We start from the raw sequence: 72,089 nt of genomic DNA on the forward strand, positions 1-72,089 counted from the left end.
CTTTTAACTCAAATTTATAGTAAAAAAAGAAGAAGTGTAGAATAGTTTTGGACCTTTTGATTTAATATAAAGAAAACAAATGTATGACCCTCTCAAAAAAATAGATCTAATGTTTGATAATTATTATGGACAAAATCTGGCATTTAAAAACATTAACTTGCAATCATGTTTTAATAACGATCTAGAATAATAGATAAAGCAACTTGAAAATAGATTCTGAAGTGGGTATGTAGAGCTAAAGGATCTCCATGAGGTAGTGTTAATGTTTTCTTTTAAAATATCTACTGAGTTAGTACTTTTTTCTTTTAAAATATCCCATAATTTTTTTTTCTTTTTAAATATCCCATGAGCTTTTTTTTATTTTATAACATTCTAAAGAACATCCCATGTTTTATTAGCCGGATTTTATTCACGCAATCACGATAATATACATTTTATTAGCCAAATTTTATTCAACCAAACACAATGATATGCTTGATACGACGGGGGAAATTTTATCCCACATCAAACTTTTATGTAAGCAAATGCCCGTATGAAAGGCCATAACTCAACTTGTATGTGTGGAGGTTCCATGCATGAGGGTGTGCATTAATGGGTACACATTTATGGTTACTTCCTCTTTGAAGTAAGAAATATGTGTTAGGTTACCACCCCACATTTTAAATTTTTTTTGTTCTCAACATATGAGTGGAATCAGATCAAGCTCAATAGTTTTTTATCTAGATTGAGCGATTTCATTTCAGATCAGCAAATAATTCTACCTTTCACGTAATCAGATCAAGTTCAATCATATGAGTGGAATCAGATAAAGTTCAATAGTTTTTTATCAAGATTGGATAATTTCATTTCAGATCGGCAAATAATTCTACCTTTCACGTAATCAGATCAAGTTAAATAGTTTTTGATTTAGATTGGGCAATTTCATTTCAGATCAACAAATAATTCTACCTTTCACGTTCAATTTATATTGTTGCTATACTACACCCAACATATAAAGAAAGGATTTCAACAGCCGTGGTATCAAACCCATATATTGGAAATGAATTTGATCCAGGAATAACGATAGGGTTGAAATTGAAAGGTTACCAAATTACAAGATTGTATGACTCAGAGTTGGGTTGACCAATCTTAGATTGAGCGATTTCATTTTAGATCAGCAAATAATTTTACCTTTCATGTAATCAGATCAAGTTCAATCATATGAGTGGAATCAGATCAAGTTCAATAGTTTTTTATCTAGATTGGACGATTTCATTTTAGATTAGCAAATAATTCTACCTTTCACGTAATCAGATCAAGTTCAATAGTTTCAGATCAAGTTCAATAATTTTTTATCTAGATTTGGCAATTTCATTTCAGATCAGCAAATAATTCTATCGTTCACGTAATCAGATCAAGTTCAATCATATGAGTGGAATCAAATCAAGTTCAATAGTTTTTTATCTAGATTAGGCAATTTCATTTCAGATCAGCAAATAATTCTACTTTTCACGTAATCAGATCAAGTTCAATAGTTTTAGATTAAGTTCAATAGTTTTTTATCTAGATTGGGCGATTTCATTTCAGATCAGCAAATAATTCTACCTTTCACGTAATCATATCAAGTTCAATCATATGAGTGGAATCATATCAAGTTCAATAGTTTTTGATCTAGATTGGGTGATTTCATTTCAGATAAGCAAGTAATTCTACCTTTCACGTAATCAGATCAAGTTCAATAGGTTTTTATTTAGATTAGGCGATTTCATTTCAGATCAGCAAATAATTCTACTTTTCACATTCAATTCCTATTGCTGCTATTCTACCCCAAAATATAAAAGAAAAGATTTCAACAGCCGTGGTATCAAACCCACATATTGGGAAGGAATTTAATCCAGGAATAACGATAGGGTTGAAATTGAAAGGTTACCGAATTAAAAGATTGTATGACTCAGAGTTGGGTTGACCAATGGGCGGTTTAAAGAACTTGCCCTTAATATCCCAAACTGTGATTTTTTTTGTTTCCAAATGTTTTGACTCAGACAAGGTTTTAAAAATCATCAATTTGGATCATAATCACCCGATTCGAATTGAATATCTGCAAGGCCGTTCCAATTCTCTACATATATTGGAAACCGACGGTTCGCTTCCGGCTTGATAGAACTTTCCGGTTCAAATGATGAACTAATCTACCAGCCTTTGACTTTAAATATTTGTTTTATCTTCATATTTTATTTGATAATAGGGATAGAGTCGGCCCCACCGCCTTTAAAATATTTATTAACCCAAGGGCCTCTTGATATAAAAGTCTCATAGACATTCATGATCCACACAACCACGTGAGCTCTTGTGGCTCAATCTCTTATGTTTACTCACCTGTCCCTCACCCCTTTTTATAGCCCTTGTACCCTCACCCTTTTGACATGGGTAAGCACGTGAGAGATGGAGAGAGCGGTTTGACTCTGAAGAAGCTTTGATTTTTAGATGACATCAAAATCAAACTTTTTATGAAATTATTTAAAAATTATTTAAAATGAAACTTTTTAAAAAATAAAGCTTCTTACGAACTAACTTTTAGATTCAAAATGTCATAAGAATATATTCTTTGTATATTTTAAATTTTTTGAATTGATTTAGATGGTACGACAAATAATTTCAGTGTCGCGTTGGTTTTAATTAACACATATTTCTTTATTCATTTTGATAACTAAGATAGGAAAGATGAATTGTTGAATGTAAAGTGAATTTAACGAACAATAAACAATTAAATATGAGATATGTTCTCAGTATTCATATATTTTTATATAATAATAAAAAACTATAATGCAATACAACTATTTTAAATAAAAAATAAAAAAATTAATTTTTTAAGAAATTTTGATTATTTTTTGAAAATTTTTTAACGTAGGATCTAGCCGATTCAGCCAATTCTCCTATCCAAACTGTTGATCCAACTCAATTTTCCAAATCCGGATCACCAGTCCATTTTTTTAAAGGGAAAATATCTATATACCCCTATTTTTAGGTTTCACTTCACAATAGACCTATGGTTTTAAAAGATATCTTAGGGCATAAAATTATAGATTTTATTTTTTTTGACCCCTTAACTAAGTTAAACCTGTTTTTTAAAGCCAAACAAATCTAAAAAAAACATGCCTATGTCAACGATAAATTTGATAGCCAAACCCATGTTGCATGTTTTCTCTCTCCCCATCTGCCAACGATAAATTTTGGGTGCTTTCTCTCTCCCCATTTGCCAACGATGAATTTGATAGACAAATTGCAAAACCCAATTCGACTGCAAACCCATATGAAACATCTAATTTTACTGCTATTTTGGGAACCTTTTAAGAGAATGTTTTTTGATAAACATATATATACTGGTAACTGGAAATATTTACTAAAGCTTTGTGCTCCATCTCTCTGTTATCTATTTAATTTTAAATGTTTATGTTGCAGAGAAATAGTTGGGTGTAAAGAGAGAGTAGGAGATAGGGGATAGAAGAAAAAAATTGGGAAATACGGAAAAAGAGAGAAGATAGGGAGAGAAAAAAAAAGAGGAAATATAAGGGGAGAGAGAGGGGGGTTTGGGAGATCGAGAAGAGATTGGGACGAGAGAGAGAGAGGGGAGAGAAAATAATAGGAAATACGGAGAGGGAGAGGATTGGGAGAGAAAAATAATGAGAAATACGGAAAGAGCGAGGACTAGGAGGGAAAAAATAGTGGAGAGAGAGTGAGAGACATGGGTAGAGAAAAAGAATAAGAAATACGGAAAGAGAGTTTGGGAGAGAAAAAGAATGGGAAATACGGAAAGAGAGAGAAGACTCGGAGAGAAAAAACAGTGAATTATAGAAAAAAGAATAGGAAATACAAAATGATATAGATGACTGAGAGAAAAAAATAGTAGAATACGAAAAGATGGAGAATTGGGGGAGAAAAAAATAGGAGAATACCGAAAAAGAGAAAGGTTTAGGAGATGGGAAGAGAGAGAAGGGTTTATAAAAAATATATTTTTTAAATTTGACTGGAGAAGAGAGAAAGTGAGAGACACAAGACGAGAGAAAGACAAGTTTGGAATATACAAGTGAAGAGAGAGCAATGCTTGGGTTTAAAAAGATCATGTTTTTCTCATATTTGTTTAAGTTTAAAAATAGATTTAAAGAGGTTACGGGGTTAAAATATATATTTTAAAACAAAAGTTCATCAAGACCTATGATATTTTATGAAATCTTGAGTTTATCCATCGAGAAGATTATTTTGAAAGTTTGAATTTATCAAGAGATATAAAAGTACTTCTTTTCTTTAGAACCTCGGACTTGTTCACTGCGAGAATGTTATCCGGTCGTGCGGCGATTAACGGCTAGAGTAGCTTCTTTGAAAATAACGCAGCGGATCTATAAGGCACCGAATATTATTTGATTTTCCACCGAAGATGTTAAAGCGCAAACAAACAAATCTCTCTCGCTCTGTCTCCTCTCCCGCTAAGTTTGCGTTGCTGCCTTGAATATGGAGGGGAGCTCTTTAAATAGAAAAATTACTGGATTGTAGTATCTCTCTTTAACCAGGGAGAGTAGTTTTTTGGGAAAATAACCAGAGAGAGTAGTTCGAGAGAGAGTTTAGGCCTGCTGCTTGAGAGAGGTTTAGAGAGAGAGAGTTTTTTAGGCCCTGCTACCTACCTTGTTTGTTGCGCAGAGAGAGAGAGGGGACATGGCGAGGAGATTTCAAGGGAAAGTGGCGATCGTGACAGCATCGACTCAGGGAATAGGGTTCAGCATCGCCGAGCGCCTTGGCTTGGAAGGCGCCTCTGTTGTTGTCTCTTCTCGTAAGCATGTACGCTCCTGTTTTATGAGATCACTCTAAATTACTTCTCCATTCCTTCTGTTTGAAGTATTTCCTAAAAACACAAAATTTCGATCGTTCTATTGCTTCATTCTTGTAAATAAAAGCATGAATTCATGGGAAATTACACATTGAATTTTGCAGAAGAATGTGGAGGAGGCAGTAGGGAAGCTCAAAGCTAAAGGGATTGAAGTGCTAGGGGTTGTTTGTCATGTGTCTGATGCCAAACAGAGGAAGAATCTCATTGATCAAACCATTCAGGTAATTCCCTCTTTCTTTTCTATTTTGTTATTTTCCTTATCAATTTAAGATGATCACCGGTTTGGTTGGGAATTAGGTCTTCATGATCAGTTAAGCATTTGGTCTTAATGGTTGTGTTCGAATTGGTAATCTATCTCATGGATGTAGATTTTGCAGTTTCCTATTTGTCCATCTATAAGTACGCACACAAATTACCTTTTGTTAGTGTGGTTGATAGCTACTTGTTTTGTAGGATCAAAATGGTTAATCGTTTTTTCTTTATTGGTCCTTTATTTTTTTTCCCATCACAGTGAGGGTCAATATTTAAGCTGTTCTTTTAACAGTTCTCAATTTGTCACTCTTTTATTTTGATGACATGTCCATGGGTGTCAGATGCATTGCTTATACACATGGGTTCATCTTGATATTATTGAATCTAGAGAAATTGTAGATGGGATTGTAAGCCGGTTTTTCAGCATTGAGAGTGTGGCAGACCACCATAAGGTGCCTTTTAAAAATTGAAGCTTTTCTATCTATGTATATATATATATATATAGAAAATGATAGAGAACGCCTGCTCGCGTATGGTTGTGGAGTGCGCCCAACGGTCAAAGATGAAATGGGGCTCAACGAATGGCTTAGATTTGAACCCATTCAAACTGAGGTTAATAAATGGCATACCATTTCCCCATGGCTTTTGACAGCCTGACAGTACCGGGACTGACACCCAATACCCTCTCCCTTTTTCCTCTCTTTCTCTATATGCTTCCTCCATTCTCTCTCTCTCTCTCTTTATGCTCGCTACCATTCTCCCTTTACGCTCTCTCCATTCTCCACCATTCTCTCTCGCAACCTCTATCCTCCACGTTTCTCTCTCTATGCTATCTCCATTCTCCACCATTCTTTCACTCCCCCTACCTCTGTCCTCCACCAATATCACTCTCTCTCTATGCTATCCTCCATTCTCCACCATTCTCTCTCTCTCTCAACCTTTGTCCTCCATTTGCCTTACCTCTCTCTCGTTTTTCGTCCGCCATTCTCTAACCTCTCTCTCTCTCTCTCAATTTTTATCCACCATTCTCTAACCTCTCTCTCTCTCAAACGAGGTTCCATATCTCTCTCTATCTTTCTAGAATGGAGATAGCGTAGAGAGAGAATGGTAGAGGACAGAGGTTGAGAGAGAGAATGGTGGAGAATGGAGATAGCGTAGAGAGAGAATGGTATAGAGCATAGAGAGAGAATGGAGGATAGCATATAGAGAGAGAGGAGAGAGGGAAAGGGTGCCGGGTGTCAGTCCTTGTACTGTCAGGCTGTCAAAAGGCATGGGGAAATGGTATGCCATTTATTAACCCCAGTTTGAATGGGTTCAAATCGAGCCATTCGTTGAGCTCCATTTTATCTTGATCATTGGGTGCACTCCAAAACCATACGCGAGCGGGCATTCTCTATCATTTTCCTATATATATATATATATATTTGTTTTGTTTTGAAAGCGCAATTAGGTGTTATTTTGGTACACAACCTTTTTTGCTGCCTCTATAGAGTCATGTAATTTAGTGCCTGAGCAACAAAGGTCTCTTGCCATCAGGTACAGAAACCCACCTGAACAACGGGCTAGAATTTGATAGTATCACGACATATAGAATCGTTTACGTTAGTAAAGCATGGAAGATAAGCATGTGGTACTTTTCTCTCACACCATCAATGGACTAGATTGGTCTTAATAGCATCCCTTGCATGAGACAAGCAACTCAACCCCTTTTAAAATCCTTAATATATATCTGCATTTATTCTTTTATTTTTCGCCCATATATTTTCTTATTTGGGGAATTTTGCATTTGGTTGCAAGAGGATAGCCCCTCAAAGAAGCTTATTTATTTCTTTATTTTTCAACCATATATTTTTTTTTATTTAAGGAAGTTTGCATTTGGTATTGCAACCAAATCATAGGCATCTCAACTTAACTATGGATGATGGAATCTAATTATAAGCGGCAGAGAACAAGAGTGAATGCATATCAAAGAAATAGTGCTGGATGAAAACATGTTATGTTGGAGATCGGATTTTTTACCTATTCAATAAAATTCTCAATGATCTTATGGTATCTAAGGTAGCTCTTTAGCTATAAATTTTTTAGTACGTGCAAATGCTTGAGCCCACATGTACCATGCAGTTCATTGGTTTGATGGACTCAAAAACTTGCATGGTCGAAGTGGGCTGGAAAAGTATACAGATGGCGAGGAAGAATAAGAGGACAAGTAGGCAAACTTGCTGAAGAATCAGAAGTAGAAGGATATTGATGCAGGAAGGGAAGGTGGGAAATTAAATTCACCATTTTCCTGAACTTTAAACAAGTAAAATCAGCAATAATGGAGAAGCAATATAGCTGTAAATCAAGCTAAGAGAAGAATAACTTTCTTCTTCACAAAATAAAATTCATTTCAATAACATAAGCCTCCCAAAATTTGACATCCAACCTTTTATAAGTCTATGCCTAAAATTAATTTGAGATCTAAGTAAACATTTAAGATTGACATATGCCTAAACAATACTAAAATTTCAGATAAACCACCGTGAAGAGTAACACACGAACGGTAACGCATGAGCAGTAGCCGTGAACAATAATATGAACAGTAATGCATAAGTAGTACCCATGAATAGTAATATGAAATAAAAATAAAAATATAAGAGTAAATAAAAATAAAAAATATAAAAATATAAAAAAGACTCCCTAGGAAACTTAAAACCCATAAAAATAAATCCTAAACTAGAATTAAAATATACATCTCTTGAAATTAAACATAAATTAGAAATTAAAATAATTTTGTCCTGCATCATTCTCCTCTAGTTAGAGAAAACTTGTCATCGAGTTTTGAAGTGTGCTACGATGAATTCAGCATCAAAATCACCTTCGTCAACCTTCTTCTTCTTTATTGGCTCAAAGACTATTCGTGGTAAAAAGAAATCCTCAAGAAAACTTCATATGTGTATTGAGAAATCAATGTAAATTTATCAAGCACGAGTATCCTTGAAATTTCCTTGAAAATCATGTAAGATACTCCAAACTTAATTTTCTAGTCTTTAGAGGCTTTCTCGACATTTATTCATTACTCCCTGAATCTAGGGTTACAATTTGCAGATTCTAAGTTGACCATGCTTCCATTGCATTAGTTTGATTCCATTGCCCTAAATCTCCTAAATGTTCCACCTCTTTGATATCCTTGTATCATCATCTTTTGTTAGAGATATGTTCGATCACGAAATCTTGTTCATCAGCAAAATAAGACCTTTATTGAAGGTGAGATCTTCTGGTTCCTTATCAAAACTAGGATCACTATCAAAGATAGGACCTTCTATTGATTCATTGAATCCAATTAATGATTATATCCTTTTTGTTTTTATCAAAATTATGCTCCCGTTGATGCCATCGCACATCGAACCCATCAATGTAGTTTAGCATGCTATCAATCTATTCCCACTTAGACTTGGACTCTGATTTGTGCCATTCTCCATAAAACCCTAATGATTTGGACCTATTCCCGTAGATTCCTCTTTGTTTAGGGAATGTTGTGGCTGGCCTCACTTTGCGTAGCAATAGCTTTGTAACTCTCTCCATCAAGTTGTTGATTTCCTTGCACAGTTGGATTAGATTGGCATCCATATGGCTAGGACCTCCACGACCAACTATTGCAATATCTTACCATCATTGAACCTTGCTCTGATCCCACTTAATGCAGGAAGGGAAGGTAGGAAATTAAATCCACTCTTCTCCTGAACTTTAAACAAGTAAAATCAATGGGGAAATAACATAGGTGTAAATCAAGCCAAGAGAAGAACTGTCTTCTTTCATAAAATAAAATTTATTCCAATGATATAAGCCTCCCAAAATTTGGCATCCAACCTTTTATGAATCTATGAAACCCAAAAATTAACCCGTGATCCCAGTAAATATTTAAGACTCTAACATACCCCCAAACAATACTAAAATTCCATACATGTGAACAATACCCGTGAACAATAATATTAACATACCTGTGATGAACAATACCTGTGAACAACAACTTGAACAATACCCGTGAATAATGAATAAAAAATAAAAATATAGAAAAAACCCTAGAATACCCAGAAAACTTAAAAACCCTAAAAATAAATCGGAAAAATAGAATTAAAATATACATACCTTGAAATTAAACAGAAATTAAAAAGTAAAACACTTTTGTCTTGCATCAAGCTATTAGGCCGAAGTGGCCAAAGAGATAAAGGGAGTATTGAAGAAACAACATGGGTGGCCAACAAGGAAGAAAAGAGGCGGAAATGTGGAATAAATGACACCATAAGAATGATATACTGAAAGATGGGGAGATGTAGTGTAAATTTCAAAAAGAAATTGAAAGAATTCCAATCTTGACGTTCAAGGTTGATCCCAAGGGCGTTAAATTACTAGGACCTACTCTTCTATTTGTAGGTTTTTTATGTTCTTTACAATTTTTTTCAAAAGTTATCTGTTTCCTTTAATAGGAACTTAGGACAGAGATTGTAAATGTCTTAGGGAATTACAATGATTTTTCTTTCCAATTGATAGGATTTTGATTGCCAAATCCATTTGATTGGGATTTAGGTTCTTAGACCCCATTTAGATAGGGATTTGCTGGGATAAAATAAAAGGAGAATAGGTTGTAGAAAATGGGGAGCATTAAGATATGGGAAAAACATTAAGGGTCTCACCGAAGGTCGCGATTCCGATTCAGAATCCTAATTCCGCTAATTCCGATAAGGAATCTTCATGGAATCTGTTTTCGTAAATTGGGAATCTCAATTTCTTATTTTAGGAATCTCGATTCCAATACTTGTAGAATATCATTTCTAATATTTATTGGTTCTCGATTATGCAATTGTTGAATTTTGATTCTACATTTGTTGAATCTGGATTCCACATTTTTTCCATCAATTTAGAAACACAAACATAGGGCCATGAACTACAAAATAAACAATTTAGAACCTATGATAAGCATTAAATTAGAAACTTGATTCCAAAGATATCAAAATCTCTATTCTATATATGAAGGAATCTTATTTCCAATTGGGTTGATTGCAAATGGGTCAGAAACTTGATTCCAAAGAAGAAGGAATCTTGATGTCATATATGTAAGGATCTCGATTCCATTTGGGTTGAATCTTGATTCCTATAAAGTAGGAATCTCGTTTCCAACAGTTCCCCTTGTACAGACTTCGATGCCAAAAATAGAAATCTTCTAGCCAGTCGCAGTTCCGCGATTCAAATTCCTAAAACGATTTGGAATCTCCGGCGTTTCCAACAACTATGAGATTGGCTCCTGGGATTGTCTTTGTGTGGATGATAGCCCCCTTGAAGAGGCTTTTGACTAATAAAATATTGGATCTATTTCCATGTTTTTCATTCATGTATTTCCCATACTTCAATTATTGCCTTTAAATTTTTAGTGCTCTTGTGCCATGTATCATTTCATTTCCGAAAAATAGAATAGAAACCTTATAATGAAGGAGTAGGTATGTAGCATCAACCCCGCTTGAAATCAATCTTGTCCTCAACAATGGATCTTTCTTTTCCTTAATTTTTTTTTTTTTTTTTGACAAGGTTACATAGGAATGGAACTTGAGACATTAGGCTATGAAAACCCAGCCTCTACCATCCTGACCCAAGCCCGATTCCTTTTTTGCCCCTTAAATTTTATGCTTATGACTCCCCACCTTCCATCGTTTCCTTCTCATTGTTGGTTATTCATTTGTATCTTCCACATATCTTGTATCTTTGGTCGTCTAGGTCGTATCTTCTAGTGTACCCTTTGGTCACCACAGCTCAATTGTGGTTCCTTTCTTCATTTCTTTGGTATGTTTGGCTTACTTGCTTCCTTTTCTTCTTTTTCACCATATTTATAATCTCTGGTCCATTTTGACCAAGCAAGTTGTTGCATTGTTTGCTCCATCAAGCCAATAATGCTCATGATACATGTAGGCTTGAGCATTTGCACATTGTTACAATTTTCTGGTAACAGATAAGCATTGTTGCCTTTAGTGCTTGAATTATATATTTGATCTATGCCGGGATGTGTTTAGTTTGGTGATATTTCATTTGTTATGCTATTTTCCCCTTTCACGTTTTTCTCCATACCTTGTATCGGACTCTAAAGAGACTATACACTAACTTATAGTGTGATTATGTTACATGAATGCTTTTGATCCAACACCTTTGATCATGGTTGTTTCCCCATATCACAGGCAATATCTCTCTTGTAAAAGTGAGTAGACAGGATCTGCCCCTTGGGATGAATTTTTGAACTAACAGTGCTCTAGGGTGCTAAGAGTTAAAATACAACAGTAAATTGAGGAGAAAAAGGAATGAGAAAGATGAAGAGATCAAGTGCCAGTTAGAGTGAAATGAGTAAGGAAGAGGACATTTAGAGAGGAAGAAAGAGGGGGTGATGTTAGGTCATACTGACCTCCACCTCTCATATATTTATATTTATATTTATATTAGTTATAAAAGATTTACTTGCTGTACAAGATGTGGGACAAATATGTCCTTACAGACTAAAATATAATATAATGCTGACTAAGATTTCAATAATCATATAATATAATGCTGACTAAGACTTCAATAATCATTCTCACAGCAGTAACAAGACCTGTGTATGTTGGTGGATAATTTTCTGAGACCAGAACACCAATTAATTCAGACCTGGCCTATCCATCGCCATTTGTGGCTTTAAATAAAGTGGAAGGGCTTACGATTCAGCTCTTCAAATGATATAATCCCCCAAATTATGGCTCTCTAGATAATATAAGTTCCTAAGTTGTAGAGGATGGTGGGGGCCATTAGGATGCAAATAGGCTTGGTCAGCACATAGTGTTATGGGCCAAGCTCAACATGACCTTAGGTTGGGCATAACTAAATGGTATGTCAGGCAGGGCTAGGCCAAACCCACCCAAACTCATTTAGATTGGGCTTAGGTATGTAATACTAACAAGAAGGATCTAATTTGCTTGGCCAGCCTGTACTGGGCTTGAGCGCTTGGGCCTCCACGGATTGGATTTCAGCCTCCTATATGACAGGGGGCTCAAGTAGACCCTTGGCCCAGGGCAGCCTGTTCCTTTTCATGCCTAAGGGCACGAATAATATTTGATAGGATGGACAAACATGTAGATATTTTGTCTCTCCTCAGTAAGGAACTACCATGGTCACCTTTTTTTAGATAACATGGAACTGTCTTGCTCATAAATGCTATCCCTCACACAAACGCCAATCAACGACACACTTCTAGTACCAATGGTACATAAGTATTGATACAAGTGTTAAGAGTCCAACATGTGTCCAAGTTGATGAGTGCTTTGGCCTAGAAAGAAAATATGGCAAGACACATGCTCAGTTGTATTATTGGAAATGAAAATATTATGTTTCTATGTCAAATATAGCATAATTTGAATTTTTTTATTTGTGCAAGCACTTGGTGTGGTTGAGTTCCACAAGGGTCTTTTTGCTTTGTATTGAAACCAGTGCCTAGACATATCAACATGTCTGTAATTGTTGACACATGTCGACAGTGACATCGGCCCCCCTAGTGGAGTGTCAAGTTGGCATTGATAAATTCCCTAGTTGAGTCTGATTTGGCCTACTTTACATTGGAGTGGTTGTCAAGCATTCTTGACTTGCTTTGAAGCACTTAAGATTCATATGGATGATTCAGTCATGAGGTTTACTAATTTCTATAATTGAGTTGGATGGGTTTGAGCCCTTTCTTGCATTCCCCACTTTCATGGCATCAAAAGCTGGGATGGTATATTCCTTGGTGGGTATTTTCTCTTATGAAATAGGTACAACTGGAAAATAGGAAATTGATTACACATGTAAAATTTATTTCTTCTTGAATGACTCTAATTTTGATATTTTTGGTTTTCATTCTTTTATTCTTCCTCTATAATTCTTCCTAGTGATTCTTTAAACTATGTTTTGATTACCCTTTTAGAGCAGCATGACACATATTTCAAGCTTAGCCGACCCCAATTAGTTGGGAAAAGGCTTTTGACGGTGATAATGACGACACATATTTCAAGGTTCTTTGTTTTTTGGAAGTTTTCTTTTCTTTTTTCTTTTTTCTTTTTTTTTTTTAAGTTTTGTGTTTTATCCCAGTTCTTGCAAACAACTTTGCAGTTATTTCAAGTTCCCTAGAAGTAGAGGATGGTTGGAGAGTGAATGATATTCGACAAGATGGAAAATGCGATTTGGAAGCAATTTGAGCAATGGGCCTGTTGAAATGGTTTATGGCATGGGAGCACTAAACAATATCCATGAAATTGTATGAGATATGCAATTGGCAAATCCTTAAAATCATGAATAAAATGTGTAGGACTATAATATTCATGTAACAATCTTGCAAAATGGGTTGTAACCGCCATGTAACAGTCTTACATAATGCGTTGTAACAGACATATGACAATCTTGCATAATGCACAGTAACAGCCATGTAACAATCTTTGCATAATAGGCTGTCACAACCATATAATAATTTTGCATAATGGGCCGTAACGGCCATGCGACAGTCATGCATAATGGGCTGTTACTTCCATAGGGATTTGTATATATATAGGGCACATTGCCCCACGATTTGTATAGAGTAAAAAAGACATTTATACTTTCGTTATATTATGCTTGAATTTACTTTGTCTCTTTGCTCTCTCAATCTTAACATGGTATCATATAAAAAAACTTGAGTTAAAGGGGCTGCTCGTCTAGATGAGGAGGAGGTCGACTTGGAGGAACGTAGTAGGATGAATTTTGTGTTAAAGGGGCTGCTCACCTATTAGCTCTTTTCCATCCTTCCCCCTTCCGGCTCTAACCTCTTCCTCCTAGTATCATCAATCGTACGTTCCTCTGTTGAAATCTTCCCTTCTTCTAGGGTTCCTTGTTGGGGTGGGGGGAGAAGGTGTTTCACCAGCACCTTTTCTGTTTCATAGGTTCTTAGCAATCAACACTTCGAAATTGATGAGCTCTATGCCTTTTGTTGGCTCTCTTGTGATGGAAACAATCACTGGTAATAAAACCCAAATAGGACAACTTACCCCCCAAAAAAAATAGGACCGCTAGAAATAACCTTTGGGACAAATTCCAAACTAGAAACATCACTAAATATTGTTGGGTTTATTTTGTTTGGTCTCATACGACTGGTATGGCATTTACTTGGCAATTATTGACGTCAACAACAACTTTTCCCCTCATGGAAATGCCAAATGTTATTTGCTATTTTTACATCATGATCATCATCAAAGCCTTTTCTCAATTAATTAGGGTCGGCTATACGAATCTTGGTCCGCCATTCGTATTTGTTATTCTTATAATCTTTTATTTTCATTATGCCTAGCTGCAAAGGAAATACAACTGCAACTCAAAGAAGATAAATTAATCACATGGACCTTGTGAGGGCATACGGTGACATCTTATGAGTCACTTTTTGTGTTAATTCAGTATTCATCTACTCCTTGATATCCAGAACGATGCCGGCAGCAAAGTCATTACAATCTGCTCATCAAAAAAAAGAAGAAATGTTAGGTCCATTCTGTTTCATTGTTTCGTCACACCTTCTCATCCATATATTATATATGTATTTTATTCTCTCTCTCTCTCTCTCAACGTGTTTGTATGGTCTTGTGAGAAATGGAAGAAGGTACGTGTGGTGGTGTATATTGATTTTAATGATGTTTTTCATATTGTCAATTGATTAATCAACTTGCTCATTTCCATGGAAATAAAAGAGAGAAGGAAAAGCTTCTTCAAAACGCAAACCATGGTTTTCGTATGAAATTAGTGAAGTTGCATATTTCAACAACAATTCTAAATTTCTATGAATTTCTTTTAGTGCTTTGTCTTTAGCTGCTTAGAAAAACTAGATATTTTATGTACTGTGTATGAATAGAGTTTTTTAATTAATCTTACGAGCATTTTCAATATTTTCATAATCCATATATTTTAAAGAGAATAAATAGGAGTGCAACTTTTAAATAAGTCATACTCTTTTTCCTTCTCATTTTCTAAAATCTCTCTCCCGTCCCAACTCTCACCCCTCCCCCCTTCCCCCCCCCCCCCCCCCCCCTTTTTCCCCTTTTCTCTTGGAATCATTGACAGCTTGCCAAAAAAGTTCATGTCTATCTCCCCTTAGTCACTACTCTCTTTATTATCCCAGTGTTTAGTAAAAATAACTTGAGAAGAACTAGGAGTGAGAGAACTGAATGTATTTAGCTAACGAAAAATGGAAAGTTCAGAAGTTTTAGGACATCAAATATGCTTTTATCAAAGTTGTCAAGTTAAAATCCAAGGTTCCACCACAATAGAGCTTGTCAAATATTTAAAAACTTTTTCTGTATTTTCTCAAATGCATCCTGTGATACACATTTCGATTGCTAGTATCTCTATACCACAGTGTCCTAAAATTCTGTAACTGGTGCATGTGATGCAGAAATATGGAGCTATAGATATAGTGGTATCCAATGCAGCTGCCAATCCTTCTGTCCAGCCCATTTTGGAAACATCAGAATCTGTTCTTGATAAACTTTGGGACATCAATGTAAAGGCCTCTATCCTCATTCTTCAGGTAATCTTGACATGAATTTCATGTTTCTATATGCAATGCGTTTTCCATAAGCTGAGATTGGAAAGTTCCCATATAATAGTGTGATATTCTCCACAGGCTGCTGCACCTCACATGCATGATGGATCATCTGTTGTCTTGATTACTTCTATTGCTGCCTATAACCCACCCCGGGCAATGTCCATGTATGGAGTCACAAAAACAGCACTTCTTGGTCTTACAAAGGTATGTTACTTACATGGAATAAATAATGGATTTCTATGCTTTTACGTCGTTCTTTTGCTTTTTCTTTTTTTGGCACATTCATTTGACCTTTTTCTTTGTTCCTGTTTAACTTTTGAAACTTTGGAAACAAGGACTTGCATCTAACATTTCTCACTGCTAGAATGATGGGGCCCACATCTCATACTATTATTCCTTGTGTTACTCTCTGTCAGATTACCTCTGACTTCCCGCTTTATGGAGTTACTTTGATGATGGTACATATTGAAAAAATGATAATATTCTAGTGGTTTCTCTAAGTTGCAATGATGCAAACTTTAGAGGGACACTTCTAGTAAATAGTTGGCATTCGACTTCAATACATATATGTATCATTTAACATGATCACTTTTGAACTAGAACAACTGAAATCATGTTGTAGAATATTGTAGAGGGCAGTGTCCTTTTTGAAACTCTTTTGACATTCTAGAATATTGTTTCTGTTTGGTGGAAGTTGGGATACACTTTATTTTTACAAAGAGATGAAGAAATATGCTAAACAGTAATTTCTTCAATGTCGTTTCTTTTAGGCTCTTGCATCTGAAATGGCCCCTAATACGAGAGTCAATGCTGTAGCTCCTGGATTTGTACCAACGCACTTTGCACAGTTCATTACAGAAAATCAATCTGCTGTATGTATCCTGGACTTTCAGTCGTTCTATATTTTGCTTTTGGGTGGGCTGATGGTTGCATTGTTACAATAATCTGTTGGATAGTTTGGCGGTTTCATTATTTTATGTAAATAATAATTGTTTTGGATGTTTAGATGGTTTTGGATATTTCTAATGGAAAAGTTTAATATCATCCAATGGACTATGAAAAAAAAATAGTCCATTGGGTCATCGCCGGCTATTGAAATTATGGATTGTGACAAAGAGTGAGTGGGACTCAGCTTTGTGCTCATTATGTGTTCTGTTTGGTCGTACTCTCTCCACATTGCCATGTGTAACTCAGATGTGCAGCAGTGACTCAATGGGCTATAATTTTTCCATAGTCCATCTGAATATTGCATATTTTACCTTTTGTAGAACAATATCAGCTTTGCTTAATGCTTTATTATCATTGTTCTTTTTATTCCACAGTAATATTTGGTTTCTGGTGAAAGTTCGTTTAATAAATGGAAAAAGTTTATATAAGGATGCAAACTTACCTCTACAGCTACGGATGCACCTAAAAAATCCATCGGAAAAGATAGTTTTAATGTTGAAAAACCCTTTGATTGATCATCTTGAGATCGAGATGTATGACTATGAAAAATAAAAAGATTTGAAGTCTCAGAAATAGTGCATTTTACAACATATTATCTACACCGTCCATTTTCAAGATTTTCATATGTTTATAGATCTACTTGATTTTAACTATTTTTTAAATTTAAAATTTTATAATTAGATATAGAAATAGATTTTGAGATGATCCTAAGAACATTCTACATCCAAATTATATACCATGATAAAATTTGAGGGTTCACCTTACCTCTACAGCTACGGATGCATCCGTACGCTAACTGCACCCTTAATAAATTATTCTATTTGTCTTTATATTATAAAAGAGATTGACAAAGCAGTAATAACATGGTACCATGAAGAGGTTCTAAAAGTTCTTTTTTCACTTATAAGTTTAGGAAACTTGGAAGGCTTTTGAGATACTTGTTATTTGTGTCACCTTTGACGTGGAGATCGGTTTGATGAGATTGGAAACCCGAGAGAAGATCTAATATTGACTTTATGCAATTAAGCCACCCCCTATGGGCATATGTTGAAAGAGAAGGTGGTTTCTAGGATGTGGTGGGAATTGGATGATTCAATGTAGGTATTGCAAAGACAAATTTAGGTTTTTGTGATTCCCTTGTATCCATGCAGCATAGGTTTTTATGATTCCCTTGTAACTAATTTTGGCAGGGTCTTCCCTTGACCGAAGTCAAACTTCAATAAATATATCTTAGGAATATTCTTTAGTCCAGTTGAATCTTGAGGGTTTTGGTGTGGTTTCGGAATTGTAGAGAGAGAGATTTAGAATTAAATACAACAGAATATACAAGGGACCTGGAAGCACGAGATGTCTTGCTTTCTTCAAAGTGTTAAACATCCCCAACACGGAGAAGCTTCCATGATGAAGTCGGTCTCAGCGAGCACACTCCCAAGATACAACCAGCCCAATAAGAACGATTGCAAGATCTCAAATTGCACTCTTCATAATATTCTAAACTCACAAACATTCTTTGAATTTTGTAGTCAAATCTGTAGGAATTCAACACACTTTGATTTGACACTAATTTTGCAAAAAATCGATTTATAAATCTCAAAATATTTGAAAGAAGTTTACCTCTTTCAGGAAATTTGAGATAAAATTCACCATTTCCTTCTTTCTTTAAGAAGGAAGAGGGTCGTCATATGTGTGTGTGTGTGTGTGTGTGTGTGAGAGAGAGAGAGAGAGAGAGAGAGAGAGAGAGAGAGAGAAACACCTAAAAACGCCCACGAGTAAATTTATACAGTTTTTTGCCCATGGCTCATCACTATCCGAAGTCCATCAAACGGTCACGATTGTCTGATAGCATTCAAATTTTATTATTTTTCTTACACATTAGATGAACCTCAAATTTTGTGGGTTGTGACCGAACTGGCAGGAGCCAGTAGAGTGGTCGATCTAGTTGATCGAGTGTATGAAGATTTGAGCCATCAAAAAGATGGATCGATCTAGTTGATCGAGCATATGAAGTTACGAGGAATCAAAGAGAGTGATCGAGCTAAGGCAGGGTGAGTAAAGGAAAGGAAAGCGAGCAACAACAAAAGAGATAAGCGAGTTGAACTCCATGCAGGGACGAATCGAGGAAAGGAAAGTGAGCTTCTACCGAATAGAAGGCGAGCTGAACTCAAGGCAAGAGCGTGCAAAGGAAAGGCAAGCAGCAAGCGAGGCCTGAGCTTGCTACTGATACACCTACCCGCGCGTCTCTCTCTCGCTTGACTTGCACGTGGCACATGCAGCTCGACTTTGCACTTGCCTTTCCTTGCTCTTGCCGCCCCTCGTATTCACTGATCATCTCACCCTATGGTCGACATTCCATTCCCCTTAGTCGTTGGTGCTCATTCTATTTTGTTTTGAAGGGGTTGGGTCTCCCGAAAACGGTAAATATGGGTGGCCCCCCCGGTGTCTCAGTTTGAGGCATGCCTGAATAAAATATAAAAATAATTTGAATAAGAAAATGACCAAATCACCCCTATGAATATTTCAGGGGTATTCTAATCCATTTTATTTTTTGATAATTAATTTTTTATTCTTTTTTGTTTGTGCGAGGTGGTTAAATGTATACCCAACTGAAATTTTGGATAAATCCAATTTGCAGAAAAATATTAAAATTCATTTGAATAAATCCGATTTATAGAAAATATTAAAATTCAATCAATAATGGATAAATTATATTTCTCTGATAGACTTTGGATGGTGATGAGCCATGAGCAAAGTACTGTTGGAATTCACTTATAGATGTTTGTAAGCATTATCATATATATAATTCAAGGGAGTGATTTCATGTGCTTGTCTTCTAGTAATATAATGAAACGCACAATTAAAAATCATTTTTGGATCACCTATTTGACCCAAATTTTTGAACATATACTCAGTTCACTATGATGAACAATTTCAAAAACACAAAATTTGAAAACACAATAAAAATTGCTTTTCTTTTAACCCAATGAACATAGGCCATTCATTTGTGGGATGATTAGATCTAAGCCTTAGAGGTAGACGTTTTTATCCTAATTTTTGTTGATAGCGTTATAGACATTAGATGAAAACTTCTAAAAACAAAATATTAAAAAAATAATAATTTTGAGTTCTTAAAGGCAGATCTTAATATATACCAAATAGGTGGTCTAGATTTTGGATAGGGACTCATTTATGTGGGCTTGTGGTCTTTAAAGCCCGTGAGAGTATCTAAATAAATAATTATAGTGGATTATACACTTCAGTGGGAGTATGTGTGTTTGGTTGACCGACCTAGTAAATCACACACTTACAGATATTCTTCAGCCAAGTGAGCTAGCATTGTAGCACCAGCTTCTTCATGATCATGGAGAGGATAAAGTGTAATAAGCAAACGAAAACTTTCATGTGCTGTTTAGGAGTGGACCTTCCCAGTTTTGTGATTGGCCTTTGCCCATATCAAAGCTGGTTGCTTTTGGAGTGAAACCCAGTCCAAGAAGGGAGTGAACATCAGTTGAGAAATTGTCCTTACCATGGGAAGAACTAGTTTCTTGTTAGAGGTCTAGACTCAGGGTTCATGCCACCACCACTTTGGCATGATGGTGACTCCTTCGGTGGGAAGGAGGAAGGTATCGACTTTGAGGGTCAAATTTCTCAATCTTAGCATGACTCAAAATTGTTATTTGTTTTGGTTCAAACTAAAGCTTCAATAGAATTAAGCATATATACGAATTGCCCATCTTAACAAGGTGGTTTTAAGCACGTCTTCTTTAGATTTATACATAAGTTAACCAATTGAGGTGCATTGTTGAGAACTAATCTTTTGAAAGAGTTGGGTTGTAGTGAAAACCAGTAACTGGACAGTGTCAATGACCAGAAAGGAGATGGATGGCAATTCTTCCCTTCTTCAACACTAGGAGGGAGAGCTTTCACTTTACAAAGTTTGGGAGAATAGGACTACTACCTGTACTAGCCATGGAAGCTCTAATGGAAGCACAAAAGGGGATAAAGGAAGGACATGTGCTTCAAGCTCAAGTTTTGTTTCTTAAGCCCGATGAGGGAATCTAAACCATATTCCTTTATGACATACAAACTTATTGGGACACTCTCCAAAAAAATTCAGATCTTCTATGTGTGTCTTAGTATGCATGTGCAATGAAGAGTTTGCCATGATTTATTGGGCACAAAGATTTGTATGCTTGATAAGGTCTTTTTTATGGAAAATATTAACTGTTGTATTAAGTAAAAAGTTACATAAACGCTCTACATCCAAAAAAATAGACATACAAAACAGTGAACAATGCGGGACTCTAGTGCTGGAAAAAATGCCCGAGTTCCCTGGGGATTCTGTTGTGAGACACCCTCCTTGGCAAGGGTGTCTGCTGCATCATTTGCTTCTCTCCAAGTATGTCTCCAAACCACTAGCAGATGTCTAGCCAGGTGAAAGATCTCTTCAAAGATGTGGTCTAGGCGCCAAGGACACGGGGAGGATTTGGAAGCCCAGGCTATGAAAATCTTGGAATCTCCTTCCACAATCAAGGTGGGGCCCCAAGCAGGGTTGAAGTGGCATAGCCCTTCAAGAAGGGCAAAGGACCCAAATCCCCCCGAGGCCCCTAGCCTCTAACGCCTCCCATTGATGTGGTCTTGATCCCCACACTTGGCAGATCAGAGGGAGGGAGGGAGAAGAGAGCTTAGTTTCTATGAAAGCCAACACCACAAGCTGCTGTTTTAGGCAGAAGTCGCGAACAGTTCTTCACTTGACAGGGTCCCCCAGGCCCTGGATATTCTAAATGATAAGTTTCATAGAGATGAGGGTGGCGAGGAGGAGCTCGCCTAGACGAGCATCTAGATGACTTACCCGTCATGGGGGCCTGGTGAGAAGAGGCCGAGGAGGTGGCTGGAGGGTTCCTGTTGTAATTGATCTCAGATGAGTCTATTGAGTTCCCTGCGACCTCTGTCCTTTGTGGTATTGCTGGTTTCAATATTAGGCCCTAGGAGTGCAGCTAAGCCCTCTTATGTCCATCATACTCAAATCTTATGACCTTTAGCACTTGGTGAACGTTGCCAAAGAGGGGGTAGAGGAAGGTTGGGGCGGGGGGGGAGACTGGGCATGGGAATGGGGACCAAGGATATCAGTGAGGTCTCCCTAAAAAGGAAGGGGAAAATGGGGGCAGAATGAGGGATTGGGTGGGACGAATCCTCAAGGAAGCGAGGAAGTACCCGAGGAGGAGCGATTAGAGGGGAGCGAAGAAGTGGTGGGATAAAGGCGAGGGAGGGCATAGCTGGGGGAGTTTGGAAGAGGGCCAGAGTCACCGAGATTCGAGGCACGGTTGCGGCGAGCGCCTGGGATGGAGCAGTTGAGGATAAGGGAGGAGGGGTTCTCTACAAAATTTGGAAGATTAGATCCATGCATACTATTTCCAGGAAATGCATGTAAAATAGATAACACACCCAGTCTAGAGCATGAATCTATCTCTGCATGTACTCCTCTAAAAGATGCCAAATTTGGAGTGTGCAAACCTATCCTCCCCTGCACTCTATCGGAATATGCTACTGCTGTGGTATACTGGAAATTTGTGCGTGTACTCCCATAATTTGCTCTCACACCAGAGCATATAAAACAACTCCCATATGCATACGGCTGGTTAGTATGCTGACTGAAATTTTTATAAAAAAGAAAGGAAGAGTGAAAATCATGATACAAATGAACAAATTAGCCCTAATGGCTGTTTTATTAGCTGATTGAACGGTAATGCCAAGAATTACTAGTAATATCCTCAACTCAATAGAGCTTTACTCAAATTGAAGAACCCAGTCAAGGTTGAACTTGAGCAATTCCATTTGAGGTCAAAAACCTAACTCTTTTCCTTTTAAAAGTTATCCTAGCAACAGCCATAATTTTCTACTGGTTTCTAAGATTTTATTTGTTCTCTTTTGAATTTGTCTAAAAATGTTTGCCAAATCAATGTGGTGGGGATTTACCAGGAAATTGATAATTTCCATGAGCGACTTCATACGGGTGATCAAATCTATCCCCACATGCTATTTCTTCTACATCTCATGCTCTCCAAATTTCATTGGCATGATGGTCATATTCTTTCCTTGTTTACAATCATATCATCCACCATTGCAATACCCCTACTTGGGGCTATTTTGAATGTCAAATAATAAAATCTTACTGTTAAAAAAACTTGCAATTTTTCAGACAAAGATTGAGAAATTTTGGATTTGTTTTCTAGTACTGCAAAGTTGTTTAGGTGCTCTAGAGGAGTCTTCTCTGTATCATCCTGTTTTCCTATTGGGCAGAGATAAAGCCCCACTCTCTTTCTCTCTCTCTCTCTCTTTCCCCATGAAAATGCAATCTCCTATTCAAACCCAAAAGTGTCCAGGATAAACTATTCACAAAAGGAAAAAAGTAAAAGGAAGAAGCAGCTTAGATCATCCATGAAAGCCATTCAAATAAGTGAAAAGAAACAAATTCTCATTAATATATTGGTGCAACAGTGGGATAGCTATTGGCTTAGGTGACACAACAGGGCTCGAATGTGGGTGAAGGGCAAAAACCGCCTATGAAGCAAGCAGCTTCTTCCTTAAATGAAATCGAGGCCCAAAAACCCTAACTTAGTCTTCAACCCTTTGCTGCCATTGTTATTATTGTTAAGATTATTGTTTTTATTCATCTGAATCCTGAGATTGACACCATTGATGGAGGAGCCAAGCGCTAGTTTTGATTGGAAAAAGAGTTCTAGTTTAGAATTTAGATGCACGAAAAAGCTTGTGCTCTCCTAGCTTTGATAAAGCCTCTGCTTTCAGGTATTTATGGTGCCTCTCCTCACTCTTGGTGTAGTCCTCCATTTCCCAAGCATTTGTGAAATCTGCACTTCTTTGGGGGAGAGAAGGGGTGGCTTTTAGAGATGGTAATCACATGGGGGGAAGGGGGGGGGGGGGGTGGAGAGAGAGAGAGAGAGGTATTTGATGATGTGTATAGTTTATGGAGATGGTGGTTTCAGCATGAGAGAAGGGTTGGATTTTGGTTTCTCATCTTCATTTTCTATGAAATCCTCTTTAAGATTTCTCCTGATCTGCTCGTCTATATTGTCATCTCCACCCCCTCTTACTTCATTATCTCCCTCCTCTACCTTCCTCTCTCTCTTCAGAGATACCATGTTGGGCCTTCTCTTCTTCAACCCCATGAGTTCAGTGGCGATCAGAAAGAAGAAAGTTTGGGTGGGCAGGGGAGAAGAGAGAGAGAGCATCATGTGTGTTGGGTTTGAGGAGAAGCGAAACTGCACATACGAAAAAATTGTCTGATCTGAAATTTTTCAGATGGGTTTTTAGCCTAGGTGGCAGAGTTTTTAAGCTTAAAATCTAATAATCTTGATGTTGTCCAAATTGCAACCCAAATTTTAGATGGTGATCCAAAAATATGCTAAATTTGGGTGCATCCAAACTAGCCTTCACCTAAATCAGAGGATATTCTTTTCTTCGTTTAATGTTTAAATCACAGGAATATTCTTCATTCCTCATTTTCTGCCTCTTCATATTATAGCTAAAAGAGGAAAAAAGTATGCCCCAAGTCGACTTAATCAGCCTTGCATGAATGAACATCATGGCATATGACGATCTTAACCGTGCTTTCCTTGCATTGCCATTCTTTCTTGATGACATCCCCCCATCTTGATTGGACTTGATGATGGCATTTAGTTACAGTTGTAACTTGACGTTCATTTTCCTTCAATGTTTGATAGTGCTTGAATTCTGATTTTTAGCATGGTGGATGTGCAGAGGAAGGAAGTTGAAGCTCACAGCTTGCTTGGGAGGTTGGGCACAACAGATGATATGGCAAGCGCAGTTGCCTTCCTTGCATCTGATGATGCTTCATATATAACTGGAGAGACCCTTGTTGTTGCAGGGGGTACGCAATCGAGGCTTTGAGTTTTGTTGTATTAGTTGGAGAAGGCTTTCTTTAACATTGTTTTCATCAGTTAGCTTTCCTAAAGATAGCTATAGCTTTCAGCTACAAGCATACTGCCCTTTCTTCAGAAGACTTACAAGCATGAGTTGGCGGCTGAGCATACTGTTCAACTTGAACGCAATGCTCCTTAATTTTCTTCTAAATTAATTAGTCGTCAATGTTTCAAAGGAGCAGGTTCTTCCAAAATAATTATTCAGGTGTAATGGGATAGCCCGGCCCATTTGCTTAAAGAAATTACATTGCTTTTAATCAAGCCTGTGGAGTAAAAATAATTATAACACTGTAAATCCCTCTCTCTGGTATGTTAACAATGGTAATGGACGGTGAGACATCATGTTGAGGCATTCCATCCCCTAACTGCCGATGCTCCAACCTTATTCCCAAATTTGGAAAAGCCTCGATCTTTTCTCTATTTCTTGAACTAATACATTACTGTGATCTCCCGAAATTTTGTTTCTGCACACATCTGTAAGGCATGAAGGCACAGACCAAATGATGATTTTGAGGGAAAACGAAAAACAAACATTAACTGTCGTACACGCACGAACATTCTGATAATCTGAATTGCAAGCTTCAATAACTCATAGAGAGAGAGCAAAGATCCCACTTTTGGGTGGCTTTGCTTCTTATGTACATTCGTAGAATACACTTTACAATATCAACAAAGGTTTAATTTGTTCCTACCTACTTTCGGGACGTCTTTGGTATCTGACCAAAGATCATGTCCCAAAACATCATTGATCAGATGCATAATAATAGCACATGCGCCTGCCTGACCAGAATCCTAACTAGACAATTATACATACAGTAAAATCACAACATAGTACAAATGGAGTCCCTGCGATGTACCCAGTGTTCCACAACAGGGGAGTAAAGACCACCACCTCTCCTAAAATCATACTATCCAAACAAAGGTGGGATACCCAGATTCAATTTCTAAAGAGAGAGAGAGACTAAGTTCTATTTCCAAATACACAGACTACTCAGAATTTCCTTCAAAAAATACACATGCAGAGCGAGAGAGAGAGAGAGAGAGAGAGAGAGATCACTAATCAGACTGGTATTATGACATCACCACTAGAACATTCATCGCATGTCAAAACAAGCCCATCAATGGTGGTTGATAGAAGGCAGCTCTTCCATTGGCACCCCGTGGAGATCGGTTCTGAAGATGGAATGATCATCAACACGTTATCATGGCGCTGGACCATCCCCATAACACTCACTGTGCTCCCCTCTTTGATGTACCTGATATGATGTAAATATGTAATACATTTATCAAAAGATATGACAAAAAAAAAAGAAAGGAAAAAGCTTCAAAATAGAAAAAGAAAAGAATACATCCTCCAGCAATGTTGTTTACAACTATGGTGCACCTGCACAATTTGTTCCTAATTGTTGATAATGAAGATTAGCTATACCTGGGTAAATATTCATGGGGGCCCACTACAGTTAATCTCTACCATCCGTTGAAAATGGATAGTGGATGCATGTACATATCCTCCAATAAAAATACTATAAAATACCTATCAGCCCAGTGGTTGGGAACGACGGTCTCTAATCCAAAAAAAAAAGAAAAAAAGGAGAGCTTCCCAACACTGTATAGAAGTGGTGCCCTTAGTTGAAGGAAATGATGTGTGTGTGTGTGTGTGTGAGAGAGAGAGAGAGACAGAGAGAGTTACCCTTCCTTGAGCCGCATCACACGGTCGTCACTGGAAAGGTTGCGCTCAGCTAGCCAATGGAGAAAGGTGGGGGACACCTCCCTGTTTTCCTTAGTTACATCAACCACAGTTGAGGGCTTCACAAATGAAGCGACCTTGGCCCCATACCCAGCTTTCACTAGCGCTCTTAGCCCTGTTTGGAAGTCTGATATATAGAAGTCCGCTGCATGCCTCTGTGAAATGAAAGCGAATACCTACTTAGAAAAACTAGAATAAAAATAAAACAGCAGAAGCCATGAACCATATAAATTCATCAACAAAATACATGAGCACTGACCATAATAAGTACTTGGAAATGAACAAACCATTTATCATAGGATAAGTATAGAATTGCCCAATGGACTATGGTATATGGTATTGCAAAGCAAGGTAGATTTCCCACGTTCCCATTGATCAACGGTTGGAGATTACCTGGTCTGATTTTATGGGTAAATTGATCTAGGAAGAGTTAATTTCTCACCATCTGTTCGACGGAACAGACAATAAACGTAGCATTGAACTACCTGTTAACAAAGTCTATCGCACTACGGCTTACTTACCCTTTATTCTTAAACATCTCGTTGTTTTTTTTTTTGGGTAATTCAGTGGGGATGACGAGCCCCTACCCATTTTTCTAAATCGTTAGTGGTTTTGAAGGCGATAGGTGAGAATGGAAGCCAAGATGTTAGCTGGGGCACAAGTAGTGCTATCACCACGACCCCAACCCCATTCTCGACATCTCGTTTTGTTAGAAATATGAGTGTTTATCTGTTAAAAAAGAAATGGAAGAGTATTTATTTTCAAGGACTTTCAATTTCACAAACCCTCGTGTCTCAGGTATGTCAAGGCCAAACAAATTTGATCTCCATGACATTGTCAAGAGTAGGTCAGCGAAGGTGAGGGAAGGAATATGGATAACACAAATGATAAAAGTCATGAACGAATACAAAACATCATCAACAAAGACTTTTCCCAACTATTTCAGGTCGGTTTTCATGGAAAGTCTTAACAAAGTTCTATATTGGCTGCGTACCTAACACAACCCACCTCCTTTACCTGTCTTTGGGACAAGTTAAGGGAAAGTTTAAGGCCCTCACCCTTCTTTAGACTAAAGGCAAAATATCTTCTTTTTTCTTTTCTTTTTTTGGGGTGATTAACAAGGAGGCAAAACATCCTGTTCATACTTGAAATCTAGATGACATATGAATGCATATACTACAGTGTTAAACAAGTATTTTCTATATTTACCAGGATCACCTCCCTTGCTTGGCAATCCCTTGCAAAACCTTGATTCTCTCGATCCTTGAACAGATCTTGTCTGAAACTCAATTTAGTGCTTTCAGGATCTCGCTCCATCTTATAAGGAAACAAGTTCCTTAAAATTTAATTTCGAGTCCTAAACATTATGGAACAAAAGCATCGCCATATATGGCTTCCAGATCCCACTAGTATGGGATCGCAAGTGTAAAATGATGGAATCTCTCTCTCTCCTTCAAGTGCTTGTAAAATCCTGATATTACATGGTAAATTGCGAAGCCAAGGATTTGGATGTTTTTCTCCATCCCCCCTTCCATTCTTGTAAGGTTATACCATGAGGAAGAAAACAAAATTGAATTATGAAACTATGAAAGTAATACTTGAAGACTCAAAAGAATCATCAATAGTTCAATACTTCAATCAAAGTTCAAACTTCAAAATTTAATAATTAGTCAACATTCATCTTTCATTCATCATCAGAAAATCTTGGGTCAGCTGCATTGACGTCATATTCATCGGAGTTGACAGAGTCGTCACCCTCCTCGACATATTGGTTGTCCTCGTCCTCGTCCTCCTCCGTCTCTTCTGAATCAACCTCTTCTTCCTCCTCTTCTTCAACCCTTGTTCTCGGTGCAGAATATCTAGTGGCCCTAAGAGGGTCAGCTGATGTCTCTGAAGCATCCATGACCATGTCCATGGCAATCCTTTATGCCTCTCGACCTCATCATCATCAACTAACCACTCCATAACATGGTCCATATTTTTTTATCTAATGGGGTCTCTCTTATCTCTCTTAGCAAACCTGTCATTCAAGAATCGATTGTACTGACATAGACTAGGTCTTTGAGCGTCTTTGATTCAAGCATGTTCCTTTTCTTTGTATGAATCTAACAAAATCAAATGAAACTAATTAAAATCTAATATCTATGGTTCATGTATTATTTATAAAATTATACAAATTACCTTTAGTTATGGCCTTACCCCTTCAAAAGTACTCCAATTGCACTCACAACCGGATGAAGTGGTTAGGTTTAAGATCCGAATGGCCAATTTTTGTAAATTTGGAGAACTACACCCATGTTGACTCCACCAATGGGCTTCAAAGATATAGAAAAAATTCATAAGTAAATAATAGAATTACTTGATTACTTGAACTTGATGAACTTAAGAATATTATTAATACCTGGATTAATTTTGGTCCTTTGCCTCATCGCCATTGGACTTCCAAACGACTTTAATGAGCACTCGTAATTTATCAGCTCATCAACGCATATAATATCCTGCATATCAGGATCAGGGACTAGCACATCTACACACTCATTAAATGCATTCATAATTGCGTCATTTGTTTGTATATCCTTGTCAATATTAAAAAAAGCATGGTTCAAATAATCACCAGCTGCATGCAATGGCCGATGTAGCTACTTATCCCACTTGTCATCAATAATCACCCAAACAGGCTTGTAGCGGGTTTCGTCATCATTTAAATTTTGGGCTATCTCTCTTTTGCATTTCTCCATAACATCATAGATGTAGCCCATAGAAGGCTTGTCACTATCAACCATGCGAACGACTTTGACAAGAGGAAAAAATACCTTAAGAGAGCCCTTCACCCCTAGCCAAAAAGCCTTAAAAAGGATAATATCGCTCACCTTCTGCCCAACCTGATCCTTAGACCACTTGCATGCTGTCAGTCATCCGAGGTAAACATTTGCCTCAACTGCACTCTCCTCGAATGTATGTTATCTAGGCATAAGTACCAGATCGCAAATCTCGTGACCCTAGGCCTCACAATCACTTTCTTCTTTGTAAAGGTACGCATCATGCTGAGGGTGAGATGGTGGTTATAAATGAAATTTGCAACTAACTTGGCATTCTTCACTGTACCTGATATCTCGGTTAAACCGCCAAGAGCCTCAAGCATGAGGTCTATACAATGTGCTGCACATGGTGTCCAAAGATTCTAGGATAAGCTATGCGCAACAAATTAGATGCAGCAACATTAGGAGCAGCATTGTTTGTGACAACCCGTACAACAAGATGCTCCCCAACCTCCTTGATTCCCTTCTCTATCACTTGAAATATGCAATGGGCATCATGGATATGATAAGAGGCATCAATAGACCTTCAAAAAACAGTCCCTACAAGACAATTCACAAGCAAATTCATCTAACTTCTTCTCTTCCGATCACTCCGAGCATCAGTCATAATAGAAACCCCATACTGACCCCACGCATCCTTCTTAAGTTCTACAGCTTCCTTCGTGACACTCACTGCCTTTTTTAAAAAAAGCTCTGAAAGCTCATATGGGGTTGGGGGTTTCATCCCAAGGCCAAATTGGCCAATTGCCTCTATCGTAGCATAGAAGCTGCTTAAGCGAGCAGTATTGAAAGGAATGCCCGCATCATAAAACCATGTAGAAAGCTAATACGCAGCTCTATCTCTCTCTTCCTTCTTGATTCTATTTTCAATGGTGGTTTGCTTCTTCGTTTTCTCTCCTGCAACCTCAGGGTCATGCTGAGGTAAAAAACTATCCATAAGGCCTTTAACCCGAGGCTTCTTAGTCCCAGAACCAAAAGCAATTACAACCCCCTTCCCCTTTCCCTTAATAATAGATTGTTCAACCTCTTGACATCTTTCCTCATCACTATCATCATCATCATAATTGACCCGAACCCCAAACCTAATCTCTGCTATAGAGGCAAATCTCTCATTTTTTTTCATTTTTATCATGTTCAAAAAATTGTTTATTTCCTCTTTAACAGCATTAGGAATCTTTTTACATGGGGTAACATCCCCCCTAATACCGACAAGATGTTTCTTGAACCGGTTTATGCCTCCTTTTGTATCCTTATCACAAAACTTGCATCTTATACAATTTTTATCATTAGGATCGCCATATTTTCAACCGGGATCACCACTCCTATTAGATCCCAAAGAAGACACCTAAAAAATAAAGCAATTTACTAAAGCAATAAAAAAAATCACTTACTTTGAGTTTGATTGCTCAATCTTCAAACTTCCACCTCAAAGATGCTTCTAAATACTCAAAATCTTCTAAAAAACGCCTTAATAATTTTGCAAAACATCAAAAGTAAATCTAAGATCAATAGGTGATGTTTTGATCAATTTTTGTTAACTTTGAGAAACCCTTCAATCTTAAAAAATTCACCAAAAACTACTTTTTTGGGGGATTTCTCTCTCTAAAACTGGCTCCAATAAGTTTTAGGTTTCAAATGAACCTAAAACCCTAATTGTTAGCTCTTTAATACAAAACAAATAACCAAATATGCTCCCACCGATACTTATTTCCACCCCTGGGCGGCCGCCCAGGGCTGGGTGCTAAGCGCCCGCCTAGGCAGCCGCCCAAGGTCGACCGCACAGATTGGCCACCGAGGCATGGGCGATGTGCTCAGGCCTTTCAAACCGCCTAGGCGCTGGGCAGTCCGCTTTTTGAATCAATGTACTCTGTAGTAATTCTAAGACACATTACTTCCATATGATTATAAATTATGGCACCCAACTAGACTGTTAACAGGCCAGCACCGGCCGGTAAGCTCGGGCCACGCCAGATTGGGGTGGGCAAGGCCCGACTGAGCCCAGCAAGAAATGTTTAATACCATTTTCTAAAATCATTTCCCTATACTATATAAGTTTTGCATCGGCCCAGCCTTTTTTTTTTTTTTTTTAAGGGGAGGGGTTCGGGCCAAGTTGGGGCCCCATCATCACTAATTAGGGCTGGGGCCCAAAAATTATATTTTAGGCCTGGCCTAGTTTACATGATTTCGGGTTGGGCTCAAGCTTGGGAGGGCTTGGTCCAAACCCAACCAATTAATAGCTCTAACAGCCAACCAGGATATCAACTATCCCTTCCCAATAATAGAAAATGAAAATTAACCATGGTTCCCAATTGCAAAACTCCACAAGCGTACTGTTATATCCATTGTCTGTCATTGGAAGCATAGTTAAGATGTCCTCCAGGTGGTGTGCCATATAAACGTCTGCTTCTGTACTTCAATACTGAATACTCAGAATTCCAAAGAACCCTTCAATAAGCCAGTAGACTCTGATTGACATGACATTTAATGAATTTCATCACTCAAAGAGAAACATAACAAATGAATAGCCCCATTAACTTGAGTTGAAACGAAAGCCCTAAAGCATAAAAACTAAACATTCAAATTAGATGGTAGAATCCAAATAACCTCTATCATCATGTAAGCCAGCGTAATTTTCTTCTTTGTTTATATTTGTGAGCCTGAGCATCCAAAAATGGCTCTTAGCAAACCGTTAACATCATCAAAAAAAAAAAAAAGAGGCTCTTAGCAAATTCTGTTAGACGAAACCCTCATGAAACATGGTTTCTGGCCTCAATCACATCAAGTGCCAAGTAATATGCTGATCTCCATAATGTTTCAAATCTAACTTGGTCTTCTAAGTCACAATATAGAGAGAGTTAAAGCAAAATCATTGTAATGGAGCATGCACTTGAAGTTTATTTTGATTGTGGCTTTTCACAAAGTCGAACTAGTGGAGTGTGAGATTCAATTTCGGATGAGCTTGGCGTGGATCAAGGCACATATGGCTGGTATGACTGTGACAGATTCCACAGATATAAAAGCCAATTTGTGTAGGCAACTGGCTACTCAGACTGATTCTCTATGGGCCTAGGTCTTGCGCCAGAAATACAAGATCTCCGAAGGTATTTGGGTACCAGAAATGAGAAACATCAACAAGGCCTCATGACCATGAAGATCATTCTCTTCATCCCCTTCTCTTTTAAGAAAATTCATTCGATTCCATCCAAGGGAGGGAACAAGAGTGCGATTCTGGTCGGATACCTGGCTCGAACACTCTCCCCTTAGGGACCTTTACCCCTCCCTTTACTACATTGCCTCGAACAAAGAAGCTACTGTTGCAAAAGAAATGGCAGTGGTGGGAAGCCAAAGGGTGTGGAACCCCTCTTTTAGAAGGAATCTCTCTGATGAGGAAACACTACACTTTCTCTCTCTTGCAGCTACACTACATAAGTCTTTCATAGCAACACAAGGAAGGGACATGTTGGTGTGGTCTCTTGCCCCCGCTGGTACTTTCTCGGTGGCATCATTCTACAAAAGACTCATTCAGCCCCCCACTTTCCCATTCAACCCCCCCCCCCCCCCGCCCCCCCGGTATTATCCACAGTGTGGTCTTCTACTGCACCTCCCAAAGTTAAATTCTTTAACTAGATAGCGGGATCACAAAGGGCCCTTACAATGGATCAGCTCCAAAAAAGAGGCACTCCCATTCCAAATAGATGCGTCTTATGCAATATCGCTCATGATATCTGGGATCATAAACTAACAGTGTTGCGGGGTTCAATGGGTAACGCCTCCAACAGTCAAGGAACTTCTTTCTTCCTACCTTGCTCCTTAGTGGCCGAAGGCAGGACGAACCCTTTGGAAGGCAGCGGTGGCAGCAACTGTTTGGATAATCTGGAAAGAGAGAAACTCCAAGATTTTCCAAGGAAGTGCTACTGAATGTCCAGCTTTATTTCACAAAGTTACTTCTTTAGTAACTTTTAGGCTTCCAACCATCGTCTCTTTCAAGGTTCCCTGCTAACACTTTCCTTAGTCAGTGGGACAACATTATGCACCATTGCCCTCGTAAGGCTTAGAGATTCCATAAGTGGCCACCTCCCCCACAAGCAGCCATCAAACTTAACTTTGACGGTTGCTCATTGGGTAATCGGTCATGCTGGAGCGGGAGGAGTCTTCAGAGACCAGCATGGTGCAATCTTGTTTACGTACTTCGAATACCTAGGCATTCTAGACTTTCAGAATGCTGAAGCTATGGCCCTGCTTTCGGGATCAAAAGCTCCAACCAATCTTGGGGGCAAAACAGATGCTAGTAACATAATATCATGGGCAATAGAGAAATCCTCCCCTCCATGGTATCTTGCTTCCATTTATGACGAGATCGCTAGTATTTGCAGGGATATGGACGTCTCATAGACACATACCTTGAGGACATCAAACGAGTTAGCCGATCTCCTTGCAAAGGATGGGGCCAGGGCTCAAGTTGAAGACCAAACCGGGTCTCGCCCCGATTTTGATTCAGACCACAAAGGGACCACGGTGTTGCAGTGCTCGGACAACTACTTTTTGTTGCTTTGGATCGCAAATTCTCTGTGTGAAGGGGCAATACTATAAGCCCATTTTTTGTAATCTCTTTGTATATCTTGTATAATCTCGGGTACATCTATAAGCCCATTTTGTATAGGGTCGATTGACCTATTTTTTACGGAGAGTCTCATCATGGAGGGACTCTAACAGTCCATGTAGAACAACATTTCATAGCAATACAGTTAACTCATCAAAAAAATAAAAAAAAACATGTGTAGGAGAAACTTGCACAGCCTCGGAGATCCTGCTATTGTCGAAATAACCATGAGTAGGCAATTCCGTATCAGAACAATTCCTAGTTGTAATTAATTGAAGCCACAGCTAAAGACAGCGCATAGATACCGAAAAAGAGCACCAGAACAAAATTTAAGTTCTCTGGTCTTGAACAGATGCTATCATTGTGACTACTCCGCTTGGATGGCCTCCTTTAGGGGCCATCTACCACTGTCTCTCCCACCTCTTTACTATGGCTATACCCACCTCATCCAACCTCATGCCCCTTTGACCCAAACCCCAGCCAACCTTATTGTCGCTCACCCCTCCCCCAATCCCTATCATGTGCCCACCTACACCGTTGCTCTCCAAATCTCCCCTGCCCCTGCTGCTGCTCCTTCTACCACATTCCCCTCATCCTCTGCATTTTCTGCTTCTCCGCCCAACCTTTCTACCATCTCCCCCTTACCTTACCTCGCAGCTCCCAACCTCATTTCCATCCATGGCCTTACAACCTCATGCTTCAACAGAATCCTGGAGTCATCTTTGGTTGGCCATTTCAACCCTTGCAAAGACGACCTCAAGGGGATAGAACGTTGGGCCCGCAACATCTAGCAAGAACCAAATCTCTTATGTAGGCCCATGGCTGGTGATGGTTACTTGTTCACCTTCCCTTTCTCTCTCTTGACCAGCAACCTCTTTCGAGCATCAAACCCTCTTTCAAAGGGGTGACCCTCACCCCCGTCTCCTTGGAGCCGAAGCCTCGGGGCTTCTCCCAAAAGAAAATTTTGGCTAAGGGCTTTTGGAATACCCCTTCACGCTTGGCACCCTGTCACATTTAAGGCTATAGATGCCACTTGTGGTGCTTTGTCTCAACCGACTGAACGAGCTATACAACTCCTCATGAATCCATTGACCCTCAGCTTCTTCCCCCTAAGCTTTGATTAGAGGTCAAGGGCCATTATTTTAGAGTTCGCTTAGCCTGGTTTGATGCCTAAATGCAGCCCCCTTCCAACCAACCTCGAGACTTCCAAAGTGGTTGTGTAGAACCACCTAAAAGGGATAAGGGAAAAGACAGCTTTAGATCATGAGGGTTGGACCATGGTGGTCCACAAGCAAGACCATCTTGGCCACGATCGCCTGCGCATATTTCACGGGCCCGACGGTGTTCGTCCTACTGTTGATAGGACCAATCTACATTCTAATATTCCCTACACCCTCTCGATCAACAGGCCCTCTCTTTGCCCATCCATCCCCACCATCCAAACCCAACTACCTCCACCCACCCCCTACCTTCTTCAGATGTAGCTGATCAGACGACACATGCTAAGCAGTCTCCCACACTGTCAAGCTACCCCGTGATGTTCATCCATCAGGAGATCCACAATTGTCCCCTCGCGCTGTTGACATGCACAGACCGCAGGTTCTGCCTTTTTGCTCTAGGTCTCTATTGGACCCCCAATCATCTTTTGTCCCCCCTTCCCCGTGTTTTTTTAGCAGTGTCTTTTCGCCAAGCTGTTTGGTGTTTGTTCCCAAGACCACCCCTGCCACCCTAGCAGCCTCCCAGGATCTCCCACTGTCCCCCCACCCTCATCTCGGTTGAGAAGATTCCAGCCTACCAGCCTCTCCGCTCAGCTAGACCACCCCCAGTAGTTGGATTTCGACCTCCCTTCCCTCTGTCAACCTTCCTTTGCCTAATTTCAGGCTAACTGAACTCCTGGTTTCGACGCTGCTATCCACCCCATCTAGTTCGTCTACTCAAGTTACTGCTTCCGTCCGTCATCCTTCCTTGTACCATTCTTTCCAACAAATCTTCCCCGTCGGCGCTTTCACCCCATAACCATCCCACCCATCCTCCGCCTGCTGGCACTTTGGACTCTCCCTTCCTTGCGGCAACCTCTGCCTTACCCTCTCCCTTCATTGTGGCAACCTCTGCCTTACCCTCTCCCATCTCCCCACCTTCCGAACTCGTGGTCCCCGTGCCCGGTGCTCTGCCCTCAAGTTTCCTAGGTACCCCCACTCCTCCTTATCCTCTCCCTCCTTTATCTTACCTCCACCACTACCTGCACCCCCCTCTCAACCTCTCCCCTCTTCTGACCCTCGTCTCACCTCCTCTCCCTCTGCAACTTGAGAACCTGTCCTCCACTCTGCCAACCCGTCAAATCTTTGTTCCCACCCATTCCCCCCAACCTCTCCCCATAGCCTCTCGGCTTCCATTTACCCATCTTTCTCATCCCCACCTCTGGTCTCTGTCCCCCGTATCTCTACCTCACCCCACGTCATTCCCCTTGACCACCACCCTGACTCTCTCGACCCCCCCTCCCATGGCATCCATCCCAGCCCTCTTTCCAACTTCTCAGAAGCCTTTCAGCTTGTATCCATATTCTTCCTTCTTTGGTTGTTCTGACCAGTCTCCCTCTCTCTCCCCTCAATCCGTGGAGTCCATCTTTGTGAATGGGATGACCAAGCCCAAGGAACCATCAAGGACATCCTAGGTGTTATGGGATTTGAAAAGAATGCTTCCAACCAAGAAATTTAAGAGTTCCTCCTGACTGGTGCCAAATGCAGCCTCGAACATGTGCCATCTTCCCTTAGGGAGGCAGTTGACCCTGGTGGCTCCTTCCCCCTCGAAGTAGGTGGAACCCTTGATGCTCCTTCCCTCCCCGACTTGGATGCAGTCAATCTTGGCACTGTCAGTAGGTCCCCTAGGATCTTCTCTTCATATCCCTCTTGATAAAGATAGTGATGTGGAATATAAGAGGCCTGGGCCAGCGACAAACAAATTTGAGTCAAAGATCTTTGTTCTCAATTCTCCCTCTATCTTAGCTCTTATCAAGACCAAACTCCCTCAACCTGATCTCACCCAAATTCGCCAAATTTGGGGCTCCTGACCCTGCCGAGGTCCTTGAGGCACAAGGTGCTTCAGCGGGAATTTGGGTCATTTGGGACCCTTCTCTTCATTCCCTTGTTCAGGCTATGATGAAGCCTTTCTTGGTTGCCCTCACCCTTTTGAGGATCTCATATGGTTTTCAGTGAAGGTTCACGATAGTCTATGGCCCTAATCAAGCCAACCTCAAAGAAGAATTTTTCGGCTGAATTGGATGACATTGTGTCTCCAACCACCTCCCCCTCCCCTTGGTGCTTCGGGGGGGACTTCAACATCACTAGGTGGTCTCACGAAAGAAACTCCAACTCATCCATCGCTTGAGGCATGTTGGAGTTCTCTGATTTTATCTTCTAAAAATGAGCTTCTTGACATCCCACTTCAAGTGGGCTAGTTTCACCTGGTCAAACCATGCAACTAACCCTACTTTCTCCAAACTGGATAAATTTTGAACCAACATCCCTTGGGATAAAGCTTTTCCTGGTATTCATTCCTTGGCCCTCCCCAAAACCACCTCGGACCATAAGCCTCTTCTTTTGGAAACCCAAAATATAGCCAGAGGCCCCAATCCTTTCAAGTTAGAACTTTTTTGGCTCAAAGAACCCAACCTCCCTTCCTTATTGACTCTTGGTGGGCTTCTTTCTCAGCCTTGAGCCATGGCCTTATAGGGTTTTGACTTCAACACAAGCTGCAGCTTCTCAAAGCCAAGCTTAAAGAATGGAGACGACAACTTCCTGGTATCTTTCAACACAAAAGGCTCCATTGTTGGAAACAATCAAATCCCTTGACCTCCTGGAGGAGTCTAGGCCACTCTCGCTAGGAGAAAATCATATCAAGACCCAAGCTAGGATTGATTACCAATCCATCCTTCGGAAAGAAGAAATTTCTTGGTACCATCGCTCCAAGATTAAATGTCTCAAATTGGAATCAAGTTCTCGATAGCCCACCCCTAATCCGCCTTGCAGCCATTGACTTTTTCATCTCCCTATTCTCGGTCCCCCCACAGGTCCTCGACCCCTCATGGGGGATCTTCCTTTCAATTCTACCCCCCTTGAGGCTGATGCCAAGCTGGAACAGCCATTTCTTGAGGAAGAAATCCTTGCTGCTATCAATGCCTTAGCTATGGACAGGGCTCCGAGACCTGATGGGTTCCCCGTAATGCTATTCAAATCCTTTTGGGAGATCCTCAAACTGAATATCCTAGCTTTTTTTGATGAATTCCACAAGAGGGGCAATATAAATAAGGGTATGAATGCCTCTTTTATTGCCCTGATCGCCAAGATAGAGGGGGCTGAAGAACTCAAAGATTTTCGCCCGATTAGCCTCATCAACAGCTCCTATAAAATCCTAACCAAGGTTCTAGCCACTCGCCTCTGTGAAGTTTTGGGGTATGTCAACTCCCAAAATCAAGGGCCCTTTCTGAAGGACCGTCAGATACTAGATGGGGCCCTTATCGCCCATGAATATATCCACCGAGACACTTATCAAAAACCTCAGGCCTTGTAGTCAAACTCCATTGGAGAAGGGCTATGACCACGTCGACTGGGCCATCCTCGATGAGGCCCTCAGTCATAAGGGTTTTGGGATCCAATGGAGGGCTTGGGTTCGGGGGTGCATTTCTAGCCCCATGCTGAGAGTCATGATAAATGGATCATCGGCGGGCTACTTCAAATCCTTCAGGGGACTAAGACAAGGCGACCCACTCTCCCCCTCTCTCTTTGATATAGTGGCTGAAGTCTTTAGTCGATTGGTAGCCAGACTTTACGATAAAGGATGGTTGGTAGGACTCAAATCTAGTAGTCGTAGGCCAGTAGTGTCTCATCTGCAGTATGCCAAATACACTATCCTGTTCTGTGACGCCAAAGCCTCTCACTTGGACACGCTGCTCTTGTTTCTAAAATTATTTGAACTAGCGACTGGCTTCCGAATCAACATGTCTAATACCAAGATGATGGGGATTTGCACTGACAAACATACCATCAATTACCTAACTCAAAGATCGGGCTGTCAAGTCGAAGAACTCCCATCCACTTACCTTGGCTCCATTGGCCTAAGAAACGCCTATGGAGTCACATCGTAGGAGGTTGACTGGGTGGAAAGGAAGGTTGCTCTCACCGGGCTGAAAAGTTACCTTGATCAAAGCCACGCTATCCAATGTCCCAATCTTCCAGATGTTTATGTTCCACATGCCAGCCTCGGTAGCATCACGGCTTGATCAATTGATGAACAACTTTCTATGGTCACGTGAGGGTGGGATGCACAAGTTTCACCTTGTCTCATGGGAAAGAATTTGCCGACCAAAAAGCGAGGGGGGGAGACTTGGTATTTGCATTCTCAGGCTCAACAATCTCACCCTCTTAAGCAAGTGGTGGGGGAGACTAGCCATCCTTAATAACCACCTGTGGCAATCCATCATTCAACTTAAGTAACATTGCAATCCTTGTAGCTGGACCCCCTCCTTCCCCTCGTCAAGTCGCCCCTCGGGTTTCTTGCAATCAGTTTTTTTTTTTTGATAACTATTAACATTTGTATTGGTCGAAAGGATAAATACAATGAGGTAAAAGTAAATCCAAGAGTACCTTAGGTAAACGAAACTCCTAGTAAAAAAGAATAGGTCATCAGACCCTATACAAAACGGGTTATAAAATTATCCCCTTACACAGTGTACTGCAATTGTACAAAAAAAAATAAAGAGAGTAGCTAACAAAAATTTCCTAGCCCACAAAAAAACCCAGCCCCAAAAGGAAGCACGTCCTCTGTAACCACCTGAAGCTGAAAGGGCCTATTCTTCAACATGGGCCTTGGCTCCATCCTTGCCCATCAGATCCGCGAACCCGTTCGACATCCTTGAGATATGCTTCCATAAGACAGGTATATCCCTGCAAAAATGCTCAATCTCGTCATAAATAGACACAAGATACTAGGGGGGAGTAGCTTTCCTTGAAGCCCAAGCAATAATGTTTTTAGTGTCTCCCTCCACTAACAGTAACTATCCCCAAGAACGGTCAAAGTTTTGTATGCCTCTAAGTAGAGCCATTGATTCGACAAACTGAGAGTCTTGGATGCCGAGATATTCAGAGAAGGAAAATAATACATTTTGGTGGTGATCCCTGAAAACTCCATCTGCCCCTGCATGGCCTGGGTTTCCCAAAAAGCAACCGTCAAAATTTAATTTGATTGCTCCTTGAGGAGGAGGTTCCCAGGCCTTTGAAACTTTATTTTTCTTTGGTTTGTGAAGTAGGATATGCTCCCACTGCGGTAAAAAGGAGTCTGCAGGGATACCTTGAAAAAATGGTGGTTTGAAGCCCAAAATGTTACTAAGGACGTAACTTTATGGAAGAGAAAGGGGGCTAGGTGGACCTGTCCTCGAAATATTCAGGCATTTCATTCTTTCCAGATAGTCCAAATGTTGCTGCCACCGTGGCTTTCCATAGGATCCTGCCTGCCTTCGGCCAGTGTGATGCCAAGTTCAAGCCGATAAGGTCTTTAACGGTTGGAGGTATTACCCAAAGGACCCCAAATAGTTGCAACACTAGGCACCATAGATCATGGGTCGCGTTACAATGAAGGAACAGGTGATTGTTCAATTCCTCTCGACTCAAGAACATGCACCTATTGGGAATAGGGATTCCTTTATTTTGAAGTTGATCCACAGTAAGAACCCTGTTAGAACCTGCTATCCAGTTAAAAGTTTGCACCTTTGGGGGGGCAATAGACTGCCAGACCTGTGATAGAATTGAAGTTGGGTTGAGGGGGAAGGTAGGTGCTTGGATTAGTTTTTTATAGAAAGAAGCGATTGCGAACTCCCCTTTAGGAGCAGGGGACCATACCAGATTATCTCTACCCAAGATGGGAATAAAAGTCTTGTGAAGCGTTGTGAGGAGAGAAAGGAATTCATTATATTTGCCCTCAGAAAGATTCCTTCTGAAAGTTGGATGCCAAACTCTTCTTACTCCATCCATTCTTAACTACTCCTGTACTGTAGCCTCTCTATTCAAAGTAATAGAGAACAGAGAGGGATAGGAGTCCCTCAACAGGGTATAGCCTATCCATAGGTCGGTCCAAAATCACACTTTACTTCCTTCTCTTGGGTAGAATCTGATAAACTTCCTGAAGAGTTCCAGGGTGGCAATAAAGGACCTCCAAACCCTTGAAGCATTAGACCAAGGTTTTTTCTCTGGTATCCAAGAGTGGTCTGGAATATTATACTGGTGTCGCAACACCTAGGCCCAAAGTGAGTCGGGTTGGATGGCCAAGCGCCACCACCATTTCCCTAAGAGGACAAGATTTTGTTTTCTTAAGTTTCTAATCCCCAGCCCGCCCTGGTGTTTAGGGAGGCATACCTTTTCCCAAGAAATAAGGTGGAATTTGGTTTTCTCCGCCTGTCCTGACCAGAGGAAGTTCCTCATGAGCTGGTCAAGACGTTTTACCACAGAAACCAGTATTTGAAAGAGGGTCATCATGTACACATGTGCATTGGCGAAAGTAGCCTTGATAAAGGTGGTTCTTCCTGCTTGTGACAAGTATCTCCCTTTCCAACCAGCCAACCTTCTGTCGACCTTATCAAACACTTTCGACCAAAGTCGCTTTTTTGGTTTTTTGAGACCAAGGGGAAGACCCAAGTAGGAAGTAGGGAGGTCTTCTACTTGACATGCCCAGTTTGGGATGAGCTCCCTGGTTTGGGTGGTGGTGATAGCTATACCCATCATTTTCGATTTCTCCATATTAACCTTGAACCCAGTGGCAAATTGGAAACATTTGACGTAAATTCTGAGGTTTTCGACTTTGAAAGAGGAGGCATTTAAAAATCTGCGTATTGCAGATGTGACACAGTAGGCCCTCGACGAGAAGACTTGAAGCCTGAAAGAAGACCAGCTTGGTAGAGACAATCTAGTGAATGGCTGAAACCTCTACCGAGATAGCGAAGAGAAAAGGGGACAGAGGGTCCCCTTGGCGTAGGCCTCTCGATGAGGGAAAATAGCCTTTGGGAGTCCCATTTATGAGGATTGAAAGATTAGAGTGGGAGTAACACCGTCCCATCCAAGTACGCCATCTATCTCGGAACCCCATGCGAGCCATTGTCTCATCTCATCAGTTATCAGGTGTCACTGTATTTTCTGTGCCAACATTCGATTCTACTTGAGGGAAGGGCATCGAATTCGGCTCTAGTTTGACAGTTGGATTGGTCACTCACCCTTGGAAACCCTCTTCCCTAGCCTTTTGTCTTAGCCAGGAACCCTCAGGCTCTTGTCACATACCATTTTGAAAGCACAGGCTCCTCCAGATCCTAGAATCCACTGTTCAGAAGACTATTGAGGGAGGAAGAAATCTCAGAGTTCTTATCCCTTTCCACCCTAATTCACTCCTCCCCCTTACCCTCCTCGGGCAATGACTGTATAATGTGGTGCCCTACAGCCAGTGGCCTTTTTTCAGTAACCTCGTTCTACATTACCCTGTTGGCTTTGACGCCCCCCCCTTCCTGTTGGAGCCCAACCTGCTTTCTCCAAAGCTTGGCTCTCTTTCATCCCCCCCGAGATACAAGTTTTCTCTTGGCTGGCCATAGCCCGCAGGCCCTTACTGTTAACCAACTCCAGCGAAGAGGCATCCTGCCTCCCCAACAGATGTATTATGTTCCGGGAGGACAAGGAAACCAATGATCACCTACTCCTCCATTGTGCTCTAGCACACGAACTGTGGGCATCCATTCTTAGGCTCTTCCATTTGAGGTGGGTCACCCCTCGCTCGGTACTCCACATCTTCACCTCCATTGTTCCCAATCCTTGGCCTACCTCAAGGATCCTCCTTTGGAAACTTCAAAGGCAGCTACCCTGTGGGTCATCTGGATGGAGAGAAATAACTGCATCTTCCGCGGGACCAGTTCCAGCGTGAATGACATGCGCAACCGCATCCTTTCCCTTGTTGTGTTCTGGGCCTCTAACCTCGGCATTTTCAGACATTTCAGTTTCGCCACTTTTTTTCACAAATGGAATGAGATGCTTCACCTGAGGCCATCCAGCATTTCTTGGGAATCTCTTTGGAGGCTGCCCGAGATCGGACAATCCAAATTAATGGCAGTTCGCTCAGCAACCCAGGCCAGGCGGGCATAGGAGGAATTTTCAGGAATTTTTTAGGTGAACTCCTCTCCTCCTATTCATCCCCAATTGGCATAGCCGACCCAACTCCACCACTTCTGAATCTCTTGCTCTTCTAGAGGGCATCAGGCCGTTCAACATCGATTGGGGTCCAAATTTGATTATCGAAGGAGATTCAAGGAGTGTTATCTCATGGGCAAAAAACTCATCAGCCTGTCCGTGGAGGCTCCTTCACATCTTTGATCAAATCCACAGCCTTTGCAGTAATCTCAATGTTTCTTGGTATCACATTTGGAGGGAAGCTAACTCCAAAGCCGATAATCTTGCAAGATCAGGAGCAGCTCTTAACCCTTAAAGGAATCCCAATCATCTGATTATCCTCCACTGCTGTATTGGGATGCAGTCCTCATTTTGTAAACTTTGGTGCACACGCATGCCTTTTTATTGTCTTTAGCCCATATTTTTTGCTTGGTGGCCTACATTGATTGTTTGTATAGCGCACCCCCCTGGGGGCATACCTTTGTAACTCTTAATATCAATACAAGTTAACTTCCTCAAAGAAACATCATTATGAGCCTAAGGCCCTCTACTCGTGGAGAAGAACTTTTCAATATGATCAATAACTAGTAGCACAACTAACCCAAAAAGATATTTCTGGTAGGGCGTCTCCTCTCCATGGAGTCTTCACAATGTCTTGGAGATCATATAGAGATATCTAAAACTTTCAAGTCACTATCTTCATAACTTTTTTTTTTTTTTTCCCCTGAAATATTAACTTTGTATTAAGGGGGAAGAGATTACAGAGTACAAAAAAATAGCTACCCAAACAATGGGAGAGCTATACAGCCACAGAGAATGTGGCGAAGGTCAAAAAATGCTATACAAGCATGTGTACAGTTTACAAAAGTATAAAAGCAGATAACCGAGTCAGCAAGTCCAAGAAGGTTAAGGCATCGCCATAGATGCACATTCCTTAGCCAGTGCATCGGCCACTTGATTGGCCTCTCCCCACGTATGCCTCCATAAGACCTGCATATGCCTGCAAATATCGAATATCTCGTCAAAAACTAGCAAGAGTCTCCAAGGTAGGCCAGCCTCACATGAGGCCCTAAAGATGATATTTCTTGAGTCACCCTCTACAACCAGAACATTGCTCCATGATGGGTAGAATTGTTTTAGGCTTTCCAAAAGGGCACGAGCTTCCCCTGTCGAGGAATTCACATGGCCAATTGGGAAGGCAAAGGAGAGGAGAGAAACTCTAGTGTGGCTCCTGAAAATGCCCCCGATGCCAGCCGGTCCGGTGTTGCCCAAGGACCCATTGAAGTTAAGTTTGGTTTGGCCAATATCCGGAGGTCTCCAAAGAGAGGAGCAGAGTACAGGTCTAGGTGTAAGATGAAGGATGGAGACGCAATTGAGGTGGAAGTCAGAGGCAAACAAGAGCTTGAAATGGTTGTGATTGGTGGCCCAGAAAATTACCATGGAAATAATGGACTCCTTAAGGGTGTGTCGCTGGGAGTGCAGCCCACAGAAGACACGGCTGTTATGTTATTTCCAAATTGCTCACAAGGTGGCCGCTACAAGGTACAAAAAGCAATTGTTGGAAGAGTTCAGGGATAGATCCAGGTGTCACCCAAGACCAGCCAAACATTTGAAGCAGATCCTCCCAAAGTTGCCCTGCAAAGCTGCAATGAATGAAAATATGAGAGTTTGTTTCCTCCTCTGACAAACACATTATGCAGCGATTTGGAATCTGCATGCCTCTTCTTTGTAGTTGGTAAACCGTTAGGGCCCTTTCCCATAAAGCCTCCCAGGAGAACACCTGGATTCTTGGGGAAATGAACGGAGTCCAGGCTTTAGCAATGATGGAAAGGCGAGGGGTAGGGAGCTGATGGAAGGAGGAGGAGACAGAGAAGGTCCCAAATGGGGCCAGAGACCAGATGATATGGTCCTCACCAACAGGAAATAGGTAGAGGAGTGCAAAAGGGAGGACAGTTCCAAGAATGCCAGCACCTCTTCCTCGCATAGTTGCCTGCCAAAATCTGGGTTCCAAGGCCGGGAGTTTCCAGCTGGCACCAAAAGGTCTGCCACCCAAGTATTTGGGTTCCTGGCTTGGTGGAAAAGGTTAACCGTTGGGAGAAAGGGAGGTAACCTAACCAAAAGTCAGTCCAAAACTTTACTGAGGTCCCGTCCCTAGGATGAAAACGAATAAGAATTTGAAGAGATGTATGCATCGGAGCATTGATTTCCAAATTCCCGAAGAGGAGGACACCCTATCAGGAAGGGACCAGGAGGAAGAATGGAGGCGGTACTTGTGTCTAAGAATCTCGTGCCAAAGTTGTCCTCCTTGGGTTGCTGGCTGCCACCACCATTTGGCCAAAAGGGCCAAGTTGTTCCTTTTGAAGCAACGGATACCCAAGCCCCCTTGCAATTTAGGATTGCAGACCGAGGTCCAAGAAATGAGATGATATTTTGTACAATCCCCATCCCCAGACCATAAAACGTTGTGCATTAAGAGCTCGAGACGTTGTGACATGGAAGCAGGCATGTGGAATAGGAACATCTGATAAATAGGGACATTCGAGAGGGTGGCCTTGATGAGAATAATCCTCCCTGCCAGGGAGAGGTATTGACCCTTCCATGTGGCTAGTTTATGCTCGAATCTGTCAATGATATAGCTCCAGAGGCTCTTCTTACGTTTTCCCAGGGCAAAGGGGCAGGCCGAGGTAAGTAGAAGAGAGGGAATCTATCCCACATCCCCATCGGTCTACGAAAGCCTAAGTTGACAGGGTCTAAGGCTATCCCGGTCATTTTGGATTTGGTCATATTGACCTTCAAACCTGTGGCAAAGTGGAAGCACTTAGGAAGAGGAGTAGGCTGTCCAATTGTTGTGAGGAGGCATTGCAGAAAAGTAGAGCGTCGTCTGCGTATTGTAGGTGGGAGACCAAGGGGTCATTTCTTTCTATTTGGAAGCTGTCCACCAAGCCAAATTGATACGATCTAGAGATTAATCTAATGAACACTTCCCCCACAATGGAAAAAGAAATGGAGAGAGGGGTCGCCCTACCTGAGGCCTCTATAGGAGGCAAAGAAACCTCGGGGAGAGACATTTATGAGGACCAATAACTTGAGGTTGGCAGATGCCAAATCCACTTCCTCGAATGTGAGCCTAAGCCCATTCAACGCTTAGCCTTGCCAAGGAGGTCCCAATCAACGTGGTCATATGCCTTTTCCCAATTCAATTTAATGACCAGTCCCGGGGTTTTGTGTTGAGTGGGATGCATTCGTGAGCTACCAATGCTCTGTCCAAGATCTGGTGATCTTTGACAAAGGCACTCTGATTAGGAGAGATTACATCACTTAGCACTACCTTGAGCTTAGAGGCCAGGACCTTTGCTAGGATTGTGTAGAAGTTGTTGATCAAGCTTATAGGTCTAAAGTCTTTGAGTTCTCAACCCCTTCCACATTGGAAATGAGAGCAATAAAACTGGAATTCTTACCTTTGTAGATGACTTCTCTATCGTGAAATTCAGCAAAGAAAGAGAGAATGTCAGGCCGAAGGGTCCCTCAAAAAGTCTTGAAGAGAACCACAAGGAACCCATCCAGGCCTGGTGCTCGGTCTTGGCCGAAGTCCTTGACAGCATAAACAATTTCGAGCTTTGAAAACAGGCGTTCCCACCAGAATGCTTGTACAGGGGAAATGGAAAGGAAAAAGAGGTCGAACATGGTGGGGGTGGGCCGGGCTGCGGCCATGAAAACATATTGGAAGTAGTCTAGGATAGCCCTCTCAATGAGAGGAGGCTGATCAAAGATGATGCTCTGAGATTGAATTTGAGTGATGGAGTTATCCCTTCTCCTGCAATTGGCAATACGGTGAAAAAAGGCAATGTTCAAGTCCCCACGCTTAAGCCATTTCACCCTGGACCATTGAGCCGAAAAGATCTCCTCCGTCCTGAGTGTATTATGATAATCACATTTTTATTAGGATCGAAGGAGGGACTCATTTCTAGAAAGGGGCCGAGTCTCTTCTATATGATCTAGGTCAGAAATGAAGTCAAGAAGGGATTGATTCTAGGCCTGGAAATTTCCATCGAGACACCGGCTCTAGTTCTTGAGGGCTACTTTGAGGAGTTGGAGTTTCTTCTGAAACCTATAACCGGACCAGCCTTGGACCAAGGGAGAGAATGAGGCCCACCAAACCGGTAGGAGAGTAGATAAGCCTAGTTTGTAGAGCCATGCTCGTTCAAACTGGAACAATTTGGGACCACCAAAGATAAATACGGTATCAAGAAAAAGGGGTTTGTGGTCAAAAGTAGTTTTAGGAAGAGCGAGGGAGTGGGTACCGAAGAAGGAAGAGTCCCACTCAAGGCCATAGAGAAAGCGATCAAGCTTAGAGGGGGAGGATGTAGAACGGTTGGACCAAGTGTACATAGACCCTAGGAGAGGGATGTCCATAAGTTCGTGGGGGCAATGAAATTTGTAAAATCGAGCATGCTGGAAATACTCTGGAACTGAAACTTCTCTCATATGACCATTTGGTCACGTTGAAATCTCCTCTTAAACACCACTTGGTAGGGTGGCTAAGAGCAAGGTTGTCAAGTTCTTACCATGACAGTCTCCTGGCTAAGTCAGAACTAGGCCAGTATACGGCAATGAACTTCATAGGAAGGCTGTCTGAATTTCGAGACAGAGAGACGGTGATGGAAAAGGCAGCTACTTGAGAAGAAATGAGAGAGCGAGAAGAGGCGTCCTAGAAGATCCAAATGCCTACAGAAGCACCAGTTGCCTCGAGGGCCACCCACTAACAAGGCCTGCAGCCTCAAACTTGTGGTATTTGAGCTAGGATAGGTGCGGTGAGCTTGGTCTCAATTAGGGCCAAAAGAGAGGGAGAATACTTTTGAGCAAAATGAGTGGATCGAGTTAGTTTTGAAAGAGGACCTGAGGCGGATTTTCCAGACAAGAAGTTTCTTGATACAGAAGAGAGGGAGCGTTTAGTAGAACATCTAAGCAAGGCTTGAGAATTGGCGGCCATGGACGATGGAGCACCACTAGAGGGGGGGGGGCATGGTCATAGATGATACCACCGGCTAGATTGGAACTCTTTTTTTCCTTGATTCATTAGTTACGCTTTCTACGCTTCAAGGCAAGCGAAACGAGCCCTCAAAGAGAGATTGAACGCACTGTTGGAAAGCCAATGGATAGCTCTCTGGTCCCTTTCTTACTTATTCTGAATTTGGTTTAAGCATTGGAATGGAAAAAAACCTCAACGTCCTCCTTTGACCTGTCAAACTTGAAGCGGACGACACGTAACCTAGTTGATGTCTCCTTTTGCCTTGTCCAAATCGAACACGAAGCTAGATTCCACCGACTGAGGCAAGGGAGTCAAGGATGAGGAAGTTGTGTCTGAAAGCATAAGCTACTCCTATATGCAAGATAGTGTAGGGGCTTCAACATTCTTGAGAGTCTCCAAAAGACCGGCAGAGGAAAGGCAGTGGCCTTCAAAGAAGGGGGTGGGGGTTGAAGCATGCAAAGGCTCTAAAAAGGTAGAGAGATTGGGGGGGAAGATAGATGGGGGGAGGTAGGAGGGAAGGGAAAAGAGAGAAGAGGGGAGACGTAACAAGGGCAGGCAGAATGACATAGGAAGAGGGGGAAGAGCTAGACATGGGAGGGGCGAGAATGATGGCAAGAGGTGGAGGGTTGATAGATAAAGGAAAGGGGAGAGGCACATGCAAGTTTGGATGTTGAAAAGTGAGTGGGGGTGAGGATGAAGGAAGAAGGAACCTGACATTTGGTAGGGGAAAAAAGGGGGTTGAGGGTTGAGGTTAGGAGGAAGTGGACCAAAGGATTAAACTGTAGGAGGGGAAGAGGGAAAGGGTCGGGCTAGGGGCACTGTGGAAGAGAGAGAGGCACCAGAGAGTAGGCGGGGTGATCAGCGAAGGTGGAGAGATGTGGAACAAAAGGGTAAGCTGGAGGAGGGGGAGTGTGGGAGGAGTGAGAAAGCAGGGAGGACAAGGACGAGGATCGACGACGGGCAGCAGACCTGCGTCTCAAGCGTAAGCGAGGTGCCATTGGGGAAGTTGTTAAGGAGTTGGATGTGGAGGAGTCCAGCAGAGAATCCGTCGAGGTCGGAAGTAGAGAGAAACCCGCAGAAGCCTCCGTCGAGGAAAAGAGGGGGGAGAGAAGAGGGGGAGTTGAGAGAAGGCGGAGATGGGGATGAGGAGGGACACCCATGAGTACCTGGGGAGGAGGCATGGGGTTCAAGGTGGGAGACCTCGGGAAGGGAAGATGATGATGGGGGTACACAATTGATGGGGAATGGCGGCGATGAAGGAGTGACGTGGAGGGGGAGGCTTCAGGGGAAGGGGGTAATGATGGGGGTGTCAAGGTGGAAGGAATGGGAGACCTATAGGTCTAGAGGGGGGAGGTGTGCCAGTGAGAAGTCGATGAGAGGCGGGGGGTACTAAGATGGCCGAGGAGAGGAGATAGTGATGGGAGAAGGTAGGGAGAGGGCAACAGTTGTCGACATGTGGATGGGGAAAAAGTGGAGAGGATGCGTGTTAAGTAGGGATGAAGGGAGGTGCAGAGTGATTGGTGGGGGAGGGGGTCACGTGGTGAGGGGTGGGAGGAGAGGAGGAGACGTGGCGTACTAAGGGCGAAGATGAGGGGGACAAAAGGATCAGGGGAGAGAGATCAGGCGGTGCGAGGTCAGAGGGGCTGATGTCAATTGTGGGAGTCTCCTTGGGACGCTGCATAAGAACCTCAAGTGATGGGGTAGGTGCAGTCGGAGGGTGAGGTCCAGTGTACTAAGGAGCATGGTCCGCAGATGTAGGCCGGTGACAAGGAGCATGGTCCGCAAGGGCATGCCTACGATTGGATGAGCGACATGTCTTGCCCTTTTTGTATAGCCCTTCATGGTCCATAGGCAGTGACGAATCATGCACCTTTTGGGCTAGGCAAGGGGATGACAAAGCAGCAGAAGACTGGGACGTGGCAACTTGATAGAAGGTGTCATTAATGGACAACCACATATGAGACGGTATGGTGAGAGGGTCCAAGACTTACACCAGTAGAAGAATGGAACCAAGAGGGAGAAACTCGCACGATTTCCAGTTTATCGAGAGAAGATTACCACATCTCTATCTGGTCACTTTGAAGGAGGAAGCGTGCCAGCTATGGAGGGGAATGTTGTCCACTCTGAGCTAGACTCTCAGGGGTTTGAGGGCTCCAACCAGAGGAGACCATTCCTCAAGCGAGAAGGAAACTCCTCTAAAGAGGGGAGGTTTAGATTGTAGTGCGACCCTGGCGGAGTGACGGAGGCGAAGGTGAAAAAAAATGAGGCCACTCTTCAGACACCGGCAGGCCAAGTCAATCTCCTTCCAAAATTTTTGACCCCATTTTTCTGTACCTTGAACATTGTCTTTGCGGGTGAAAGGAACCTACTGGCGAAGGCTGGAGATTTAAGGCCGAGTTAGGAGCAAGATTGCGATGCAAAGGGATGAAGAGCATAGGGTTGACCCCAAGGGGAGGAAGGGTTGAGGCGCCATCCACGCAACTAATTGTTACTCTTTTCCTCCTTTTTTTTGTTGAAAGAAGATTTTATGTCACGCAATCACAATGATGGCCACGAACCCTCATGTCTACAGACTGACCAAAAACATTGTGATCAGTGCAGTTTACTGCTCCGTACAATTTCAACTAAAACCGAAAAGAGCATCACAATCCAAATCGCTTCACCCATTCTGGGCAAAGTGGTTGTTAATTAATAAGTAGAAGCTCGCGTCTCATCTTTGCAAAATGAATCTGCTAATGCATTTGTTGGCCTAGTCAAGGGTTACTAAAGGACAACAAAATATTTGTTAAATAGAGGATGAAAAAGTAATTAGTGACATTGCTGATGATAAACCAGTGAGTAGAACATGTTTAGGGGTGGCAATTGGCCGAGGGGCCTAGCCCAGCCTGGCCCAGTCGCCTTGGCCCTTAAAACAAGGGTCTGGACTACAATATGTGGGCCAACATCAAGACGGGGCCAGCCTTGTTTGGCCAGGTCCGACCCTTTTTCTATTTTTCCTTTCTCTATTTTTCTTTCAGATTGTATTTGGCCCGGTCCAGCCACAGCCAGGGCCAGGGCCTCTTCGGCCCTCCATGTTTCACACTTCAGGAAGGTAAATCCAAATTTATAAGGGAAAAATCAATAATGCTTTCATTGAGCAAAACACCGAACGTCAAAAATTGTGGGGCAGAGAAAATATCCCTATAATACTGCATATTCATCTCTACAATAGTGCATAATTACAAAGACGAAACAGATACACAATATTGTCAATGTACAGGTGCTCTCTAATGGGAGCTTTCTTAGTATGTTCGCAAAGTGCTCTTTGGTACTTACAAGTTCAGGAAGTATTTCTCCATTTTTTAACATTTCTTGATTAAACTAATAACAAATTCTCATTTTCTGTGCTCCAAGGGAAGGACCAGGTAACTATAATAGAACTCAAATGATCACGATGGATTTTGGCTTGACAAAAAGAAATCCCCAACTCTACAGGAAGAGATTGAACCCAAGAAAATTATGCAGCTATGGATGCAATGGCTGTACATTCAACCTCAGCATCCAATTAGACAAAGTGTCAATGGTGCTTGCAGCTCCATGACATCAATCAATCAAGAAATAGTACCCAATATCCACTTAAGATTTCTAGAAAGTCCTAAGTCAAATCAACATCAAAGAAGGCAAATAACTTCAGAACTATTCATAAGATCTTTGGGGAAAGTAAACGGTCACTTATTATCCCCTTAATATGCCTCAGAATCCTTTCAGCAATTTGCAAAGAGATTGTCACAGATTATCCATGAAGGTAGCATACCCCGTTCACAACCATAAACCGCCAAGCATGTTTTTATAGCAAGCTTGATCAGAATCATGTATCTTTTATTCGCATTTGATTTTGCTCATAATGGCTAGACTGCTAGAGTGAATGCCAGTTTGCACTAAATAATCCTAGCAGGCAAAAAATCTTGACATATTTATGTCCACGAGAAGTCCACAAGACTTTGAATAACAGTAGGACCAAGTGGGAACAAGAGTACATCAATTGGAGTAGGAAATGGTTACCATATGTGGTATAAGGTTGTGGTAGCACCAACCCGAAGGAAAAAGATACAACTAAGGTTGAACTTGAAAGCCAGCAAACACCCTAAATTCACCAGTCTTTCTTTTCAAATTTTATGTTTTACAACATACTTCAAAACTTGATGTTATCTGCATAGAGAAAAATATCATTATGCCTTTGACAAATCTCTTAATGGATGGGGAGTCATCAACTACATTACTATATTATCTTTTCCTCTTTTTTTTGAAATTTAATTACATTAATTTATTCTCTCCCATCCTTGAGTGCATTACAGAAGCTTCAATCCATGCTCTTGGGGCTTCAAGTTATAGAAGTCCTTTTTTTTATTTACTTGTATATCCCTGGTCTTGATTCCTTAAACCTAACTGGTTTTTCCAAATATACTTTCAGTTGAACATTAAAAAAAAGAAGACTGGGTTGCATGTTACATCCTAATCTGCAACTAATTGCAGCCTACAGCTACTAATCCAACCACAAGCCACTTTATAGTCCATCTAGCTCATACTTAATTCTGCTCTAGAAACAACATACTGGGAGTCATTCTCCTTTCACTGGACACAGTCCTCTTGAAACATGCATGTGCATATGCGTGTATGTATGTCTGTGTGTGAGAGAGAGCTAGAGACATAAATAAAATAAGAAAGGAGGAAAACAGAACTTGTCATAACTAAGAGATGGATACTTCAATCCCTTTGGGCTAAAAAGAAAAACCCTGAAAATGGTATCCTTGCAGAGTTGATATCATATATATTTAAAGGAGAATCCAATAATAATTTCATTAAGTGAAATATTAAGTGGTGAAACATATCAGGGTTGACATAAGTATTCTAAATTTTTCATAGTTAAAAAAAGATGAAACATGTTAACATACTAGTAATAATGTTCCTGAGATATATAAAACACCTAGAAAAATAGCCTGGGGATTAAATCAATTGCATGTCTCAGGCAAGGTTTTTACCAGATTTGGTGACAGGGAACACAACAAAACAGCTTGCAATCGTAACATGAAATCAATTATTTCAAGTGCAAATATAAGATTGCAAGTTTTTTTTTACCTTTTCTCTTTTTTGTTTTCTGGATAAGTGATAATAACATTTCTTTTGATGGACAAGAAATTTTATGAGGCCCGTGGATTGAAAACATAGGTCATTCAATAACTTTGAAGTTGGGTTCATGGAAAATACTACACACAAACTGAAACCATATGAAAACCACAATTATGACTCATAAATTGACGCAAATAATCTCTAAGTGTGTGAATGGAAGTGTCTTATCTCAAAGGTTTAAAAACCCTTTAGATCCAGTATAAGCACATACATAAAATAGAAACCATATACCTACAAGTGTGTGTGTATGTGTGTGTGTATATATATATATATATATATATATAATGGGGGCTATTCTAGGATATACCACTTTAATAGTGAACTTAGAATTTCCTAAGCCAAAAGTTTTTACCATAAAATGCCCTTTTATATCCAAAAATGACTTTTCACTATAGCTTGTTCAAAGGTGTTTAGTCATTGCAAAATCCCCCAAAAAGTTGATTCCAAATTTAAAACGATTTCTTCGACTTTTTGAATCACCATTGAATTTGAGAAGTAATAAAAAATTACAAATATCCCTTTTTTAAATATTCAATCAAACTATTACTAATGTAATTTTAAAATTTGTAAAGACGTTTTGTGGTCAAAATTTTCGGGGTAGGAAATTCTAAGTTCACCATTAGAGTGGTGTAGCAAACGATGCCCTACACACACACACATTAGAAAGCTACACACCATCAACAATATTGGACGGTTGAGAGTGTGTATCGGGGTAAATAGTAGAGTGAACTTTTGGGTGTCCACCCTTCCAACATACCCCTCAAACTTGTAGTGGTATTTTGGTTATTTTATTGAAAACAAATTTTCTAATGTCTTTAACAGGTGCGTCCATGTTGGAAGTGTGGATGCTCCAAAATTTCAACTTGATTGTAAAACAAAATTAAAATTCAATGAGCAAACGTGCTCTCAACCACCTGATCAAGGTTGGATGGGTGAGATTGTAGCACTCCATTGTATGAAAAACGTTACAGCAGTTTATAGGTTTTTCCACTAGCATGCACAGCCGCACACACACAAGTATATGCACACATATATATCATCTACCCATCCATGGATGCATGCACGTATACACAAAAGCATGCACACATACATGCATGTATGTTAGTCATGCACACATACACAGAACTTCAATCGTTATGCACTTTTCCTTATAATGCAAATATATATTGAAGGGGAATGAAAACATTCTGTAAGGACAAGGTTAGACATCGTAATTACTGTTTCTATAAACAACGTAAAAGCTTTATCACTTAATTCAGAAATTTGTCAACCAAGTTTTCGTAATTCACAGCTCCAAGGCCCTGTCTTGGGACTTGCTGATTCTTCTAGGAACATTTCCCAAAATTGTCATTAACAAAGATAACACCAATCCATCAAAAGAATAACAATTTGATCTTCCAGAATATTTTGGTTTCTTGGAAAATAAGATCAGTAATGCCAAAAACCGAATCACAGTTTTTAATATCCAAAAATCATTAGGTGGGATTACAATCTAGGGACCCAAGAATGGCCTTGAATGATAGAATGTAAGTATGCATGCTATGGAGTATAAAACATAATACCAGTTCACACATATACTTCTAACATAAAGAAGACAATGAATAAAATATACCGTAAATAATCCTATAAAGTGTTTGACAGGGATCCTTTGAATGAGAAGTATCAAAAGTCTAGCACAGGATTGCTAATTGCTCCGAATTTTTTTTCTAATAAATTATTTTGTAAGATGCAGAGTTCAGATTTGAAATCTTTTGTTTGTTTTCTAAATATCAACCACTCGACAATTCCTAGCAGAGTTCCCATATGTGCCTCTTTAGAACTTAACAATGACCTGAAAAGACATATCCCAAAAGAAAAAGGACATAAGCTAAACACACTTGATTTCCCAATTCAAGGAAAACAAATACTAACCTCCAAGTGCATTAAACCCCATGAAAAGCAGCGATGATGAGAATTTGCTGGTTTATCACCCAATCCTCTATACTCATACAACTCAGTGGAAATATATATGCACCTTGGAATTCTCTGGTATGATGTTTCAAGAGGTATACTGCCGCATGTCACGACCTGTACAGCATAATTTCATGTCATGGACTATGTACCACATTCGTAGTAAACATGTGCCATCACCTAACAAACGATATAGACAAACAGGTGTACTATATCCGACAAATGATGGACAAACCATAGTAAATTAGGTCATCACAATCGATTGAAATGATGGGCAGTGATGGATAGAGAGAGTGGAACCCACCAAAAAAGGACATGATCTAATAGTGGGACCATGTCCTAAGGTCATCATCATCATCATCAAAGCCTTTTCGCAACTATTCAAGGTCAATTACTATCGCGAGAACCCTTGCCTATTTTTCACTACAACCAGGTCGCACTACAGCACGTCGCTTATAGAGTATAATGGTAAAAACCGCTGATCTCATATGTGGCTCAAAAGACGAAGCCCCTAAGGCTAGCATTTATAGAAGGTGATCTGCCTACGGGAAAAAGAAAATACTTGTTACACTGTAGTATATGCATTCATATGTCATCCAAATTTCAAGTATGAACAAATGTTTGCCTTCTTATCACTCGCCCCCAAAAAAAAAAAAAACAGAGGTCGTTTTGCCTTAGGCCTAAGAATGTGAGGACCTTAAACTTTCCCTTAACATGTCCCAAGCCTGGGTAAAGGGGGTGGATTGTGTTAGATAGGCAACCAATGTAAAACTTTGCCAAAACTTTCCATGAAAGCCGAGTCCAAATAGTTGGGAAAAAGCTTTAATGATGATGAAATTAATATCACTAATCCTCTTTTGATATTAAGTTCACCCGTGCTTTGTTGGTTTACAAATGAGGTTTCATTTGCTTGAATGTTTTTGTCTTCATTCATTCCTTTGGAGTCTCTTTAATGTTTTTGTTTTAGTGGATGGTAGTATACAAACAAAGAATCACTGGATTCAGGTTGATCTATGGCATGAAGTGAGCAAGTTGTGCCTTACCGCTTATGATAAGGCTTCAATTTTCAAACCTTTGATTTACATGATGATTTCCTGGCAATGTTTAAGAGATAATCTACCTTGGCATAATGGGAGAGCTATGCATATATAGGGTAGTTCACCACAAGTTGCATTTAAAAATATTGACTTATTTGGGTTTCGTTTAATGGTACTCAGCTTGAAGTATGTTCGCATCTTATGGATTTTTTTCAAGGCTGGTGTAGGATAGGAAGTGGGAGATGGTGTGCAACAAGGATTGACATGATTGTGTGTTAACGTTGCAAAAATGAGAAGATTATTGTCATAAAGTAGGTAGAAAGGTGTGTTCTCAACTCTAATAATACAAGGTAGTTGGAATCTCTTACTATATATTCCTTTTCCAATTAGCTTAAAATATTTCATAGCTCTGACCAAGAGAAATGGGATAGGGGATCACTTGCCTAAGCCCATTTTTTGCTCTTATAGTAACCAGAAGCGGTTGCATTGAGGAGAATGCAGTACTTGGGTAGTGCTATATCCGTTTTGATCCAATTAATGACTTTTTCTCCAAAACCCTATCTTTTACATTTAGCAAAAAATCTCAATTGGCTTTGTTGAAAGCTTTATAAGCATCTACTTATATGTAAAAGGTGCTTTTTTTTGTTTTCTTGCAATACATGAATAAATTCATGTGCAATTAAGACTTATTAAAAAATGCTTTGATTTTGTGGAATGGCACCTTGTCTAGGGCTAATGATATGATCTAATAGCAATTTAAGCCTACTGGGGATGATTTTGCTGATGAACTTATAAATCAAATTGAAAAGGCTTATTGGCCAGTAGTCAATCACGGAGATAACACCTTTCTTCTTTGGGATTAGAGTGATGAAGGTTGAGTTGAGGGATCGCATTAGTAATTGCCTATGAAAGGTGTCTTTTATGGATTTTGTGAATTTAGGGCCCATTATGTCCTAATAATTTTGAAAAAAAATGAGTAAGGAAGCCATCAGGCCCATGAGAATTGTCTCAACTCAAACTCGTACGGGTAGTGGTAATTTATTTGGAGAATTGTACATGAAACAAGGCATTCACATATTCAAATAATAAAAAAACATCTTATTCTTAAAAAAAATACAAGCAACTAAACAACCATTTGACTAAACTTCCATTCATGAATACTAATTCACAAATAAATTCTACAAAAACAAGCAATCATAGAAAGATTGGCAATTACCCAGCAATCATTCAACCAAACAGGGAAAATCGAGTAAAAAGGCAATAAATAAGAAAATTGACAAGAACATAAACAAAAGAGACACATAATCGATGAAAAACCAACACAATGGAAGAAAAAAAAAAATTAGACATAAAATTGGCAATTACCCCAGTAACCTTCACATATTGCCCGTTCTTTGCACCTCTAAGCTCTGCATCAGGATATCCTGCAATAAAACCCATCAACCCTTTCCTTCTCCAAGCAAAATTCCACCCCAACATGACAATCCCTGGAACCGAAAACCCCGCCACAACAAACAATATAATGGGCTTTCTCACAGTTACCAACATGAAGACCCCAACCACTAAAGCCACCATAAAAACCGCCACAATAACCCAAACCACCAGCTTAGGAACCTTAAACCTCAAACCCCCATCCCCAGCATCGAGGCTCGTGATCGATGCCCCATACCCGGCAACCTTATTGGGCTCAATGGGGCCTGACTTGGGCCTACGAGGCCCATTAAGGGGGCCTGATGAGATAGGCCCACTAGTAATTAGTCCCGTAGGTTGCAGAGATAGAGATCCAGAGTGTTGTCGAGAGGAGGACAGAGGGCCTGAGGACTTGCGAAGTGGGCCTGAGCTCGAATTAGGGTTTGAAGAAGTGGGGGTCCGGTTGGGGCCCGAATTGGAGTTGGGGTTGGAATTCGAGGGTCGGGGGACAGGGGCTTTGTCAAGGACAGGGATGTCAAACATTTTGCCGAGCTCCCCCGACTTCTTGACATCGCCGCCAGTGTAGGGCACGGCCTTGGAGGACATGGTGGGGGCTCTCTCCTTGTGTTGCTCGGGGCGACCCGACACGTACAGGCCGTTGCTCAGCTGATGGGAAGGAATCCTGGATCCCATTCTCTATCTTGCTGGTTTCTGTTTGCACTTATGCTCTCTCTGATATCTACTTCGGGTCTACAGGTATGGGAAGAGAGAAGAAGAGCAATCTCAGCAGACTGGGGCGGGGATGGTATGCGAGCGGAGAGAGGCCGAAAGAGTGAAATGGGGCATGTTTTATTTGAGACAGAGAGAGAAGAGGGGTGTTCTGCAATCGATGGGTAGATGAAGGAGAGAGAGAGAGGAGAGTGGTTGTTGCAGAGAAGAAATACGCAATGGGGCAGTGGAGTCGGACTTGTTTAGAGAGAGAGTAGATGATGTTGATTCGGAGAAGAAAGGGGAAGAGAGAGAGAGGGAGTGGATGCTGTTGATTCGCGGGGAGAGAGAGAGAGAGAAATGGATTGGGGTGTTTGCTTTTGAGGAGAAAATGATAATGGCACGTACAGCAGAGAGAGGGCGTAGACTGTAGAGAGAGAGAGTGGAGAAAGAGAAATGATAGAGCGATGGAGCAAGAGTAGAGAGTGGAGTGGTGATTTGAGAGAGAGGGAGATAATTATATTTGTTTGACGGGTGAAAGTGGCAGTTACCGATTTGAGACCGAACCTCCTGCCTGCCACGGGCGGACAACGCTGTGGGGACGGAGGGGACTCCCGTCACTTCACTCCCATGATTCTCTCTCGCCCTACACAGAGGGCGGCAACGGCCGGTCCGGGTCAGAGGTCGAGCTGGGGCCGGGCGACTGCAGACTTTAGTCCTTGCAGGGCTGGCCCGGGCCTGACATGGCTCGTACTTATCAAAATGCGCCTAGGAGTAGACCTGGCTTGATAGAAAAAAGCAAAATAAATTTGAAAATAAAACAAAAGAAAAAATTTATTTTACCAGAAAAATAATAATAATAATAATAATAAAAAATAAAACAAACGAAGAACGGCGTTGTGGGGATTGAGGGCCTCACATCATTTTATTCCTATCATTCTTTCACCCCCTTTGTCGTCATCATCATCGTCATTTTAATATTTTTCTAATTAATTGGGGTCGGCTACATGATCTATCTTCTCTTCTATATAGTACACAAATTATTGCACACTATGGTGGCAACGGACTGGGCCACCGTTGGCCCCCAGTCCCTATAGGGCTGCCCCAAGCCCAACCCAGCTCTTATCGAGCAAAACAGACATGGGCCTAGACCCGGCCCTACATGACAAGGAAAAATAAATTCAAAAATAAAGCAACAATAAAATTAAAAATAAAGCAACGCCAGCCCGATTTTACACCACGGGTTGTGGTTTCTTGGGTCTCAGACGACCCGGTCCATTTCCACCCTTAATGCACACCTTCCATTCTCTCTCTACTTTTACCATTCACACCTATGCATTTTCTCTCTCTTCAATCGCCATCTCCCTCTCATTTTAGTCCTATCAAATATTTCTCTTCAATTTAGTCTCTGTCTTCTACTAAGATTGGAAGATCATAGTCAACTTTTGCTAACTACCAAAGCCCACTTTGCTGTGCTCTATTTCAGCTAAGATTCTTTGAGGACGTTTAATAATATTTCTTGTTTTGACCCTAAGTTTTATTATTTTCTGTCGGCCAAGAAAAAGTGGCCCCATTTGAGTGAGTGTGAAGTGTGGTTTACAAGTCGTATTCCAATTATAAAATCATCATTCCTTGAACTCAATTTTATGGTAAAAAGAAATGACACTTGTTTGATATAATGAAACTCATGAATGTAATATTCAATTGCTTAATTCAATGCTCACCTACGCGAGAAGAGAAAATGAAAATCAGGAAGAAAGTGTCGTTTGGTTTGTGGGAAAGTTCTTTTCCAAAAAAAAACTTTCCATGTTTGGCAAAAGCACCATCGCATAAAATGTTTTGTCGATACCAAATCGTAGAAAAGCAGTTTCACGTGACTGGACCGTCTAATGTGTGAAAGCTCGCTCTAAATGACAACCTTCATTGAACCAAACGACGCCACGATATTTTGACTCTTAATTTTTCCCTCCATCTATTGTCTGATCTATTTTCATTTTTCTTTTTTGTCAAATTGATGGCTTATGTTCTTTGGCTCATTTGTAGGGAAAGATGAAAATTAATCGACAGAATACGTTCTTTTCTTTTTCTTTTTCTTTTTTTCTTGTTTTCGAAAAAACAGAATACGTTTTTTTCTTGACTCCCAAGTCATTTAGCCCTTGAAAGTATCATGTACCAAACAAAGAACCTTACTTTTGGAAAGCTGGAGTTACACCACAATGAAGCATTAAACAACTTCATCATCATCTTGCTTCATGGGGCATCCATCACATGTGTGAGAGAGCTCATTTTGAGTCATAAGAAACAATGGGCTTTGCTTTTGATTAAAGATTCATGCACATTATACATTTGTGTGCTCTTTAATGCTTGTTGAAGGGCTTGAAATCACATTTCTTTTTGCATTTTGTGGCTTTATGCTTGTTTACACAACGCACCCTGAATTCATTTGTGGTCTATATGGCTCCCTTTAACCTTACTTTTGGAGGTCCAAAGACTTAGCCCTTACTTTTGGTTCACGTACCTAGCGTGTAACCTAGGGTTCACAGCAGCTGCCCGTTCCATTAAAGTCCAATTAGGGTTCATTGAGGAGTCTCAGGCCTGCTTCGAGTTTAGCTCAACTAACACATTCAAGTGAACGCATTTCTACTGCTCTATGAATACTCCTTTAATTCAATTTTGTGGTTTTGTTGTCAGTTGGGATTGTTTGGATGGGAGTTAATTTTATTTGGAGTATATTAGCTTATCTAAGATGAAGATATTTTGTGTAATACTATTTCGTCAGTGGTATCGTACGTACTTTATATTATGTACAATATTGTTTTGTTAGTTAACTTCCTCCGTGATTTCCATCTTTCTTTAGCTATTTCTAGCTAAGAACATTTGATTTCTAACAAATTATTTAAATAAAATAAGAACAAATTTTCAAAAGGATAACTTATATAAAACTAATTGCCTATAAGTTTATCTTAAGTAACACAATGATGGACCTTGCCAAACAACAAATAATTCATTATCCAGATTAATCTTATTGAAACAACGAATTATCAATGACAATAATGCATCCAAATAGGTCCTTTTGTATTACCTTTGTCGAGAAATGCTTTGGACTTGATAAAACATAAAGAAATGATTTGGATTCAATCATCTTCGGTGGTATTTGAGGTTTGTAAATATGCAAGGAAACCATTTGTTTTTAATACAAGTAGGTTACAATAACTCTTGTCTGATTTCAAATTGGCTAGTTGTGCGTGTGTCATGACTAGACTCAAAGTTCAAAAATGGATTTCTAAAACTTTGTAACGCACCTCATGCCATCCAATTTGACATCTAATATTTAATAGCAATTGTGACCTACCTGTAACAAATGCAAAAAATGTAAATGGTCGCATTGTATACAATCCCAATTTAGATTTACTTCCTTTTTAGTCACATTCACATTGCTACCTTCTCATCTAAGATTTCTTGTTATCTTTGATAGCCTTCTTGTGCTTTCATGCAGTGTATAAAGCCACATTTGCATTGCTAAAACTCATCTAAGTCAACCCGAATCCCCAAGTGGGCATGTTTTATTAGAAAACCCCATAAGGCAATTGACCTTCTTATAGAAATTGCCATAATAATTTGAATAATATATGGTTTCTACTAGTTTGTTACATTGTGTTATAAACTATGAGTAAATTAGCATTAAAGAATTCAAAATACTTGTTGAGAAATAATTTCATACAAAAAAAAAATCTCAATACTTTTACGCATTGAAACTGGTTGAAAGTCATGTTTGTCTAGTTAAATTGTTTATTTGAGAATATGTATTTGGAGAGTTTAAATATGGAAAGTCTGAGGCACATAGGTTATTTGCAAGTAAGAAAAGGAAAATTAGTGAGGGAGTCTCTGAGTTGGATCTAACCTTATTCCCTTCAATATTACAATCATCGAGTATAGTGTCACAAACACATACTGCTAGAAAGGGGAAGGGCAAACTCTTGACATGTTTGATGTTCATGCAAGAGAGGATGTCGATGCCACTATAGCATGTTGTTTTTATTCTTATGGCATCCCATTTAACATTGTGAAAGGACCTAGGTTCCATGAAATGTTAGCTGCAATAACTCGTGCTTCGAAGGGATATGTCCCACCCAAATATTAGAAGCTTCTGACCACTTTGCTTGATATAGAGAGAAGCAGGATTGATCAGAAATTGGAAGCACCGATGAATGAGTAGATAACTTATGAAGTGCCAATTGTTTTTGATGGATGGAGTAGTATAAAAAATGAATCCCTTGTTAACATCATGACCGTGTCTGGTGGAAGGGCCATGTTTGTAAATGGTTATGATTGCTTAAACGTCAAGAAAACTAGTCAAAATATTACAGATATTCTCTTAAAGTGTCATAAACAAAATTGGACCATATAATGTGGTTCAGGCAGTAACTAATAACGTTGCTAATTGAAGGGGCCCGGGATATTGATTCAATAACGTTATCCCCATATTTTCTGGTCAGGTTGCTTGGCTCACACATTAAGCCTTCTTATGAAGGATATTATGGATAAAAAGAGAAATAAATCCTTCTTTTCTTTTGTTAGAATTCTTTACAAGGAGACGAAAATGATAACATGTGCATTCATAATCATAGTAGATGATTGTATATACTCAGGACTATTTCAAACCTTGAGCTTATCAAAGCTAAGACGACTTGATTCGGATAACAATACATCATGTGCAGCAGTTAATGGAAATGAGGTTTTCCTTAATGTCCCTCGTGTTAAGTGAACATTGAGAGAATCTTAAGTGAGGCCCAATAGATATTGAGCATGATGAAGTTTGCAGAGTAATCATGGATAACACTTTTTGGACAACCAACAAGAAAGTCTTGCTGTTCACAAGGCCACTATAGAAGATGATAAAGTTTGTAGATAGCTGCAAGGTTGTTGTGGGCGATGCATATGAGATGATGGATACTATGTTGGGAGAGATAAGTGTGGCCTTATATGGTGATCGCAAGTTGTGCTAAAGAGTGAGAGACTTGGCTGTCGTTCGATGGAACTGGACGAATCTTCCACTCCATTTTCTAACATTTCTTTTGAGTCTCAAGTATGACTATCGAGAGTGGTTGTCTACACCCACACCTGAAAGGGAGAAGAGGGTGAAGCCCCATCATGATAGAGAGGTGTAATCTTGTAACCATAAAGCTCTTGGTATGTTGATTTTGGATGAAACCAAAACGACCTAATGTGTGACAACAAATGAATGATTTTGTTGGCAATAGAGATGTTTTCTTCCTCCTAATGTCGATAACTGACAGGGGCACGATGTCAGCAATTTCATGGTGGGATTTGTATGGGGATAGAGCTTCAGTGTTGTATTCATTATATTGTGTTATCGCAAAGTATTAATTCTTCATGTGCATAAAGATGTTGGAGCACTTATAACTAGATCCGTTGTGTGAAAAGGAGAAAACAACTCACCTATAAAAATAGCAACTAATTAAATTCTAACTAACTACCATTTTTACCCCTCATGCTTTAAATCACAATTCAACCAATAAAATATAAAAGTTACATCCATGCCCCCTATAAAAATAAAATAAAATAAATTAAAATTCTAATTAGCCATATTCTTGAACATCTCATATGCGATTTGCATCATACTCCCTAGGTTGGAAAAAAACTCTTATTGAGTTTTTGCTACAACATCATCTACTTTGCTTAGCTGATAGTGAAGTCCAATATCTCCATGCAAATGATTTTTGTAAGGCATGAGGCTGAACCACCAGGATATACCTTTGATGGTCATCCATTTGTCATATATAGCAGGCAATGCATTACTGAGTAAGAGTTCCATATTGACTACTCTTGAAGAAGCAGAAGAAGAATTATTTCCTACCAAATAATTTTAATTCCTAATCGAAGAAGTTTTCTCCCATGTTTGGTCTTGAGAGAATTGCCCTGAAAATGAGCAAATACCAATTGACTCCATGATTTCAACATAAATTGCAAATCTTATTGATTACCAAAAATCTTCTATGAAATAAGGTTTGGATATCACACAAATCATTAGGAACTTCCAATTGAGGGCAAGGCTGCTCTTTTGATGTTACAGTTACAAAAGGGCGAACCTATTAACTTAACAAAGAGCTAGGCTAAACTGCTTTTATAGCTCTTTCACTAAGGGCAAAGCTCGATGCCCTGTCTTTAAAGCCTAAAAAACTAGAGGGCGAAGCTTGAGCTATGAAACTGAAATTGGGGGCAAAGAACTCGCTCTTAAACTACTGTATTACATAGTGTCAGGCTAAAGAGCCGCTTTTTCAGACTGCTTTGGAGTTATTTCACTAAAGAACTTGGGGGCGAAGCCAGCCTACTAAACTGCTACAAAAGTTAAAGCACTAGTGCCACTCTTTGATGGTCTTAAACTATAGAATTTGGGGTCGAAGCCCGAACCCCAGCTGTATAAGTCATTTCACAAGTACTAGCAACTTTGGATCAACAACAAGCTTGTACACTCTCATGCTTAAAGGTACAAGCTTGTGGACAAAACTCAAAGCAACTCCTTTATTGCGGCATAAGCCAATAGTGAGAAATCAAGCTAATGTGGTCGAAGGTCAAGCCATTGTTGTGAGACCCCTTCTATTAGATAATTCCAATTAGTGCCACTTTTGTTGAGGAAAATTTCAAAAGAAGACCATGCATGCCCCAATAGAATATATATATTTAAACTCAACTTAATATTCAACCCATAAACTTGAGTACCCAAGACTGAATTTCTTGAGTTCAAGCATGCGCATATGCTGCTAAGAATAAGAAAAACAAAACTATTTGATCTAAAACCATGACAAATCATAAGAGAAAACATTTTTACATCACTTCCAAACATACACCTCCTTTGATAATTCCACTCAAAACAACCTCAAAAAAATATTTGGCACTATAATTCATGGAATCAAAGATCAATTTTGTAGCAGGGAGCTTACAAACTTTGCAATAGGATGATAAAAGTGCATTGGCAATGCAAGGGTCACTAATGAATCCACTCCTTAAAACTTTATCATAAATTTATTTAATATCTATTATACTCTCTGTACCTTTGCTAGGCCACTTTGATGTGTAAACACTAGCACGAGTAGAATAAGAAAGTCAAAAACCATGAGCCTCCATCTACCTCAAAAGTTGTAACCCATTATCACATAAATCTGAGAAAATGTAGCCATGAATTTTGAAATGAACTAAGATAAGTGTTATATTTAACCCATAATTTCTTTCAGCACAAAATACATGAGTTGAGATCGAAATCTTCCACTCGTAACAAAGCAATGACTTAGCCTTTCTTTCACCATGGAGGACATCATCATCAACTTCACTGTGGACATTACTTATGTCAAAGATTTTGTTAAGAAACCATGCTGAAAACAACTTTTGTTCCTTAGTGTGCATCTTCCATGGCCTCCCAGAATCTTAAACGCTATTGAGAAAGGCAATATCCTTACTAGCGATGTCTTCAATATTAATTTTCTATGTATGTTGATGCATTGAGAGTAGAGCCACACTCTCAACTTTAGTAGACTTAGTTGGAATCTCCTCACTTAGTGACAACAAAGATGGTTCATGTCTAACCATCAACACTTTGCTTTGATCATACACTGTTATCTTTGCTTTCTCATCCAATCCCAAATACCAATAATGTTAAAAGTTAACATTTCATTCTGATTGATAAAATGATGAATTTATTCATTCTCAGATTTTGAATCATCAATCTTTCTACATTAATAATATTAGGCATATCCCTTCTTATCTTCTTTTTTTTATATAATGGGTTGATCTATAAATACATCTACCTTTTTTTCATTAGATTTATGACCTTTTATGTTTTTCAATGCATCAACCTCTCTAGTAAGAAATTTAGGATTTTCTTTGATAACAAAATGACATACCTTTCTCTATTTACTTGTGTGATACTCAGGTTTTGTTGAAGGGATAACAACTCCATGAGTTGGAGGTATCAATCTCCTAGCCTGGGATGACTCTGCTCCAGGGGGTAGATTTAAATGTCGAAAAATTAATTCTCTACTCATCTCTACATTGATTTTGGTTTACTCTCCTACGCTAATGATATTGGCTTTGGGGTTGTCGTTTGCCCAACTTTTCTTTGCATTGATGCTCCCATTGATACCATCGTGCATCGAACCTATAAGTGCGATCAAGCATAACATCAGGCCGTTCCCACTGAGTCTTGTGCTCTGATTTACACCAATCTCCATTAGCACTCGCACAATATGGATCAAACATTGTAGATCTCTTCTTGTTCAGTGTGTGATGTTGCAATCTTTCTTTTTGCAGTAACTTTTCAACCATCTCCGTCAAGTTATCAATTTTCATGTATAGTTGGTCATGCTCGTCATTCTTATGGTTGCGACCTCCAGGACCAGCCCTCACAGTCACTAATCCTTTTCGAACCATGCACTGATACCTAATTATGTTCAAGTACTCCGGGAAATTAAATCCGACCTTCTTTCGATCTTAAACAATAAAAAATTCAACAATAATGGAGCGCAGAACGTGGCTATAAATTAAGCCATATATATATATATATATATATATATATATATATATATATATATATATATATATATATATATATAATTTTTTTCTTTTTTTATTCTTTCATAAAAAAACTCTCTACAAAAATATCCAAGTCCCCTTTAATTGAGCTAAAAGAAAATCTCTCTCTTTACAACACACGTCTCTCGCTATCTCGTTAAACACACTCTCTCTCCTCACGTAACTTCCCATGAATATCTCTCTCAAAGTCATGTAAATCTTATTTTCTCATACTTTCCTAACGTTTCTTCCTTAGATCATCTTTTCAAATAAATATCTCTACGTCCATCTCTCTTTGTCACGTAGATACCCTCCATAAACATTATTTATTTAAATCTTAACCCCCATGAAAATAGGAGTGTCACATTATCTCTCACTTCCCATCCTCATCTACTTCTCCATATCTACACGTCCCATTAAGGAAACAACTCATCCATTAAAATAACAACTAACTAAATACCTATTTTACCTCTCATGCCTTAAGTCATAATTTAATTAATAAAATAAAATAATTACACCCATGCCCTCTATAAAAATAAAATAAAATAAAATTCTAATTAGCCCTATTCTTGAACATCCCATCTGTGATTTGGATAAAAAAACTTAATCGAACTTAAGACCATAGGCATGGGTTGGAAGTTGGGAAGCCCTATGACAAAAGTTCCAATTGTCAAACGTGCCCTAAAAGTTTGCTTGAATTTGAGAAGTACCTAAAGTGTGTTCTTCCTAGGGTTTGATTTGCTTATGAGAAGATTTAGGATTTCTGAACCTATGGTTTTCTAGGGTTAGAGGGCCAAACATAAAGGATGACCTAAGGTTTTAGGATTCTTATGATTTTTCTATCCTAAGGGTTTCTTTACAATCTAATAATAAATTGTGTTCTAAAATAGACAAGATAAGGGTTTTTAATGACTTCAATTAGGCCCAAGCTTAATTGGGATTTGACTTTTGACCAAGAATTCATAATAGATTTAGGATTTTAGAAAATCCTATGCATTCTAGTGCCACAATTTGGGCCTAAAGAGAAAATGATTCATTCGGGCTGGACGGGGCTTTCGAGAAATTTTGGGGCCCATTAGGGTTAATGACGCATATCATGATGGGCCCAGCAATGTGAATTACGTCACTGATGAAGCCCAGATTTTACTGGGTGGTGCCGACCTCTTGCTCATTTCATCAGTGGTGGTTTGGTTAAATTTAGACCTAGTTTTCACATCTGAGTCTTTGTCTTTCTAGAGCATGTCCTACTGTTTTAGATAAGTTTGAATCAATCAGGATTTCTTTAGTGAAATTTGAATTGATTTGGCTGGACTTAGGTAGATTTAGTGGGTTTTGTATAGGTCATTTGGAACCTAGGGTATCCAAAATCATATTTTGTATTCCCTAGGTATTTTGCATAAAAACATGTTTCACAATGTTTTTGGATACATAACCATGTTTTATGTAAGTAAGAAAGATGACCAAAACATGAGTACGCAAAATCAAGAAAAAAAATTGAGTTATCAAAACATAATTTTTGTTTAAGCATGAAAGAGGGAGTACAATATAATATAACTAATGATTATACTATTTTCACATACATGAGTTGCCCATTTTATTAAATACAATTAATTATACCAAAACATCCCACAAGTTAGGGAGAGAAACTACCTCAAATTTTAAGTTTTAGAAAAAGAAATTACATCCAAGTTTAGAGAGAAAAACTATCTCAAAAATTTTATAAATAAACTATATCAAATTTTAAATTTTAGAGAGAAAGTATCTTAAAATTTTAGAGAGAGAAACTATATCAAATTTTAGAAAAAGAAATTACTTGACCGAATTTAGAACCATAATTGAAAATTGGGCCTAAAGAGAAAAAGATTCTAAAAAATCCAAAAAATATGCATTCTAGAACCATAATCGAAAATTGGGCCTAAAGATAATAGGATTCATTGGGCTGGATTACTTGAAAAGTTTTAGAGAGAGAAACCTACTCAAAGTTTTTAGACAGGAAAATTATATCAAATTTTAAGTTTTAGAGAGATAAAAGTATCCTAAAATTTTAGCGAAACCTATATCAAATTTTAAAGAGAGAAACTACCCATAATTTTTAAGAGAGAGAAATTATCTCAAGAGAGGAACTACCCAAATTAGAAAGAGAAGCTACCTCAAAGTTTTAGATAGAGAAACTATCTCAAATTTCAAATTTTTAGGGAAAATGTATATTAAATTTTGAGAGAGAGAAACTATATCAAATTCAGGGAGAGAAATTGCCTGAAAATTATTAAAAAGAGAAACTATATCAAATTTCAAGTTTTAGAGAGAAAGTATCGCAAAATTTTTGAGAGTGAAACTATATCAAATTTTAGAGAGAGAAACTACCTAAATTTTTGTAGAGAGAGAAAATATTCTCAAAATATTTCTATAGAGAAACTATCTCTAAATTGTAAATTTTAGAGAGAGAAAGAATCTTAAAATTTTAGAAAGAGAGACTATCTAAATTTTTTTAGTGAGAGAAACTATCGCAAAATTTTTAAAAAGAGAAACTATCTCAATTTTAAGTTTAAGAGAGAAAATATCTTAAAATTTTAGAGAGAGAAAATACCTGAATTTTAGAGAGAGAAACTATCTCAAGATTTGTAGAGAGAGAAATTATCCCAAATTTTAGAGAGATAATTACTTAAGATTTTTAGAGAGAAGCTAACTTCACTTTTTAAGAGAGAGAAATTATTTTCAATTTTAGAGTGGGAAACTATATCAAAATTTAGAGAGAGAAACAACCTGAAACGTTTTAGAGAGAGAACTATCTAACAAATTTTAGAAGAGAGTATTTGAACATTTTAGAGAAGGAAATTACCAATATTTTTTTAAAGAGTGAAACTATCTCAAAATTTATAGAGAAACTATATAAAATTTTAAGTTTTAAAGAGGGAAAGTATCTTAAAATTTTAGATAGAGAAATTATGTAAATATTAAAAACAGAAACTACCTGAAAATTTTTAGAGATAGAAAGTATCACAAAAGTTTTGGCGAGAGAAATTGTCAACTATATGAAATTTCAGTTTTTTAGAGGGAGAAATTATCTAGAAATTTTTTGGAGAGAGAAACTTTATCATATTTTTATTTTTTAAAAAATAAATCATTTAAATCTTTTTTCCAAAGAGAAACAATCTTAAATTTCAAGTTTGATACATTCTCTCTGTACAATAGCAAACCAAGTTATACAAAAAATATCAAAACATGAGATTTGTATAATGTGGGTACCGCCATCCATACAAGTTTGTAATCATATTTTAAAATAACCAAGGTTTGACATAACTAGGTTTCGATTCAAAACTTGGGTTTGCTACATTTGATCACATGGGTGAATTTTTTATATGAAAAAATGTATGGAAAAAGTTTATATAAGGATGAAACCTTATGAGGTATAACTATGGATGCACTTCAAAAATCCATTGGAAAATGTAGTTTTAATGTTAAAAAACCCTTTGATTGATCATCTCGACATTAAAATATAGGACCATGAAAAATAAAAAGATTTTAAGTCTTAAAAATAGTACATTTTACAATATATTATCTACACCGTCTATTTTCAAGACTTTCATATGTTTATAGATTTATTTGATTTTAACTATTTTTAAAATTTAAAATTTTATAGTTAGATAGAAAAATAAATTTTAAGATAATTCTAAAAATATTTTCCATTAAAATTATATACCATCATAAAATTTGAAGGTGCAACCTTACCATTATACATACGAATGCATCGGTATGCCACGTGCACCAACATATTTTCATGCGAACAAAACGTGCCACATGAAGTAGGGGTTGTGGCATGCTATATTTTAATATGTTCCTTAGTACTATCAAAGTAATATACTTTGATCCACATGTTGTTTAGTGTTTGATAACAGAAAATTGCTTTCTAGAATTGAAAAAGTAAGTTCATATCAAAACTTCCCCCGATAAAATTGTGCCCTAGGGTTTACTCAGCCGCTCACCCACCCCTGTCTTTGCAATCCACTGCAAAAGTTCTCTTTCTCTCTCTCTCTCTCTCTTCTCCAGTAAAAGCAGCCTCTCGTCCAGTACTATTCGTGGCCTTGCAACCTCAACAAATACTTCCAATCAGTGAGTTCTCTGTTGATTTTGCAATTCTTTCTTCTTTTTTTCTTGCTAATTTCGAATTTCTCTGTTAAAAACATTGTTCTCAGGGTTTTTTTGGAGGAAACCCTATAAAAACATTTCTAGGGTTAAATCAAGTTATTTTTGTATAATTTCCTATGTTGAATGTAGTATTAAATTGGTTTAATAGCTTTCTAATTTGTAAATCGAGTTCTAAGGCAATGCAAAAGCTTTATTTCGTGATTTTTCTATGTTGTAAATCTAGATTCAGGTTAACTGATTGTTTTGAGTGCTTGACATCAAGTTCCCTGACAATCTATCCGTATTAGGGTGCTTGTTGGTTGTCTGCATGATATGATATTAGAGAGCTTGTTGGTTGTCTGCATGATAAGATATTAGAGAGCTTGTTGGTTGTCTGCATGATAAGATTATGGATGCACGATCATTTGATAGTTTGGGTTCTTGTTGGGATCAGTATACTTCATTCCAGACTGCTGTAATTTTGATTAGCTTGATTCACTGTGAGATTGCTACATTAGCCTCACCCTAGTTCATGCAAACCTTAAAATTTGTTATATTGTTTTTATTATGGAAACAATCTCATAAAAAATTGAAAAAATTGAATCAAACTCAATTTTGGACAAATGCAAAAGATTTAAATCTTTTGGAGCTCCAAATTGAATATTGAGAAGCCAGTCCAAAAATAGTTTATTTGAAAAAGAGGATTAGAAAAAAAAAAAGACTTGGTTCAGATTTTCAGATTAGCTTGGGTAATCCGTCAAAAAAGTAGTTTTGATTAGCTTGGGTAGTTGATATTTTCCTGTATCTCTCTCCTCTACCTCTTCTCCTACTTGCTTGGTTCAAATCTCCACAAAAAACCATATTCTCTTCTCTTAAACTCATTCTCCAATTCAACTGCAGATTGTTTTGGTAATGGTGTAAGGCTGGATCTCCTTAGTCTTCACCAATCTGGACCCTTTATGGGCTTTGAACACCACCACTCTGATCCCAAACCTATCAGACTATGAGACCACCATCCCCAACTTCTTCGAGTTCTGTGATACCAAGCACAGGGACTATTGTCCATGCCATGACACCAAGAGAGAAAAGAAATTTGACACCCATATGTTATTTTTCAAAG

General features: G+C 39.6%; 2 protein-coding genes and 1 long non-coding RNA gene across 5 annotated transcripts in view; 2 read left to right on the top strand and 1 right to left on the bottom strand.

The window, feature by feature from the left end:
• Positions 1 to 4,487: 4,487 nt before the first annotated feature.
• IBR1 (indole-3-butyric acid response 1) lies at positions 4,488 to 24,896 on the top strand. 2 transcript variants are annotated; one of them, XM_006829457.4, is made up of 6 exons: positions 4,488 to 4,809; positions 4,963 to 5,079; positions 15,543 to 15,677; positions 15,774 to 15,899; positions 16,466 to 16,567; positions 24,420 to 24,896. In XM_006829457.4, exons 1-6 carry the CDS (start codon positions 4,687 to 4,689, stop codon positions 24,567 to 24,569), a joined length of 753 nt encoding a protein of 250 aa, XP_006829520.1. In that variant the 5' UTR covers positions 4,488 to 4,686; the 3' UTR covers positions 24,570 to 24,896. The 2 variants fall into 2 exon arrangements, with proteins under 2 accessions (XP_006829520.1, XP_088705633.1); XM_088849507.1 differs by lacking the exon at positions 16,466 to 16,567.
• A 262-nt stretch (positions 24,897 to 25,158) lies between these two features.
• LOC18424886 (protein SHOU4-like) lies at positions 25,159 to 58,742 on the bottom strand. 2 transcript variants are annotated; one of them, XM_006829458.4, is made up of 4 exons: positions 57,506 to 58,742; positions 55,065 to 55,220; positions 26,292 to 26,503; positions 25,159 to 25,857 (listed from the first exon to the last, which is right to left on the bottom strand). In XM_006829458.4, the coding sequence occupies exons 1-4, from the start codon at positions 58,241 to 58,243 to the stop codon at positions 25,662 to 25,664; spliced, it is 1,302 nt and encodes a 433-aa protein (XP_006829521.1). In that variant the 5' UTR covers positions 58,244 to 58,742; the 3' UTR covers positions 25,159 to 25,661. The 2 variants fall into 2 exon arrangements, with proteins under 2 accessions (XP_006829521.1, XP_020517445.1); XM_020661786.2 differs by lacking the exon at positions 55,065 to 55,220.
• An 11,952-nt stretch (positions 58,743 to 70,694) lies between these two features.
• Positions 70,695 to 72,089, top strand: part of LOC110006418 (uncharacterized) — a 1,535-nt gene continuing 140 nt past the window's right edge. Inside the window, exons 1-2 of the long non-coding RNA XR_002279373.2 lie at positions 70,695 to 70,954; positions 71,870 to 72,089. The exon at positions 71,870 to 72,089 is cut by the window's right edge and continues 140 nt beyond it. This is a non-coding gene — a long non-coding RNA (uncharacterized LOC110006418). The remainder of the gene's footprint in view (positions 70,955 to 71,869) is intronic.

Source organism: Amborella trichopoda, chromosome 10 (assembly GCF_054954075.1).
Source record: "Amborella trichopoda isolate Santa Cruz 75 chromosome 10, AtrichopodaSantaCruz75HAP2 v2.0, whole genome shotgun sequence".
Classification (NCBI taxonomy): Eukaryota; Viridiplantae; Streptophyta; class Magnoliopsida; order Amborellales; family Amborellaceae; genus Amborella; species Amborella trichopoda.

Excerpts from the sequence above, each read along its gene's own strand:
- IBR1 (XM_006829457.4), top strand. The coding sequence starts at position 4,687 with ATGGCGAGGAGATTTCAAGGGAAAGTGGCGATCGTGACAGCATCGACT. Across the intron at positions 4,810-4,962 it reads TTGTCTCTTCTCGTAAGCAT|AAGAATGTGGAGGAGGCAGT; the intron begins GTACGCTCCTGT and ends TGAATTTTGCAG. Across the intron at positions 15,678-15,773 it reads CCTCTATCCTCATTCTTCAG|GCTGCTGCACCTCACATGCA; the intron begins GTAATCTTGACA and ends TATTCTCCACAG.
- LOC18424886 (XM_006829458.4), bottom strand. The coding sequence starts at position 58,243 with ATGGGATCCAGGATTCCTTCCCATCAGCTGAGCAACGGCCTGTACGTG. Across the intron at positions 26,504-55,064 it reads GGGGTTTAATGCACTTGGAG|AGGCATGCAGCGGACTTCTA; the intron begins GTTAGTATTTGT and ends TTCATTTCACAG. Across the intron at positions 25,858-26,291 it reads GTGATGCGGCTCAAGGAAGG|GTACATCAAAGAGGGGAGCA; the intron begins GTAACTCTCTCT and ends ACATCATATCAG.